The sequence below is a fragment of the Anopheles cruzii genome, chromosome 3 (genome assembly GCF_943734635.1).
Source record: "Anopheles cruzii chromosome 3, idAnoCruzAS_RS32_06, whole genome shotgun sequence".
Classification (NCBI taxonomy): Eukaryota; Metazoa; Arthropoda; class Insecta; order Diptera; family Culicidae; genus Anopheles; species Anopheles cruzii.
Window position 1 is genome coordinate 49,924,038 of NC_069145.1, and position 67,240 is coordinate 49,991,277.

Here is a 67,240-nt window from a genome sequence, read left to right on the forward strand (position 1 = left end):
AGTGCGTCGTATAAAAGTAAGGAAAAACAGAATGGTCATGGGAAAGGAATATAGAAGCCATAATTAAGGCACGAAAAAAATGGATCGATAAAGTGTGCAGAGCACTGAACACTGTTTCCACGAGCAAAGCCACCAGTGAAGAGAAAAGTAAGCATAAAATTTGATAAACGAGGCGTCCACTCACTTTACAACCTTAAGTTCATCCACTGGCAACCAATGAGGGCCTGAAGGGAGCACTTGGCAGTGACCATCTCAAAACAACCATCTACAAAAACGCGGTACACCCAAAAAGAAAAAAAAAAGATCGTAACAATAAAGCTACGGCTCATTTTAGAAGCGAATGGTGCTAGCGCGTTTTAATTAAACCTGCCACCGTGCAAATCGCAACGAGAAATGAACGTAGTGACCAAAACATGCTGCGTTATGTTGGGGATCCATGGTGTATTACAGCCCAAAATGGCGGCCCCGAGCATAGTACGCAGTATCAACGTAGAGAATTTGATGTATCCTACGCCGAAAACATAAAAATGCACCACATAATAGAGTAAATGTATTGTAATTAATTCATATGCACTAGTGAGCTTAAAAGTAGATTTTCATTAGCACTCTAAATATTTGGTTGAAATCTGCTTCTCCTCTATGTTCGTATAACATTCTTGATTCTCTAAATCAACAAATCCCAACAATAGATTTTCTGCTTTTCCGTCATTCTAGAACGTTATGAAACAGTGTATTTTATTTTAAATTTGAATATAATGAGAAACAATGCATCGAAACCAAACCAATTTGGCAGTGTCCTAAAATATGTGTTTCGTAATTCACAGTTCGTGGATTTTTTCTGAACGTATTTCAATGTTGATTATAAAGTTAGAAATCAAAATCTAATTCAATAATTATAAACATCAACGAAACTTAAATATAAACTTAGGATATGAGATTCTCAGATGTTACGACGATGAGTATTAACAATATTACAAAATACACGTGTTACACACAAGTTACACCAATTTCTTGAAACAGCATTGACAACAGCAAGTGATTATTCAACACTATTTACCTCAAAACCGATAGCAATTAAATAGATCTAAAAAGATACTAGACTTATGTTCATAAATTAATTATTCAAAACAGTTTCAATACAAAAGTAACAAAGATGAAATCATTGCTCAGTTTATATTTTTTATTCCAATCTTGAAAATTCAGTACTGAACATAAAATGAAGGTTTAATTGAAGTCATTGTAGCTACTCTACTGCCAATGGCGTGGTTGGTTATCTATATATTCAAATTAGTGTTGTATTGGGCAGGTTCAAGGAAACTGGCTTTACGGTAAATAAATGGCAAATCTGTCAATATGGCATTCCTGTTCAGAGGTGAATAGTCCTAGCATGTAGTGGTAATACCGGACAGTAACATTATTTTACACATAATCTCAAATTAGACTGCAACCCACAGCCAAGAATTCAAATTTAATTCACATGAAACTCAAAAACGGTACACCACTGCGGATCTAGCTAAAAGCGTAATCAACTGCACAGTTTCAAAAATCCTTACTACTACTTATAACATCACACACACACATGCTCGCCAATTCCAATTGGTTTCCAACTGGTCCTGCAATAGTTTCGTTTACCGCCAACAGATCGAGCTAGTTGACATCGTCTCGCTTGAAACAAGTGGTTCGTGTCATGGATATTTTGTCGACCAAATGTTTTTCTCGGCCAATTTTGCTTCATTATTTCGTTATTTTAATTTAATTAATTTAATTTAAATGAATAAATCAAATTAAATAATTGAGTATTTTGCAATTTGCAAAAGTGTTAGGGCAAAATACTTTCAATTTAGAACATCAAGTATATCTTTTTTTTTCCTTTTTACTCCTCGTCCCCGAAAAGCGTATTTACCGCTAAGTTGTAACTGTATAGTATTAGTGTTAGAATTAGTTATGTTGTTTGTTGCTAAGCATATTCATTTCTTAGGTCTATAAATACTGAAAGAGTGTTGAACGAAGGTAAGTCAAGCAGTTTAATATAGCGATACAAAATTCACTTGATGAACACATTATTTCCGGTGTTTGAAGGATATAAACTGGAAAGCTATATGGCTGATATTATCACTACTACTAAAACCAACATTTATGAAAAAACCCCAAGTAAAAATAACTTTGGTGTGCATCACTAGAAACTGAAGAAAAATAGACAAATCACTTCCTAAATTTAAAAATTCTCTGTTCTCTGCCAGTTCGCAAACCACTACCTCGTAACATACTGCGGCAACTTGTTTTGCTTTGGCAACAAAAAGGGCTTTTGTCTGCAAAAGTATGAGCTTTCAGTGTTCGACTTGTGTTAAGTCATGATGCGGCAGAAAAATGGCCAATTCATTTTGTCTTGAAGGGTTCATCTGATTTTTAAAAGAGTCAAACGTTGAACGAACAAGAATAATTCATTTAAGTGCGCCGTTTAAACTATTGGAAATCATCACATTCAATTTGGCATTCTGTATTTTTATTTCATTAAGCGAGAGCGTACCCAAGAATGCCAGAGTACTAAACCATTTGTTACTTACAATCTTAGGTGTTTACTATTTCGATCAAACGTAGCAACAACTAAAACAAACGATACAGGAATATTGGTACGATAACATAATTATGATTTGTGTCATAACATGTTATTGTTTTTGAACTAAAAAATAGTTCCTCAAAGTTTCTCAATGATTTCCGAATAAACTTTCTTATATGCAACCTTTTTTTAGTAAAATGATTGGAAAAATCTAGACTCAACCAAAAAAGAGTTAGTTAATCAGAAAACATTTGATACTATATTTTTGTCAACCACAGATCGGTTGTAAATTTGATAGCCTCGGTGGCCAGACCGGTTATTTATAAATTAATCATTCATATTCTTCTTCTTCTTCTTCTTTGGCGCTACAACCGCTGAGCAGTCTTGGCCTGCACCAGAGACTAATGTTAATCTCTCTGATGCTCTTCTGTAACATTTAATTTTTACGGGCGGGATTGTTAGCCCCGCGCCAACCCCCCTGTCACGCCGGTATCGGGAATCGAAACCATGGCCGGCTGCGGGACAACCGATCCCGGGATTCGAAACCCAGGCCAGCTGCGTGACAGCGAAGAGCACTACCGACTGCTCTATCAGCGGGGGTAATCATTCATATTAAAGTATTTAAATATTTTAAATTGTTTAAGATTTTGGCATGTTGTTAATGCAATAAGTGTACGAAGATGCTAATCAAACTCATCGATCTTATTGGAAGCATATGATTCTGATGCTGTAAAAGATTGCGGGGCTGTTTACTGGAGCAAAAAACCAAACAAGTTCCACTCCAATGGAGTTATCAGATAACCAATAAAATTAGGAGATATTGAAGATATCGACGGAATCGTTCGGGGATGCTAATGTCCCGTTTGGTGAAATTCGGATTACACTGTTGCTACCTGACACCATTTTAATAACAAGGTCAAGGAGAGACTTAACTTTGTAGGGATAACTTTTCCATTTAAACAGGACAGGGTGGTTCGTTTCGGTATTTTTTATAAATATATATATACAGGTAATTAACATGTCGAATCAAATTGTACTATTGATATCGTTGGATATTTTACACAGGGCCATTCATCCAACATAATCAACTGTTGTTACTGTTAGTTTTAGATACTCATGATATGTTTTATGCAATTGGTGTGCACGCCAATGCAATTGACGGTGTGTGCAATTGGTATGAGTAGCCTATAAAATATTTTTCTTTACAAAAACTGAACTAATAAACCAAAAAAACGGATAAATACCAGTAACCTTCTTCTTATTGGGGTCTTAGCCTGCGCCAGAAACAATGTTAATTTCTGATGCTTTCTGTAACGGTTTGTTTTTACGGGGGTTGTTGGTCCCGCGCCAACACCCCCTGTCACACCGGTATCGAAACCATGGCCGGCTGCGGGACAACCGGTCCCGGGATTCAAACCCAGGCCAGCTGCGTGAAAGCGACGAGCGTTACCGATTGCTCCATCACCGGCGACAAAAGGTCCGCGCTACATAAAATAATTTCACAACGATCTTCTCCGAAACCGAGTACTTGATCAATTGAACTGTATCCAACTTCTGTAATAGAGTCAGTACGTGTATCAATACGTATTGATATTGCATAGTTATATACATTATGGTTAAAATTTACGAAATTGTTGTGTACAATCGCTAAATCTAGATTTTTCATTTTTTCTCCACTTGGAGTGAAATGCAGCAAGGTTGTTTTGTATCTACCATTTGTCCTTTGCAAGTCGACCTCTTAAACGCACAAAACAATTTCTGTTTCCCTGATATATTCTAAGCTAATAAATTTCCCTAAAATGCATATGTCTTACCGATCATATTTCTAACATTGTGTTAATATTTCAATTCAATTAGTTTTGTGATTACTTCATAAATTGCACTCTTATCATAACAACCAAGTATGCAATCCGTCCGCAAATATGCAAACACTTTTGTCGTGACCTAATATTTCGTTATATGAATAACGGAAAAATGGGAAACTCGTTAGCGATTTCATCTTGTACAGATATTCTAGTACATCAAATCAAGTGCTTTTGGTGAACCCATCACTGTTTCTGTATTATTTCGCTTTTAAATATAGTTTTCGGAACGATCAGCACAACATTGGATCAAATCAAGAGCTCAATTAGGCAATGTTTCAGACGCTTTTGAAAACAACATTCTATAGGAAAGCGATTTCAAAAACGGAAACACAAATTTTACTTCAAATTACAAGAGAATTGAGTGAGTTTCAACTTTATTTTGCAGCATCGAACAGGAAAACACGTTTTGTGACGTATTGTGTGACGTATCATAGTTGGTATTGCAAGCCACGCCCATTTTTCAATATGGCTTCCAAAGCGGCTTCTCTTATGCGCAGGTCATCAAACACAAGATAGCATTTGTGTTGTTTAAACAAGAAAGAAATATGAACGGTCCGTTACATATAAGGATAAGTCAACCTAAAGTATCCTGAAATGCTAAACAGCCAAAACTGTCAAATGAGACATTTCCGATTCTGGTTTAACAAATCTACGTTTCCTTGGTTTTACTTGTGCAGTATATGAAAGAAACTCAACTTCAAATTAAAATGATATTATTTTTCACTGAACTTCGAAGATCGCTCAATTAAAATGTTCTTTATACAAAAGCCCATCCTTCATTTTATAACCCCCAAATCCTTCAAGAACACCCAAAAACATTTCTCTACACAGAAAATTTTCTGCTTTCCTTATTAATTTAGTTCAGCATAACAGTAATTGGTTACAGTTAACACGCACGCACATGTCAACTGTAACCAATTACTGTTAGGTCAACTGTTAACCGTGTGTGAACAAGAAATAGACAAAAAATGAAGATTTAAGAAATATAGATCGTTTCTGTGCCATCCGTCACCATAAAGTCCTACGTTGCAACAAAAAATACGTAAAAGCATGCTACGAAAAGGGTTACAGAGCTGGCTTAGATATGCACAGTTATAACGGGAAATATCGTAGAAGGAAAGCAGTGGCAATATTGCAGCATGAAAATAAAAACATAAACAAACAGGCCTGCTGCCCATTTGTTCCTCGCTTTTCTCTTTTGCAACGCTTCGATACAGTAAGCTTTCATCTCAGCAGGGTACACTCCGGACTGGAAATACCATTCGAAGCCAAAATATAGAGCGAAACTATTGTAGGCACGACTGTTTTCTTCCTAAACCCTTAAACCTATTCATATTTCTGGTATCTGTGGAGCAATAAAGAACCAGTTCGAAAAAGATGAAGGTTGAAGGTAGAGAGATTGTAAATCATAGGAGATGCGCTCAACGCATGATCTAACAAGGGAACCGGAATTGTTAACCAGGTCCACCTTTGTTGTTTTTGAGTTTTTATTGTGTATGTTGGCACCATAAATCGTGGTATTTGCTATTCACCCCTTTACCGATCCAGTTCACTCAATGGGAGACTTTTGGCTCAATACATGTCAATATGCAAACACTTGAAGGCGATATCGTTTCGGAATGTTCACTACATCGCCTTTAACGCCAAGGATATTTGAATTGGTTTGACAACGAAGCAGATCATTAACAGATTCAAATGAAACCGTACAATAATTGTACTTAGGGATTGCGAAGATGTACCCAATATGAAACCAAACAGACGAATAATATGCGTTTCAAGCATAAAAAAAATATTATTATCGTTTTTGTTCAATGAGTCTGTATCATTTTTGTGTCATTTATTTAACCCCCTTTAAATGTTTTATAGTTCGTTATACTAACTAATAGTTACCTTAAAAAATACATAAACAGCAGCTTAGGAGGCAGGAATGCATGCAGGAGACCGATATCGAACTACCTGATAGCTAGAAACTATTGCCATTTATGGCACACGTTGTATAATACTAGGTAACCTCTGGTTACCAGGAGTGTTGGAGGCAAATCAATGAAAGAGTAATTTTTCGTTACAAGGGTTTCTAGATGCGACCCTTTAAACTCTAACATCATGTATTGAAAACCATTGGAACGTTGCAAATGTGAAGGCGAAACAATATTTAAAGGATAACAATAACTTACCTCGTACATTACACGCACTATTTGCAAACTCTAAGTGGCTTACACGATCCACTCTTTCTTCAAGCCCACATACACAAACACTTGTACATACTACTGCCCCACACACTAACACACTAAACATTCCCAATTTGCTCTATCTTGAGCAAATCGTTGTTCCTTTTGGCACTGAATTTCGCCTCTGCGAGTCGATGTGACACCAGGCTTTACCTTCAAATATTAATTTCAACATTACGTCAAGCGCGGAAGTATGCAAATGTTTATCTATATCAGAAATGTACGTATTGTAAAATTAACAACGCTTTAACTAATTCATCAACTCACGAATCACATGAACTTATTCACAAACCGTATTAGATAGATAGGCTTTGAAAAGATTTGGTATGGTTTGATTCGTACACTCTCGATACAAAACCATGTTAAAGACATGACGTTAGAAAACAATAGTGGGCTTCAAAAAAAACTCTCAATAGCTGAAATTAGCTACCGACTTAATCTTCTTTGAACACTAACATTTTCGATGACTGGTCCTGTTGCGTTTCCACATCAAATTCATATACTCACTCAACATCAAATAATAACATATTTCTTCGGAAATTTCACTTGAAGCGTAAATTCTTGAATGCAATTTGCGACCGCTAACTGGTATCCGTGATTTTTGCATCTGACACTGCTTCGTAACGCGATGTAAGGTGTAGCACAATTTCTCAAAATCAAACAATCACACACTATCCACATTTGCTTTTGCCAATCGAAAACAGGAAGAAAACGTCCAGCACAAACCGACTTTGGGCGAGCAAATACGCGAGGCCGGTTTCGTAACCTGATGCCTTCACCGCGGCCGGACAGTTCTGAAAAGACCGGCATCGGCAACAAATGACGCCTGTCGCCGACGATGATGAAGAGTCAAAAGTAGATTTCAAAAAAGATGCTATCAGAACGAAAGACTTCTGATAGAAAACTGCCCAAAATTTGTACCTCACAATCTTTTCTACAAAACAAAAATGCTATAAAAGTTTTCTCCGCGTTTCAGATACTTCGTCTAAGGGTGGTATATAACGTAAAAATTCGTATGTATTTTTGAAACCACTCACTCTTGCGCGTTCGCTCGCTTCGTAAACCAACCACGGACGGCGCACGGTGTACGGACGGACGGTTTCGGTCGATACATTCACCTCACTTCTTTCTTCACTCACTTCCCCACTTGTACCACTACCAGCTACTACATGCTCGACTGCAACAGCGGAGAAGCTCCCGGCAGCCTATCAGAGGACGGTATCCCGCCCTGGATTGAGAATAGCCCTCCATCAGTTTCACTAGTCTTGGATTACCGTTTGTTGTTCTCTATCGGGTGACTTCTCTATTCGCGAGCGCCAATGCTGACTTCGTCAATTCTTCGACATCGATTCTGACCGTTCCTTTGGTGTACGTATGTTACCGTTTTAGCCACTAAGAATATTACATTTTTAAATAGTATTTTTAAATAGTTAACAAAATCGCATTAAACGCGTGTCGAACGTTGATTTAGTTGTTTCAACAATGTTCCAAAAATGTATTGTTGTGAACCTACAAATGAGTCGTCTGATAAAAGAACCATACTAATTCTGACCCTAGTCTAAAAACTGATCGTTTCGTTATTACATGTGCGGAATGGGGTATGTTTTCTTTTGGAAAACTTCGGTAATCTCTGCAAACGCGTCGAATAACTCACATTCCATTCGATCATGAAGAACGGTTCTTGTGCTCTTTGTCGATAGTAAGATGTACACTTCGCTCGCGTCTTACTCGCAGCACTCAGTATCAATTCGCTTTCACATGTTCGGCTTCGCTGTTTCACAAAAGCCTCGTCACTCCTGGATCGGGCGAAACATTACACACACAGCGTCAAGTCATCAAGTGAAAATACAAACAGGGGACACGTGCACCCGCGCTTCTACACCAAAAATGCCAAACCCTTCTCCAGGGAAACTCGAGAAATTGAGTCAAACGAGAGATGGAAACTGCTTCACAGCAACCGCTACACAGCTTGGCTGGCGACGCCCGAACAACGCACACAACGACACAACGATGTCTTGAACAACATGGCTGCGCAAGGTTTTTGTTCGTTGATGCCTTGTGCAACCGAAATGGCCGCACGATGAGCGAATAGAGTATACATAGAAGACTGCGTTGATGTTCATTCCGTTCAAAGGCCACAGCAAAAAGGAGCAGCTACACTGCGCAGGAAGAAACGAGCCGCCTGAGGGCATAAAAGAAAACGAAATGCTCCGATTGGGTATCTGAACGTAAATTATAACTTTTTATTAGATTTCTGACGAAAAATATAAACGGCTCACCGACCGGCAGCAGCAAATGCTTCAATTTCTGTCTCTCTTGCACACCCTCCTTCTCGCTCATTCACTAAACCCTCGAAATGAGAAATCATGCTGCGTATTGGAACCCTCGTTTCGTGTGGTTGTTAAGGATTTGCGTCAACTTCGTCATCGCTGCCACGAAGTGATCTTGTATATGTGTAGTAAAAAGAGCAGCCAGCCGGTGGTTTGGCCTCTGCACACAATAAATAAAAGTCCTCCCTTACTCTTCGGACATGTCTTCCTATGTTACACTTTTATTACAATTTTTATTTTATATATCAGCGGCGGTGGCCCTGCTCAGTTCCCATCCAGCGGTTGAACTTACGATTCTAGCATCTTTGACTACGATGGGTCGACTCTCTTTTATCCACAACGAAGTGGAAAACTTCAATACTGTTATACTGAGTAATCGAATGGTATGAAAGATAAGTTTCGAAAAGTTCTAGCCGAATTACTGAACACTCACCAACAAAAATTCTAGAGTTAAAAAATATAAAAAATAGGTTGAAGGCACGCTTGAACCGCCATATGGTGAAAAAAAGAACATGTAATATTAATTTCATTTGTTGTTAATAAACAGTTGCTTCGAGTTAACATGTTCATAATATAATTCAAAAATTCAGTATAGTGGATTGGAGGTATTGGTTACATTCAAAAGGGCTTTCAGTTATTAAGTTACAATTAAATGCATCACTTAATAAGCAGAAAAGGCAAAATCATCATATGCAAATATCGGGCGCCATTCGTGCAGCTTTTAATGAATTCGTTAAACAATTTTATCCTTTCTAACACAACGACATGGCCCATTATGGAAAACAATGACAAAAGCACCCAATTTTTCGATGCAGCATATCAATTGTATTGATTGCAACAGCATGTCGATCTAAACTTGTGCCCTTTCCGAAGTGTCAATAAGCGCTTTTAGAAAATAGAGTACATAAGGGTACGAGGTTGTCAGTGGTGTTTATAATATTAAAACAAGGGCGCCCACCTCCCGTTGCGAGAAAAGAGAAAGTAGGAATGGCTATGTCAAGCTGTCAGGACCAAATGGAAAAGTCCTATTTTAATGAAGATATCGTTCAGTCACAGCTGTGTCAAATAAGGGTGTGCATTTTATTTCCTGTCAAGAATGCCATTCTACCATCCTCCAAGAAATACGGAGAAATGTTCGTTCCCTCCTCAATTATGTTTGGAATTAGTTAAGATTCAGCGGTTATGTCAGTTTCTTTTACATGACCTGCGATCCCCTAAGGTGTATTAACATATCTGCGTTGCGATGGGGTGTATACCCGATATACATTTAAAATATTCTTGATCAGTCGGCTTCAATTTTCTGCTTTACTGTCATTTTTTTGGTTAGTTTTTTTGTTGTGAAACTTCAACGGTTGTTGCTAGTATGGCTACAATTCTTAACCATGAATTTATATGTTTTGTATATAAAAAATGCAATTCTAGTGCGCCAAGTTTATAAAATAGTTAAAATAGTGACCATCAACAGCTACAAATTGTGGCAAGAAGCTACTTTAACCGTTCTAGCGCAATATTATTTTAAAGAAAGAATTTGATTGGAGCTCGATAGGGTTAATATATGTTGTAGTTCAAAAATACCGTCGGAATTTGATCACATTTCTGTTACAACCAAATTAATCAGCACAAAAGCTCGAATCGTCAAGTAGTTCTCACACTCAGGCATAGATAAAACGCGATATCTGTTTCGTACACACGCAACTTAAAATGTTTTTGAACAAGAACACAGTATCTTAGAAAATCACTTTGAGGCAATAACTGAATATAACCAATAATTAAAACTAGGTTAGGTTTAGTCAACTGCAATGCAGATGTTTGGGTTTTTTTAATTGATTGTTTTTACATGCTATATTAAGTCAAATTAAACGAAGATTACCTTAAATGACACTCAATTAAGCATCAAACATGATACAAACTGATACTACATAACTGTGAATGTGAATATGGTCCCATACTTGTAGCGGTTTTTGATGTTTCCCTTTGTTCAACGATTATCTTTTTTAGCTATCTATCTACTGAAAGTATTCAAATCTACACTTTGGCTTAATTAGGATCTTCACAGGCTATAATTAGGATCGACCTTACTAAATATTTTATGGGTATCAAATAAATATAGACTGTCGAGGTTTCCTTGTTCCTTTGGCTGGGAAGCTAATAAGAGCTAAGGGTTTTTGAAAAGAGTGTAGCAAAAGAGTAGAAAGTAGAGAAAAGAGTAGAAGCAAAGCACACATATAAAACACATATTTTTAAATACTACAATTGCGTGGGTAACAACCTTATTTTTATTAACACTGTTTTGATTTTCATCGGCTATAGTAAGTTATTCTTCTTCTTGTGCTGAAATTACAACTGGCGAGAGTCCTGGCCTGCAATAGAGACAATGTTAATATCTGTTTCTTACTGTGTCATTGTGTTTTTAAAGGGGACCTTCAGAGACGTTGTTAAACACAACTCACTAAACGTTTAATGAATACCCTTTAAATATAGAGAAGAGATTATTGTTTTACACCAAATTACATAATTGTTTTACAATGCGTTGAAATCTATAAGCGCTGAGAAAGTTAAATGCGTTCATCTTATAGCTGGGACCTTGCATTAAGACATTGATTCCAAGATCAATTTCTCGAGTAGGGAATACAGTCGAGGAATAGTTGGGTAGAGTAAAATTTGAAATAAATTCATATAATCGGATCAATTTGTTATCCGTAACGGATTTTTTCTTCTTTAATTGCTACAGTTTTGAACAGAGTACTTCCTTCAAAGCTCTAATAACAAAAAAGCTTTCAATGGGTCTATCTTCTTGATCGGTAGTCGGTAAACAATGTATTACAAACAACCTAAAGTACGAAGGCCATCATCCTGTTTCGTCGCTTCTGAACTACGAAGGCCATTAGTATGTATTTACAACGGTTTTTCTCCGCTTCTCAACTGTGAGAGCCCTAAAATTGTCACTGATGCCAACAACACAACTCCAATTATTTGAGCTATATGTTTTTTCGTTATTTTTCATGTATTCTCAAATAAATTTGTTTATTGTTTCGGAGGTCATGTGCAATCTTTTCCCATATCACTGTTTTCTTTGCTCACTTTCGTTTTGACAAAACAACCAAAAGTTGATAATTGTTGCCAATCGAGGAACAAATATTCCCAACATGGTAAACATACTGCGAACATTTCAAGCCATTCATTACAGAACAGACCAGGACAGGAAATATTCTTTTTTATGCATAAAAGCTAACTTGTGGCCAGACGTTTCCGGTTTGTTAACACTTACATGGGGTTGTATAGTTGTATTACGGAATGTATTATATTATTATTAACATTATTACTTGTATTGGTTTGTATTGTATACAATGGTTTGCGTCCGCAGACATCATTGCTGGTGAACTCAAACCATAAGCTTTATTTTTATATACCATAAATAAGTAAACTTTTGGGTGTAATGAACGTTTTTATGAACGTGTTTTTAATCTTAGAAGAACGGACGGGACCGTATTTATTAAATGTACCTTATAGTGAACTTAAACTAACTTAACAAGAGTATCTTAATCAATATGTGGCATTTCGTCCACTTCAGAATAACCTTATCCCGGATTAAGAAAAATGGGTAACCCGGTTTGTGGGTTCATATAGTACAAAATATGAATGATCAAATAATACCGTAGATATCTGAGCGCTAAATAAAATTCAAAATAGTTTTAAGAATTTTGACACCGTTTCCAGACACAAACTTACTGGCGAAACCAAACGGGAAAGTACAAACCGGTTTTCTATGACAGCTAACAGCTATGGCTTCGTTTATATTTTTCGGAATATTTCTATAAAGTTAAACTATTCTTGCCTTTCTCGTCGTCGTTCGTGATCCCATATGGATTCAATCAGGTGAGCAATCTTGGACCATTGCTCTTCAATCTGTTCGTTAAAGCCGTGATTTTCTTACCATCGGAAAGCAAATTCTGCTATATGCGTACGATGACATGAACTTCTTTACTATTCCCAATCACGATTATTGTTACAAGCAGCGGTACATTTCTTCTATGCTGATTGGACCCAAATGAATCAAAATAAATGCGTGACTTACTTCAGTATCCTTCGTTAACCGATAGCGGTAAACTAACCTACCAGAGATGGATACCTTAAATTCAACAACCGAACTCCTCAACGATCTTGTAATTCTATCAAATTCAATGTTAATGTTAACCTGAATGCCTCTCGTTGCTAAAGAAAACCAAGTAGTTATACTTGTAAACGCGGTTGAGTTGCATGATCCACTGTGCATGAAGAATGTATACTGCACTTTAATTCGAACGAGTTTGGAATTCGGATCAGTTTAATGGCGTCCCCAAACCAGATTCCGGGACCAGGATCTGTGGATTGGTTCTCGAAATTTCCCTGCCTGAATTACGACCTGAAGACGACTTAACGAGCGCAGAGTCCTCTGACCGATGTAGACATGATGACCATTGCAAATGACCTTCATCAAGTTGCGAAAGAAAGAGGCAAAAAAAAATTTAAGAGCAACGAAAATGTGAATGCGCTCCGTCATCGGACCAATGATATCCAAGTTACTGTTCAGGGTAGATATAATATTAATATAAAACTGCTTATTTATTTAATTACAAAACTGCAACCAACGAGCAGTCCTGGCTTACAACAATACAGACTGACTTACAGACAATACATACGACGCTAAAGTACCCTATTGTAGCGGTCCTCCATTTTGTCCCTTTACGCATCGGCACCAAAAGTCGTCCTTATCATCTTTCTCAGGGACGCACTTAAGAGCGTTTCGCGAGTTTGAGAAAGCATCATGGTCTCAGAGGCGTATGTAAATACTGGGATGATAAAGGTCCAGTACCCAAACTCCGATCGTCTCACCACGAGTTGTGAGCGAAATAGTTTCTTCGGGCTATAGACTGACTTACTGGCTGACAGCATTCTACCGCGAATTTCCTCCATTGTGTCATTGTTAGTACATGTAAGCCACAGGTACATAGAAAAGCCTTCGAAAGCCAGCATTAGCCATGATCAGACTGGACGAAACTAGTTATTTTTCACTTGGTATCGATGCGAAACTCAATAATCCTTTCCAGGATCTACCACATTCCAGTCCAAGATTCCAGTCACAAGGCATTGATTCGCTATCCCATACTGCAGCTGTAATGTGTTGAATCTCGTGTTCGACTCCATTTCTACGAGCTCTGCTACAATCCCGTCGGTGCCTGGTGCTTTGTTATTCTTTAGTTGACGAATGACCCTTCGAATCTCTTCGATGCTCGATGACAACAGCATATTTGTATCCCTCAATTGAACCTCTGGTTGCTTGGTAAAAGGATCATTGAGTATTTCATCAAAATGCTGTGCCCATCTGGTTGGTTACTGACCAGATTTCCAACCTTGTCACGGCAGCAGGTCACCGTAGATATGAAGTTGTTGAAGTCGCTGACCTTCCTGAAGTTTATGCTTCATTTTCTTTTGAACTCGTTCTCTGCTGTTCTGCGCTTATTATATTCATGTACGTTGTCCTGCGGCCTATCATCTGATACGACGATCAATCAATATACAGTATGTTCGATAAAGAATGAGATTTTATATAAATGTATATCTATTAGTTAGTAACATAGATACGTTCTACATCTTCCAAATCTATCCAAATTTAGACAAATCGGATGACAGAGTAAAAACTTATGTGCCATACACATTTTTATTTGTCTTAATAAAATCTCGATGTTTATCGAACATTCTGAGTACGTGATCTATTGGATGGGAAGTTGCTCCTTCCGAGAGCACCTTTAATCACAAGGTTTCTTGCGGATGCGAAAAAAAATCATCTCGTGTAGAAACTTACCTTGCCTGAGAAACCCAAGGCCTAAGCGCAAGCGTTGAGACTGACAAATATATCTCCGCTATAAGAAGGGGAAGGTCAATGTTTGCGGAAAGAGCAAAATAAAAAAACTAAAATAGCAAAACAATTTAGAAACAAATGAGTCCCTAAATGTTGCGTTACGAACAATGAGTCCGAAGAAAGTGTTGGCTCTTCCAGTATCTATGTTCCTTAACCAATATAATCAAACACCAGGTATCTAATTTTGCTTTCCTATAGCGCCTTTGTCAATAGGAGCTGGATTAGGAGTATCGAGTAAAACAGCCACGGCTTTTCAACCTTAATGGAAATGGTCTGTTAATTTCTTGTTCTCGCTGGACACAACAATCTTAAGAATCACACTCTACGCCAGTTTCAAGTTTCACATAATTATGGTACATCGAGACCAAGTAATCGATTGGCTTGTTACCCAAGCATAAAAAAGGATTTAGCTTACATGAAAAGATGAAATATAATCTTAGATTAGTCATTATTAAAACAGATTTAGTATTTCTTCTTCTTCTTATCCGGCTACAACCACCGAGCGGTCTTGGCCTTTTGCTCTCTGTAACGGTGTGTTTTACGGGCGAGGATGTTGGCGCCGCGACAACTGCTCTGTCGCGTCGGTATCGGTAATCCCCAGCCAGCTGCGTGACAGTCGTGACAACAAGTCCCGGGATTTAAAGCCATGGCCTGCTGCATGACAACTACAGGCTGCTCTATCGACGGGGGCAAACGGATGCAGTAGTTACGGGTGATAAAACGTCTTGTTCAGGTAGTATCGCACAACCATAATTTTCAAGTTAAACCTTAAAAGAAGTTAGAAGAAAGCCCAGAAGCAGTGTGTATATTTCCATACTACTAGCCACTAGTGACCTTCTGCCAAGAGTAAATCTTTATATTTCTACACAATTTTCCACCGACCAGATAAAATATTCATCTGGACAAAAGTTTCATGAAAAGTCGCTTATAAATTAATTTAGTATATTAATACGTTTATTTTGAAATTGTAATGCTATTTCTAATTTTAAGTTACAATGATTAAAAGATTTGTAGATATATTTTAGTGCTTTCAATCAGTTCCCTAAATCGTCCTCCTAATATACCCTAACCGCTTACATAAAATTTCATCAGCAATTCAGGATTGCATGAATGTTTTCCAATGTCATAAACACAACTGTACATTCTCACAGTTCTCGAAAAGCATTGTTCATATAGCAGCTTTAGTTATCAGTGTACGGTACAGCTGACTTGATACGTCCTTTGTCTTCCGAAACCTCTTAGTTTTCGTCTCAAATACTAGTTCTTTTACATAACATTTTTCCGTTTTCAGTTTTCTTTCGTTCCAGTTTTCTGCCAAGTTTCTGGATGTTTTCCCATCAGTAAAAACAATATACTATTAACACAAGTCTAGCAATATATACAGTAACGCTTGTGATCCTGTTGTTGAGGTTGAACAATCAATATAAGAACATATTGCTAGAAAACTATCTACAACTAAGGCGACAAATTGAAACGATACTTGTCCGATCCGTAAAGGATCGTTTTATGATGGCTGATTAAGCTTTTACAAGAAAATTCGTTCGAGAGGTTCATATTACCTTTTTTGATTTATTTTAACTCTGTTGAAAATGTTTCAATCAAGTGTTTTGATTTGACAATGCGTTATCGAAGTGGTTACATCGCCAAATGCTCATCGATCAAGGAACGAGTCAGCTGCTAGTATCGAAACATACCATACGATGCATTTTCTTTTAATTGTTCCAATAAAATAATTGCATCGTAAAGTATTTATTTTGCACACTTTCATGCTTTTAATTACCTATGTTTGAGCAGCAACTGATTTATTATTTAGTATTGACTCTCAATCAATGTTTTCATTTAAAAAGATGAAAGCATGTTTCACTCTTTTTCAAACATATTTTTCTGGGTATTCGAACTAGTCTATCTGCATTCACCTAAAAACCCGATATAATAATCATGAGCTTTACGAACTTGAAGAAAATGTCCCTTTTAGCCATACTTCTTGTCACTAATCACTAATGATTTATATTTATTTCTTGTCTGAGTTCCAATAAGTAAACAAATCTGGCAAAAACAAAAAAATGTATGTCTATTATTTGATTATTTTATTAAATATTTACAAAATCATCCTAACGAATACATAAATAAATCTTTACTGTCTTAGTCACAAAAACAGAAATAGAAGCTAGCTGACTTGCAATCATCCCGGGCTTGTTTCACGTACGTCTTTTAATTGTATAAAACAAGGTTTATTCTGTCTATTATGATACTAATGCGTTTAGCATTTTCATTCATAAAACACACACTGGTGATCTTTCAAAAATACAATAATTGCAAAACTTGTTAAAGCCAAGGAAACGTTGCAACAATAAGAGGTATGAATTCAAAACTGCTAACAGATAACTGATTTGAAATAAATTTAAGGGATGCAAAGTAGTAAAACGTAAAGAAAGCCAATTTCATTCTCCCTCATTAAACTAAACATGAACTAGAAAAAACTCGAAATGTGTTTGTCCTAAGCATCGAGCTATCAGTTTTCGTTTCTTCTGAGAGTTAAGTTTACCTGCTTTTAGTTGAAAGTATTTTCAATGTTCAAACAACAGATCAGTTACATCAACGAAAATGAAATCTTTTTTTCTAAATGAAACAAACTACTGCGAAAACATAAGCTGAACAAGTTTCCTGAATGTGTTGAACAAAAAAAATTGTCTTATATTATAAAACTAATACAAGAGTAGACACAATATACATCATGAAGTGCTTGTAGGAACAGCTTTTAAGAGGCATCAAATGCGTGAAATATGACTATACATTTGAATTAGAAAACAGTCATCTAAATCATAATCACCTTGGACCAGTCGACATATTACGTGCATGATTAGAATAAATAAACCAAAACCAAAAAGCCATTAAAATAATAATACACTCGTTCTATTTCCTTTCACTGTGTCTGACATTAAGAAAAAGAGGAGTTTTTTTCCTTTTCCTTATATTTTTTGTAACCGACTCTGTTGCTTTTGTTTTCATTGATTTTTTTGATTCTCTTGATACAGGGCATTTGGTAGCAGTTTCTTGTGCTGAACATCTTTGTCCATAATAACTATTTTGTGTATGTTGTTTATTCATGTGTGTGATGGTTGAAAATTTCCACCTCCTGTCATGTTATAATTCTATTGTCATTTCTAGATTTTTTTTTCCAAATGTTTTGTTTGATTTTGGGTTTCCTTCAGTGGTTTGCACATGATGGAATTATGATTGTAACAGAAAGATAAAAGACTCGGAACAATAGAGGTTTTCCACACAAACTGGCATTATCTTCTGATACCTTTTCACAGTTAATTGTTTTTGCTATCAATGATTCCGGACAAACTATTCCTTAAGACAAATCACTGAATCCTATTTCTTTTGAAATACACGTTGTTACGCGATGCACTTATTTTACATTTTCCTTATTTTATTCACAAATTTGTATTATAGCAATTATTAATGAAAAACCATAAAGGTGTGTAGTTACTGTTATTCTTTAAATTAATATCTCAGGGGCTATCGCTCTCACCATAACTCTATCGCAGAAGGATGAGAATGGTGAGTAAACTCGTGGTTCCATTCGTCCCTCTACAGATTATATTATTAGAGCTCGTTCTTCCTTACATGTTATTGAATGTTTCGCTAGCTGATTTTATTAAATTTACTTCATATTTACATTTTTTAACATACATCGCTAGGATAATCCTTCAATAGTGTTACTTATTCCCATACACACACTGGCATAGCATTAGCGCATTTTATACACTCCAACCAAGTTCAATAACCTACCTCTCTTAGGTATCTAATTTGTTTTACTAGCCCTTCTTCTCACACACTATTGCGTTGATTCGTTGGTAATCATTCTCCACCAAATTTTATTACGTATTAGATTTTACCACAACTGAAAACCAAGCCCGGGTTTTCTCGCATAATTGCTTGATACCCCAAACCTTGCTTTGCTTGTAGTAATACTTCAGAAGACCATTATTATGGACCACTAATCGCATCGTACATCCTTCCATCATTGCTGCTGTTGATAGTTTACCAGGTGAGGATGTCCAATATGATTGCACATTGGTGTAGTAGGTACATCGCACAGTTCCATCTTCAGCTGGTCACCATCTTCTTGATGCGATGGATGAAGTAAATGATGAGAGTGGGCGGAATGATGATGCTGTGATTGTGGCTGCTCTCGTGTTTGCGACAGGATTGATTGCCGATGTTCTAAAATTGCTTGTGACTGTTGAAGAGATGGCTGTTGCGACTGCTGTTGATGAAGGGACTGTGGCTGAAGGGGTTGTGGTTGCTCCAAAGGTCACTGATGCATTTTGCTGCCGTGTAATGGCGGCATACCCAGACCCAGAGTCAAATGATGTGGATTATGGTGACTTTGTGCTTGGGAATGGTTGTGGTTGGAACTGTTGCTGCTGCTACCATTACCCTGCGCCGATTGCCGCTGGCTATTTTTTTTGTTCTTCATTCGACGGTTTTGAAACCAAATTTTCACCTGAATGGAGATCATACAGTATAGAAAATCAGGAAAAGTAAACGAAAAGAGAGAAAGAGGGAGAGAGCAAATTAATGACCTCAAACAACTCGCAAAGAACTTTTCTTCTTCTTTTATGTCCGAATATCAATTACCTGCCTCTCGGTGAGGTTTAAATTTCTAGCCAGTTCCCAACGTTTCTGCTTGGAGACGTACGCATTGAATAGAAACTCCTTTTCCAGCTCGAGCGTCTGAAACTTGGAGTAGGGTTTTCGCTTCTTCCGTACAGTCACGTTACCCGTCCACTCTAACGGATTTGATGGTGTGCAGGAACCAACACCACTAACCCCTACCGACAGACTGGAGCCTATAAATTATTCCATAAAGTTGAATAGGGAATTCTATTAGGTAAGATACGAACTAAAAGGGAAGGAAACTATGTTAAGTTAAAAAATTGCCGTCCTATTATTTTTATGAAAAAAAGTTACAATGAAGAGCTAAATTTCCGTTGCCACTATAACCCAACTAACAGGTTGGAAAAATGCGGCAAACATCTTTCGAGCAAGGCATGAACAATAATTATAATAGTGTATGTTCGATTAACGGTGTCTAGTGATGTTCTGTTTATCGATGTTGATCGGTTTTTCTGTTTAAAAAAAATCAGTAATAACTTATATATACTAGGCAAATTGCGGACGAATGACCAGTTTTCCGTCACATTGTTCATCAATCAAATCGACCCAGCACTCGGTAGACGCTGAAAACCAAGATAAAACACGTCACTAATCCTGTGATAAACAAATCGAATGCTTCATGAATCCCGCGAATATGAGGAACATTTTACGCAGGTACGTAAGTTGCCTTTAAACGTAAGCTGCCTGTTTGTAGCCGCAATGTAAGTTCATCCGCGCTATGTTCATTGTATATACAAAAAACATGTTGAGGTTGTTATTACTTCCAAAATTCAACTTTGAGGAAAACCTGAATTTAAACTGCGAACGAACCCGACATTTTGAAATATTGGGTCCTATCCGTTAGGTGTTAATGTTGAAATGAACATGGCAGAAAAGGTTCTCACAATTCAATACCATCTCCTCTTACAACTTTTGTAGCGAATTTTTCACCAAAGAAACCATTGTCTATTAATGGAAACAACAAATATTCTCTTGACACAAGATGCGAATTGTAAGCTGGATGCATAAGGATACCTCATCCCAGCTCTCAGAATACTTGATCAGCTATTATCGGTATGGGTATTATCACGATGTTTCGTCCGGTCTAATGTTGACAATACAGGTCCTAAGTGAAAGCCCATGATCGACGCCAGACTATCTGATCCGAGGCAGTAAAAAATTGTATCTAAATAAAACTGTTTAGAACAATCCGATCGTAAATATTGGAAAACTAACCAGACGCCAACTCGAAGTCTTAAGAAGTCTGATGAAATAATAATTTAAAAAAACATTTCGACATATTATAAGAAAATTAAAAGGATGTTTTGAAATTTACCATTAATTCCTGAAAGCTGAGCTGAGAAGAGGACAGCTGTTTTCTAGGATATTTTAGAATTTTTCCAGAAGGAATATGGCTTATTCTAGTTATAGTCTATTATAAGTTGCTTTTCTCTGTACACATATTTGCTGCATATGCGCATAGAGCAACAAGATGGTATGCACATGTGAGACTCGTGCGTTTCACATAATTCGGGCTTGGTGGTCCAACAACTAAATCTCGAGCAGGAGAAGGCTAGCCTCAATGTGGGTGCCATCATAAGCCGATATCATCTGAGATCCGGGAACGTACGAGTCAGTAGCGCCTGGTCAGCTATACCCTACGCTCCACTGAGGTTTGCAATTCAGCATTGGATTGGAGTCCACAAGAACATCGCAGCAGAAGCAGACCCAGAGGTTCCTGAAATCTGAGCGTTAACCACGCGATTAGTCGATGCGACACAAATTTGCTCTGAACACGGTTCAAGACGAAAGTAGCGGATCGTCCAGTATATCGTGCTTCTGACACGGCCCTGTGCCTCTCCTCTACCTAGAGAGCGAAGATTATGAACCAATTATTTGCTGCTCTTACTCATATGCTGTTTCTATTGCATTCCACACTATGCTTGATTTGCATGCCTGTGAGCAAAATAGTTAATTTTAAGCAAAGTAGGCCACCCAATCAAATATTTCTACTTCAAATGCATCGTAGCATCTTCAATAAAAATAAAACGCATACATTAAACATATCTTACAGTATCCAATACTTTAATCAATTCACATGGTCAGCTTTAAACTGACATTGACCACAATCGATACCGTTTTCCAATAAAAAAAATCCATTTTTCAATCAATGCCACATAAGATTTTTCGTTATTTCTATAACAACCTTGGCAAAAGAGCTGACATAAGCCAAATAAACATGCACAGTTGTGAAGATTATTAGAATAATACCATTTATGTAACTCGTGCGCGGTATGCAAAACGGCAGGATCGCAGCAAACATACGAAACCATGAAACTTCATCAACTGAGACCATAAACACAATCGATCGTTGCCAAGCCGTGGAATTACTTCAACAGGTGCTTTTCCCCATAATAGAATTATGAGCGTTAGAAATCCTCGTCGTTTATGGTATCTATAAAAGTAACACCTCCTTCGTCATTATCCCTATACTTTGAAACAACACGGTAGCAATCGCAATAATAATAAAAGTGAAGATATCAAAGGTAAGTGTTTAACACGGTTTTTATTAGATAAGCTATTTATTTGATTATTACAGGCCATATAAAAGCTGTAAATGTTTTAACAACCTCGCATGAGAAAACACTTCATTTAAATGCAATTCGTGCGTTGCTGCTCAATCCCGTGAACTAAAAACAATGGTCAACAAATCGCATGGTTGCATTCGCATTTCACAACTAAAGGCAGCTAATAATGAGTCTAAACAAACATCGAAGGCAACCCGTTTTTTTTTCTTAGATGAACGGATCGGATCGTATTTATTATTATCCCGTTATAGTAATTAATATGGATGTTGTGGAATTGTTATATAATGTAGTCCGTCCTGATAGAGTTCCTTGAAGCAGGCAAAGACCGCTCGGCGGTTGTAGCCGGATAATGGTAATGGTCCTAATAAATATAACATTAACGTCTTAAATATAAATCCATTACTTAAAACTGAGATAAGTTAAAGTAATACTTTGCGAATTTGATTTAAAAGGCCGATTATCGAAAGTATCTATAAAATACTTAAATCAATAATATTCATCAATCGATCATAAAATGACTATGTTTTAATTAATCAATGAATCTGAACAATCAAACCGTAGAAAATCATTTGAAATGTGTTAAATAAGGTTGGAATAAAAAAACGCTAGGCAAACGATAGACCACACGTGTCATTTGCCATGGGCTTGTACTAAAAAGCCAAACTTGTAAATATGCTGAAAATCTCTCAAATGATAGTCAAAACGGCTTCAACAAACTCGAAAATTTGACCTGTAATCGACTTTTGTTAAGGAAGCAATTGGCAAGAAACGATCAGCTTTGACCACTAATCGCAATCACGCATGATTGCGATACTCTTATGCAACATTAAATTAAATTTTAAAATAAGGATGCCAGATAATCGTATCCTTGTCAAATTAGCGTTATCACAATGAACGGACATGAACGGTTTGAAAATTATCCTAACCGTTTGAATTATCCAAACCGAGTGAGTGGGGGCACAATGAAATCATCATAAAAAAGACGAGTTAATGAAAATGTGGATACACATTCAATAGGCTTAGTCGTCAAGTTCATACAAAATAACAGGCTTCTTTTGCCATTGCTATGACCTTGAGTGGTTTGAGTATGCAATCTTCATGAGGACACATCAGGGACATAACTTTCTACTCGAAACACGAAATCACTAGCTAGCTTTGTTGTCCTTCCGCATCATTTAAAGTATATTAAAGAGAAGTATTTAAAGTATTGTTTCCATTGTTTCCAGCTTATGGCGCATTTAACCATAAATTAAACTTCCGTATTGCCACAAATCAATATAGTTTCCATGCTCAATCTATAAATAGATAAAACGTTGAACATGATTATTTGGTCAGGTATGTCTTTCGGTTCGCTGCATTCAAAGGATGCTGTTTTGACCAAACGCTGGAAAACCATCGTTCCGCCGATCCCTAAAACTCTGTAAACAAACCTTGCATGGGTTTTGTTGCCTGTAAATGCCTAAGTTGAGACATGTATACATGTAAACGGCCTAGAAGATGGTTTACAAATTCAGTTGTAAACAAAAACAATCGGAAGTAGCACAAGTATCTGTTTGGGTAGCATTTCTCACAAAAAGATTACTCCTCCTTTCGGAAGTCAATAAAAGACTTACACTATTAGTTATTTCCTCCCTGTTTTCCTTTTAGCTATACAGCTTCCCAACCATTTCGTTTTTCGCTCAGTTGCTCGTGGCCATCTATGACTAAAACGATACCGTACTGATGAATGAACAGAATGAACAATAACCATTGCATTCAAGTCAGTTCAAGTCAAGTATATTTCCGGCATATTTTCTTGACTTATTTCTACAACGTGCGCAACGGTATAAATAAATAACGCTCAGCGGAGGTTTCAACCAAACCTTAGATCAACGAGAGCAGGGTGGCATGAAGCGAAACCTAATTACACCCGGGCCACGCATGTATATATCAGCCCCAGTGCGCATGTTTGCTGAACAAAGGTATTCCTTCTCCTTCACGCTACTTGCTGCGGTACACCAAGAAAAAGAATGTCATCTTTGAATGGAAAAAAAACTAAAAACGAGAGAAACTTTGAGCAACTGATAATAGATATGCGCAAATAGCAAAATAAATTTTCTACCAATTGTGATTAAATACAGACACCATGATGATGAATACCGTTGGAACGGCTTTGAATTGTGATTCATAAATTCCAAGGTACGCTCCATCCACAACGTGGTCATCACCTCTGTAGTATAGCTTTATTTTTCTGTATTAATATATGTATTTTCTACGGTCTTCTATGGATGTATGTTACAAGAATGTTTGGTAGATCGTCTCTCCAATGTTTATAAACCCGAACTGAAGCTTGCAATTTTGTATATCACGTCCGAGCAAATGTTTCAAGCTTCAAAATAATTCGCCCCGGGTACATTCACTAACACTGTAGGATGTATGTTCCCATAATACAAGCAATGTAATATAGAAAAGAGAAAAACTCACCTGGATTTGGATATGTTTCACTGGAATAGGGCCTGAGTCCTGCCGAATTATAAGACTCATAGCTTGATTGCAACGAGGGTGGATCACCAGTAACGCCGCGGGATCGTTCGCTGGATGCCGCTATGTAGGCGTCCGGTTCGTACTTTGGATAATAAGGGTGCTAAATCGTAATAGAAAACAAAGCATACCGTCACCGTTTGTGGCACAAAACAAAACCTAAATGATTTGGGTTTTCGGCAAACCCTAGTAGTCCACCGAGGGAAGTAGAAGTGTGCTTGAAAAGAAAGTAAACTTACTGGTTGGAAGTTGGCATCGGTTGGATAGCCAGGGTAGTACATTGGCTTTATATCAGTGGCTAACCCGTACGGAGGATACTGAGCATGGTACGCGGTGTCAGCAGCTGTGTCATAGCCCCACGGGTACGAGTGCCTGAGTCGGGACTCCGCATCAAAAGTAGGACGTTTGGCTGGTATATGAATAGGACCTGTCATTAATGTTTACACACACACACACACACGCACACGGGAGACATTTGGATGAAATGAAAGGGTAGTGATGATGGAATGAAAAAAGAAATAGAGAAAACAAAAAATAAAAAAGGAATAATTACGCATGAAACAAATACTTTGCAGACTCAATCGAATAATCGCTAGACAACACTGAGTGACGTTATGGAATTTAGGGGATGAAACTAAATTGCAGTTTCCAACACCAAACTAGGATTCGATCGATGTGGGCAAAACTAAAACAAGGATTGAAATATGCTGGAGCGCAACCAAAAATTACCTGATGGTTGAGAGCTCACACTACCCGGGGACTCGCTGGCGGTGGAAGGTGGAGCAATCTGTGCCTGAGCCCCACTGCTTTGCTGCTGTGTCGAAGATGCAGAATTCTGGCTTTGCTGAGTGGTCGAAGGTTGTTGAGCTTGCACCTGCTGCTGCTGCTGCTGCTGCTGCACTGCTGCTGCCGCTGCCGCAGCAGCCGCCGCAGCAGCAACTTGCTGCTGTTGCTGCTGCTGTTGCTGCTGCACGAGGTGACTGGCGGCGCTGGCGTGGCTGGCCGCCGAGTTGTGGAGAGAAGTAGGTGGACTGCGGTTCCCCACCCCCGTCTGGCCACCGGTCGTATCTTCTCCATACATTGTCGCACCGACCGTGTGCACTGGATGGGAATGCTGCCCCCACCAGGCCCCGGCAGCAGCGTGCGACCCTGCCGTGACATCGTGGGGATCGTGGTATATTGCGCACGCCAGGTCAGAGGAGTGATGCGGATGGTGGTGGTTTAGCAGAGTGATCGTAATTTTTGCGGTTGTCAGAAAACGGTTCAAACAATAGAAAGGTTAAATATCGCCACACCAAAATCGCGTACTCGAATAGAATCGCCACTTTTTTATTTTGCACTCCGATGCACGACGCCTCACGAAGTAGATTAAAGGGCAATCGAGCGAGCGATCGACCGTTGGAATAAATGCTTCACACTTTCGGCAAGAATTACATCAGTGCAACCTATGCCAAAAGATTTGACTATTTGTCCCCGCGCGAGTAGTCACAATCGTGGATTCACCAATTAGTGGACGTATTTTCTGAGCCCGTGTTAATGGGTCAGGTTTCTAGAGACAACGAGAGCAGTGCACCAAATTGTACTGAACAACAAGAACCGATTGGGCGAGTATAACCAAGCAAATGTCTCGATTGCAGTACAGTTGACAACGATCTTCCGCAAAGCACGAAGGAAGCCAAGTATCGACGGGCCCGGATCGCAGCAAGCCGGGAGAAGCTTTCATGCCTTCATCACCACTTTATGCATGACCGATGCCGATAATTTCTCAAGACGAACAGAACACGCAACAACACGGAAAGCACGAAACTGAACGGATGGAGCCAAATTATCCAGACATCACCAGGGAGCACTCTTCTGGGCCGACTGTGGCGAGATTCGCACTTAGAAAGGTCCACGATGAAAGCACTCCAAAAACAAAACTGCTGCTGGATGAGAACACGCTTTTTCCACTTGCGGTAACTTGTTTTTCAAGCCGGTTGTACGGCCTTATTTCTTCTCAGTATTGCTTTGCAATTTTTTCGCTGCGTTCGTATTCCGCCCCCCGGTTTCCAATTCACGACCCCTTCGCTTAACAGTCGCTAGCAGATTTTGGCACTCCGCGATTTAAGTTTGCTCCGCGATGCAAGAAATCCCTCAAGACCTCCAGATTGGAGACCGCACAATGGTGGTCGTCGGCGTGGTTTGCACTTTCTGGGTGCCGATTCAATTAAACGGGACAACCGTTTCAATGCACTAGTTCACGAACTTTCGGCCACTTCAAAGCAACTCGATTAAAATATCCCGAAGATTGCGCGGCTGCTGATGAGGTAACATGTAGAAAGAAACGCCACCAAAAACAGGAAATATATTCGGCTGCGGTAGTTGCCATCCGACCGTTTTCAAAATTTTCTCCCGCGGCAATAGCGGCTATGACGACGACAGCCCGGCTTCTTGTTGTATGTGCACACGTCGTCGTCGTTTCGCCTTGGTCGTATTATTTCCACACGCTTCGACTCTCACTCCCACTTGGCGTGTAAAGGCCTCGTGTTGTGTGCGTGGCGCTACGCCTCTGTTTGGCTTTCGTCTTTACTTGAAGAAGTTCAACCTTACACTGAAAACAAAATCATAGAGCTGTGTGTTTGCACAACACACAGCTCGGCGCGCGCGCTCCGTTCTCTACGCCGATTTCCGAGGCGGCCGTGTCTGTCGGAATCGGTTTTCTGGTACAACGCACAGGCGGTGAAAGGAAGACCCGCGGGTGAGCTCTTTACGGTCTCCCCCCGAGACGAAACGAGAGTCACAGAGTGCTACGAGAGCGGCGTGTGACAAAGAGGGAACAAGTACAACTGCCATCCGAAGGATCGCCGCGGTGCGGCTGCCAGAACGGGACACCCGCTCGCGTCCGTGGCGCAAACTCTCCTCTTCGCACCTGTGCGCACATGTTCCAGGCCGCAACTACGCTACGAAAGTCTTTTTTCCATATAAACAGTACAAGAAACCACTTTCCGGCGCACAAGAGACAAGGGCTTTTCTTGCTTTCGCTGTTTGCGTTGCCCAGGTTCTCGGTGCTCTCCTCCGTATACGGACACGGCCGTGTATACACACGGCGCCGCGCTTATCGCATCGATGCACATCCAAAAGAGGGGGCAAATACAAGCTCACTCGCGTCTCGGTTCCCAAGTACGCAATGACTCACGCTCCCAAAAGCTGCGGAACAGAGACAAAACACACCGCTCGTGGCAGCTACTCCCTTGCGCGCTTGCGCGTCGTTTTCGAGGGCCACATATACCTGCAAAGGCTTAGCCGCGAAGCGATATCAGGTTTTCGAAGAGAACAGAATCCACACCGCCAGCACCATCTTTGGGTCGGCCGCGGTACTACTCGACCGCGGCCGCGACTTTCCTTCTCCAATATCGACTTACTTCGACGGGTCGGCAGATTCTACTTCTTCGGGGGCCAATTGTTATCGATTTAAAGACCATTGACGCCTTTTTATACTTTCATAACTGCCTCACACATGATCTATTAGAGTATAATGTCACCTGTGGCGGCGCGGACTCTAGCAGCGTGTTCGACACAAAGGCAATAAAACTACACAAACAACCCAACGTCAGCGTGTGCAATTATAATTTATGGTCGCCCATATTCAACAGCCTTAAACCAAACCAAGAAGGAAATTAAACTACCGATCATCATCAAAACGGTTGTCCAACGGCTCCATAATTTATGTAACAACAATAAAATACCACCATAAAAAACAAAATCAGTTTTTTGTCAACCTCTCACACGAACGATATGTTTCCAACAATAAGCAACATCTCGCAGAGTTGATTGTAAAGAACACAACTTGCCGAGAGGATACGTTGAAGGTAAATAAATAGGAAATTATCACTACGTTATTTTTATTCGTGTATACTTTTCCTTCTTTTCCTCTATCCCTGCTGTTGCTTCCCCTGTCAAATACGAATGCTTGTATCAATTGGCACTTACGTTGCCTAGAACAATTGAGGTCCTAACGTAGTCCTAGCACAGTCCGGAGACAATCGAAAATATGGAATGGAAGCCGCTGGGAAGTAGTTAGACCTGCCTTACCATGAACGAATCATCGAAAGTAATCACAAGAAACACATGAAGATGGTTGGTCCGCGGAAAACATAAATAATGTTACAAGCCACAGGGGTACCTCGGAAATTCTTTGAATGTAGGTAAACAACCACACTACATTAGAAGCAATAGCTCTTGATATAATTTGATCATACCGTCAAATTGGTATTGGCACTTTTTACTAAGGCAAAGTAAAATAATTAAGGCGCTCGATCGAGAACGGTGGAGGGATGCCCCATTGCATACCAAGACCGCTGAGCGGTTATGATGCCTGTTATATGCGATTGTAAACTTCCAATGCATGCGCTAAAATTTCCCAAAAGGAAATCAAGTATGATTCAATGCTCAATCTGTGTCTATGTTGAACTTTCACGACATTTCGTCCTTTCGATTGTTTTACTTCTTGATCAAACATTGTTATTTGATAGCAAAACTCCAAACACTAATTGAAATGTTTGAAGAAATGCTATGCCCAATCTGATGCTCAACCAAAATGCTATCGTGCCCGCTTATTGACTGTTCGCCAAGGCGTACCAGTGAGGCGTTATTCCGTCGAAAAAAGTGAACGACAAAACAAACAAAAATGGTACAAAGTTTCATATAAAACAGTTCAGTGTCAACGTTAACGTAACATTCAAAGCGATGACCAAATTGGACCAATCACAATTCGAATCGGTACTTATTCAGTTTATTCTGCAGTCGTGTCTTCCATAAACTATCATCTGTTGCCAAACCTCAAGCGGTGGCTCCAGCAAACAAGATTTACAAGTCACAACGTGTTTCGAGGGCTTGCATCTTTCGTGTCGCAAAAAGGACAACGGAATATTGAAAAATAGTTAAACCAAGTAAATCGACGATGAGAACAACTAAATGAAGCAATATAATATTCTTTGCAAACGCGTGTTTTCATTGAGAATCTTCTAGATTTAATTATTAATCAATCATTAGAATTAATGAGCACTAATCAACACAAAATGGTATGAATGAGCAGCATGCACTAAATGAAAAAATGCACCGGAGTTAAAATAATAGAAAATTTACGTTCTTATTTGTTATCGTTATCTTATTCAACATTTCTTTTGTCTTTTTCATTTGTATTTCATGTTTTGTGTTCCAGCTAGTTGAAACGTTTAATAATTCTTCAAACGTGTGCACTTAACTGCCTCGTTTTCTCGTAACTAATTTTAACAGATACCAACAGATGCTTAACGGTATTTTATGTAGTTTATTTCAAGGATTACCATAAATTATAGACTATGGAATAAATGTTGGCCATTAACCAAATTTGAATATATTATATGTCATTCATTTTTGTTTAATCTGACTGAACTGGGCCGTATTTATGGTATGTCAAATGTACATGGACATACTACCGATTGATGGGCAAGAAAATCAATTTAATTAAATCTCTGAATTAGTACAGTTTAGGTAACATAAAACATTTCGAAATAAGGCATCAGCATGTCACTATTAAATTTAAAACCATTACAATGCACCTACCGTAAGCCGCACTCGCTAATATGCTGCTTCGTCCGATGAGGTTTGGTATGTTCTGTAAGAAAAAAAGAATCGAAAATTGAAGAGGCAAAACAAAATGGCGTTTAACTAGAAGAAGCCACTGCAAATTGTTGAAGGGAGTATGTATCATAGGGCTGACTAACAGCGCATTTCAGTTCACTATCGTCATTGTGTCCGTCCAACGTCAGGCATGTGTCTTCCGCGGTGTAAAGTACAAGTCTGAAGACTTGTACTCTTGTTACGACGAATATTAAACACACGCTGTTCGCATCACAAATTTTCTACAGGGTCTTTCCATCGTTTTAGCTTTGTATGGCCGACACAGAAGAATTGGAAATCACAAAACTTACCGAGATACGTGACGATTTTTTTTCATTTATACTAACAAAGAATGCCAACGAGTGCTTTAGAAGCTTTTGTCAAACTCTGCTAGAGTCATGTTCTTCACTGTTGGTGTCTGTCTTCTTTTACATGTCTTGCATCTTGCCTCATTATGTTTCATAGCCGAAGATGGTAGAATTGTTTATTTTCTCTTATATCTCTATCCTTGCTCAACCATCGTACAGTATTCCATCCGATGGGCTCCATCAAGTTGAAAACGATGTTCTGAACGAAGGCTGCCGTCATTTATTTGAATATTTTAAGATTCCTTGCGTGTCTCTGGTTTCTTTCGACACACATCCAACGTCACACTGAATGTAGGCCTAAGTCTCTCGACAGCAGACATTTTAAAATACTTCTCCGAGAACCACATTTCCTTTTGCTCTGATTGTTATCTCTAGTATATGTATATATTCTATCATTCCTAAAATGTCTCAGCTCTGCTAGATGCCTACCGTATAATTTTTTCGGTCTCTTCTGTCGACTATTCCATTTGTCAAGCGTATGCATATGCTGACTCTATCTTCTCTAGTCCATTTACTTGAGTCTCTTTATGTCTTACATTTTCGTATGTCGAAGAATTCGATCTTTTCCCATGGTACCTATTTTGGTTTTCGGTTCTAGTTATAATACTTGTATTCGCGTTGCAAGATTGGAAAATCACTGCGAAGCTACTGTCGGGGAATACTTCTTAACATCCATTGAACATTGATGGACTCTTGGTGACAAAATATACTGTTGCCATTGTTATCGTGAATTCCAAGAATTGGAAGAAGCATTCAGTTCTTTCTATGAGCACTTGTGTAATGTAATGTATGTAATCATGTCTTCTATTTGCGAAATTGCAGCAGCTAGCATGTAGCAAACTGCCAACCGACATAGTGTTAGTCGTTATTGAAGCAGAGTATTATTCACTATAACTTTTTCGCTTTGTTTTTCGACGGTGTGTCCACAATCCGAAAGTAATGGTACGGAATCAGCAGTATCGGCTTATATTTATAAACCAACATCGGTATAAAATAATTACGAGATACTAACAAAAATCTCTTAAATAAAAATTTGATTCATTACCATATTTTCATTTTTCTTTTTATCGCCATTTATCGATTTAATATAAATGTTCCTCCGGTTCGTCAATCTTATGTGCTTCACAAAAACTGTACCGTTTGGTTATTAACTCAGACTACAATAATAATACTACAGAGAATACCAAAAAATCAAACAGCAATAGATATAAATATAGAAATGACAACAACAAAATATTACAATGGCAACGATATTAAAATAATAAGAGCGTTTTGCAAAAAAAAACAATAAGTTAAATAGATAAACGGTTAAGAAACTATTTTTGTCAGGAAGAAAATTTGATATTTTTGAGTTCAAAACGATCTATAACAAACTGAATTGAGGATGAAATTTATATTTTTTATTATGGGGATGAGTGTGTAAAATAATACTTAAATTTACAAAAAAATTACAATTGTCCATTTAAAAATTATACACTAGTGCTTGGTCGTAGGAAATTATATTTCTAGAATACGCTTCAATTTGTTGAAGACCGAAGGTAATAATTAGCTATTATTGTTCTTTGTCAATATCGCCCAATGTAGTCTACTCAATATTTCTGCCGCACTGCCATTAACCTTACTTCAATAATTTAATTTTTATTCGCAACTTGTAATTAAGCTTCTTTGCTTAGAGATAAAATCAAAATAATTACTAGGCTGGCAAAACACTGGTGTATTAAAAGTAATGTCAATAATCTAATCGCGTTAAGGGCTTACCTTTCGTATCAGAAGATCACTCACTCGAAGCGAGGGATAGTGGTTATCACTATTTTCTGCAATGATAGATCAAATTTAATAATTTTCCTTTATATTTTTATCTTAAAAACTATAAACAGTCATAAACCATAACATTCCGTTCAATATCGCTACTGTAACTGAATATCAATAGATTCAAGCGTCAAGATCTTGTTCGCTGTTCACATTTCATACCGTAGCATTTAATCTAAATTGGAGTGAAATAGCTTCATTCGTATAAATACGGCCCAGTCCGTTTCTGTAAGAAAAATAAAGCCTCATTCGTATATTTTGCCAAATGAAGGTTTTCTTGTAATTTCGTAACGCATACTTATTTAAGGGTTTCGTGGTTCACAAAACAGCTGTGTTTATGAACCGCTACTTATAACAAATCTATTCTTTGTTCAATGTTTAAAGAATCTTTCATTGAGTCTTAATAAGAGATAGAATTACCGCACTTTAATAACAGTGCAGCACAACTGAAGATAATTTATTACCAGACAGAAATGATTTGAAATTAACCGTCGGTATGAAAAATAACTTTGAATTGCTAGTAGTTTCAGTATGACATGTAAAGCACAATGTTCACTATGTATGAAAAAATGCTGTTTCATAATATATCATAATTTCTCTTTTACAATATATTAATTTTAGCAAAGCAAATTTCATCAAATTTGTCATGCAAATATCAACAATGTTGTATCCGTTCTACCTTCACTCTTCCGTTACTCCTAATATGAAAATCTTAATATTTATTTTAATAAATACTTTCCGTTTAACAAAAAATTTAACCTTCCAACAAGATAAAACCAAACGATAGCACCACGTCTTGGCCAGCAGTATGCGATACATTCTTCATTTAGCTAATAAAGTCGCACAACGGTGTCACCCCAGCTGTGGAACAGTTTGCGTTTAATGGTACCTGAGGACCAAGTGGTCAACAATGCATAAAAAACCTTTATCTGTAGGAATGGCGCAGAGCCCCGCGTATATAAGAAAACTAAATGAAACACAACTTCAAAATGTCATCATTAACATGCACCAAGGAGCTGCCTTCGCTTCCCATGTTCAGGTTGAATTTTACTTCAACCTTCTTTAATTTGGTTTCTCCTTCAAAGTCTTCTTTCGTTATCGTTTCCTATGAAGCTGATTCTTAAAAGAACGACATACGAATGACATCAACATAAACCATCCTTCTGTGACACGCCCTAGCCGTGACCTGTGCTTTAAGCAGCAGCTGTCTGAAGCAGAATGGTCACTCGAATATGTATTGCAGCATCTATGGTTAATTGAGAATCCAAAAACAAGATAATTGAACAATGAACAAGAAAACTTCAGCTTAGCATTGTAGTAAATGTTCATGATGTATGCAAGTTTTTGCGTATTTTCCATGGTATTCTTTTACGAAAACCATCCTTTAACCGTATAATCAGAGAGATTAGGCTGCTCGATCGGTCTTACTTCTGCTCAAGACCGAAGGCAGCTGCATCTCAAGTCAACCAATCTAGACAAGCATAAAAAACAGCAAAAATCAGGCATCTGGTGATAGCATGCCTTGCCCTACGGCAGTACGGTATATCTACGGTTGTTAGGGAAAACTGGGTATATTATGTAATACATGTAACAAACGCTATAGCAACGTTTACTTAGGACTAACTTTAGAAGCTATTCCACCTTTGAGCAAACGTAATGAAAAATACTTTAAAAATGGTTTACAATACATCTACTTTTAGAAGTAAAGACCAAAGTATCAATTTGAAAGAAATTGATTTATTTGAAATAAATCACATTGTACAAAAAAACACTTTGAGTATACTTTCCTTACATGGTTGATTGGAAGGAACCTTTACGTGAAATAATTACAAAATGGCATTTTATCTTAGTTAGAAATAAAGAGTTTGCAAGGAAAAGCATCTTAAGTAATGATAATCTCGTTAATTTTTCTCTTAACCTCTTTTATAATTTCCAAAGTTCTAATTTTAACAGTTTTGTCTGTGTTGTTTTCTCTGGAGCGATGATGAAACGAGAAGCAACTTTACGAAAGATACGCAATACTCTCGTCATGCCGTTCGTTATATTTTATCCGTAACGATAGAATCACGAGGGGCGTTTTAAGAGTTTCGTCCTCAAATTACAATGAGATTCCTACCATTCCAATCGCTATGTTCATTCTACAGCTTCCGTTGCTATGTCCTTATTCTTCGCCATACTACCATAAAACCCGTAAAACCAATACTCTGAAAGACAGGCGTTTTCTATTGAAGATTGCCATGTTCCAATAGTTATCGTATCCTACGCTGCGTATTATTAGTCTGAGCTTTTCAAACACACAGAAATCCAATACAACACTATGATGGATACGAACGACCATAGCCATGGAAAAACAACCTTCGGCAGGGCATGTGATCCCTCCGTATTCTGAAAGCATCGTAAAATATATGAAAAATTATTGGGTTTCTCTAGGCGTGCCTTCTTGTTGTTCGGGATCATTGTCACTTTCTAATCTTGTGCGCGTTTCGAACAGCGAAAAGCAGCAAAATGTAATGCATTGACATTTAGTTTCGTAGTGCTGCTTTTGAGCTCTTCTTTTAAAAAAATTCCCAATAGCCTAAAAATATCTGTACAGTTCCAAAATGCAAAACGATGAACCCGAATGGTGGAATACTTCAAACACTAAAAAACTCTAAAAAATATGGATTTTGATTTACTTTACTCGATTACCGTTGGTATGGCCATGGATTAGCTTTTTTAAGATCGGCCGTAACACTTTTCCAACCCCTTTAATTTGAACCAATAAGAAAATGCCTCATAATTTAGATCAAACTTAGACAACGCTATGCTTGTGTGAAAACACAGTTGTGGAGTTGTGGATATGTTCAAGCGGAAATAAAAAAAAATTAAACTAACTGATTTGCAGATATGTTTTGAATATTGACTAGGTTAATAAAATGTAGTATGATTCTTACACCACGTTGTTCCAGAATCTAATCAAAGCAAGAAAATCCAAGAATCCCAAGAATGAAAATTAACCATAAGAAACTTCAATAAATACTAGATTTGAGAACAAATTATTAAATCCAACCTACCAACAGCTACTTTTTCAAGGATTTTCACCTTTTCAAGATAGTATTTGTTTCACATTACTAAAACATTTCATCCAAACTTTAGTCTAAAACCATCTGCTGACAACACGGATTGCTAACTTGGAAACATCGCCGTATTTCATACTTTCCATCCCAAAAAACCCTGACGAAGTTTTTAACACATTTTTTATTTTCAAAAAATCTCCAAATGGAAAACCCATTGTACCTTTTAAAGCAGGAAGCATTTTTTTGTCACTGTGCTGCATAAGTTATACAAGACGTATAAAATCCTTATCACTTTACAGCGCAAGAGTTACCCATTGCATTTTACAGCGATAATTAGCAGTAAACCTTAAGATAAATAACTTCCTTGTTATCAACATTTTGAATAATAATACGAAACATGTTTGCGTTAGTATAGATCAGAAAACTTACGAAAGTTACTTTGTAACAAACTTCTGTAAAGTGTGCAATACGGCGAGCTTATGAAATAGCTAACGATTGTCACGTTTACGAACGAAAACAAGTCACACACTTACGTCATAACGTTTGCGGGCAAACTAAATACATTCGAAACAAGTGTCTATGGTCAACAGGAACTCAAGAAAATCACAAAGTGACTCTGCAATCGTTGTTGTATAATTGTTTTGTTCAAGTACAATTTTAGGTTGCTCTTATACGAGAAGAAGAAAGAGAAGAATTAAAAATAATATACATATAACAAAAGAAAATCTGATTGCAAAATTAGTCATATTGAAGCTCATCGGTCCAATTTCTACACCCCGCTGTTCCTCTTCGGGTTTAATAACATCTAGGTTTCTAGCTAAACTTTGTACATCATCTTTAATCAACCCCGCAATAAATTTTGAATAAACAAAGAATAAATTTAGAATTTTTGAATTAGGAAAATTTAAAAGTGCAAAGCGGTTGCAAAAGTATAACAAGCATTCCAGGTATCCGTCGAGCACTAGATCTTTGATATAAAAAAATTCATATTTCAATTAAACAATTAACTTTTACATTCCTAGTCTATTTTTTTATTGTAATTAAAGTTTAAATTCTTGTACATTTTTTTGTCGTATTGTCTATTATTTATAGACACAGTTTTTCAGCTACGTAAAGTGTTATTATGCTGTCTCATCTCATTTCGCTCGCAAACAGTTATATGCAAAATAATATCATCTAGCCTTCTGACCCTACGATTGTGCCAAGTAGCGAAATATTTTATCAATGGGCCAATTCTGTGAAATAAATAAGGCTTTATGTTGAAATGCTTTAAGCAGTAATAAGCGAGTAATCATCGAGTCGAAATCATTTACATTAGAGTTCAAGAGTGTAAAAAGCTGGGACTAGAAAAGCTATTTATTGAAGCATTGTAAAGGTGTCTTTCATCCTTCGTTCTTCAGTTTTATCGCCTGATCTTCAGTCTCAGATGCTATGTTTCACATAAAAAACAGACCATAGAACTCCCTGAATAAAAAAGTAGTAAAAACGATCTTGAAAATTTTACTTCATAACAGCAAAAAAATCGGACAGATAACGATCAAAAGCTGCGTGAATCAAAACCAGAATGTGAAAATCAATAACTTACTTATCTCATACAATTGGGTAAACATAAATTTCGGTCAAAGTAAACATTTTCATTCAAAATATAAAAACAAAACAGCGTTCAATTTGCGTTCCATGGCATTGTAAAATACGCGATTACGCGTGTGTATTTGTTTTAACAGTCTTAAAACACGACTTGGTTAACCGGATTTTTGTTAAATTGTTAACCGGATTTTAGATAAATTGTTACCTCGGATTGAAATTGAATTCCATTCCATTCCATTCCAATTCCATTTTACAATTTGCAAATAATATTCTTTTGATTTTTCAAACAGTATTATTATCGTTTAAAATTTTTAATTTGCCGCACAAGTACGAGTATAAAACATGTAGTAATTAGGCAAATATATTTTCAAAATATAACCAAATGATAAAGAGTGATTTTTGTTGCAATTGCAGCACCTCTCTCCACTCGAAAACATTTAATTAGTCACTTACTTTCATTGGATCGACTGCAAAGTACATGTTTTCTAACTTTATTTATTATAACTAACTAACTTACTAACTTTATGTGGCAAATTTATTTTAATTAATTTTTTCAATTCCGATGCATTTTAAATTTGTAGAAACGTTAACGCCATCTATTTCATATTTTTTAGCGTAACACCACCTAGCGGAAGCTTACGGAACTAAAAACAAAAGCAAAACAATCGAAAGCTTATCCGATGCTATAAGAAAATAAGAAAGTAACTGCAAGTATTGCCATCTGTTGAGAAAAGTTACATCAATTTAAAATAATAATAATAATAATAACAATAATAATGAATAAAACCCCAATAGCAGAAAGCCACGCCCCCAAAATGGAAACCAAGTTAGCAGCCATTACTGGGCTGGCTTACAACACGCACACTACCGCTTGCAACATACGGTATATAGAACAAGTTTATACGGATTATATATCTAGTATTGCTATTGTCATTCTACGAACGTTTTCAACGGAGCGTAATGCGCATGATTTAATGAACACAATAAGTCGCAAACAAATGGCGTCCATCAATTGCTTTGATACAACAGTTCAACTAAATTTCTTTTTACTTTCACAGTCGTTAACGAAACCTTTATCCTTGGACTGGTACAAACGTTTCCTTTACTGATTCATTAGCTAGTTTAGCTTCAATTAGTTTCGTGTATTATCCGGATTAAATACAGTCATGCATAAAAATATTGCTATTTTTATATTTAAACTTAAGCCCTTGCTGTATCAGTGTGCCTTTGTTAATACGCGCATGCCATTCAATTACAGTTTTTATAATGGTCTGAATGACACACTTATAGCCCAGATATTGAAAAACAATAGCAAAAATAGCAGAATATTGTGTCTTCAGCCATCCCATAACAATCGATTTAGCGCCCTTTCACATAAACTTAAATCAAACAAATATTTATGCAAGCTAATAAAAATCCGATCTCCCAAACGTGTTATAGTAAACAAAGAAACGAAGAGGAAACCCAGATCAAACACGGCCAATGGGTTCGTGCCGACTTAGATAAACAAACCGTTAAAGAGACGAAATGTTCAGAGATAACTTAGTCAATTTGAAAGTGTAGATGTATAATAAATATTTACGCAATCAATTATCCGGCAGTACTTTTCAAAAATTACACTAAAGAGATGATTCATGGGATCTTTCAGCTCGGTGTTAATATTCGGTGAAGTCACACGCGCCTGAACGCGCCGTTTTTTAATTTTAAAATCAAACAAATCGATCTAGAGCACAACACGAAAGAAACGATAACAATCACGTGAATATTACATTTGAGGATTTTTGGGACCATTGAAATGAGAAAGCTCTACAAAATGAAAACAAAGGTGAACCGAATGTTAGTAAAAATCATCTTTTCTGTGATGAATGCACGATCAGAATACGTTTGAGAGAATATAGAATAAAATAGAATGAATATTGGGTGCAGATCAATCAATCTTTCAAAAATACACTTGCTTCATATCAGCAATTCTAGAAATGTATAAATGAAATTTGGTATACTTCTACATCACATTTCCACCTGAATATCAAAGTTGTGTATATGCAGAAACAAACAAAACAATAAATGCTTTTTGGAAAGTGCTCACTTTGAATCTTTGTGGACAATAAATATTCACGAAATATTTATTATTGTTCACTTATAATTAATATACACTTCTATAATAACGAATGCTAATAAGGTATTAATTTGTTGCTCTACATCAGATGAGTAGACCATGGTTTAAAGGTCGCGTGGAACGTATCAAACGGCAATTAACAAAGTCATACTGCGTTGGACAGGTAAAATTCTCTAAAAAATTAAATCTGCTTCTTGTGTTAAATATTATACTAAGAACAGTTATTTTTAAAATCTTAATGCCCTTATATAACCAAAATAATTTATCAAATTGTTGGTACTTTTAATGTAATCCCAGCAAACTACAGTCTTGGCTCGTTTGCGAAAACAAACAGTCATTATCCTCAACATAGACCTTCAAATGGGTCATTGGATTCCACGAATGAAACAAGGAAACATAACGTAAAAGGGTTATTCTTCGCTTGTTGTCGGACGAACTTGTTACGAAAGTCCAAAAAGAATTCCCATGAAGCGGACGGAGCAAAGATAATTCAATATTTGTTTTGGTAACGCTTTCCGTCTATCCCATCAGGTCAGTTAAACACTGAAGCTGTACGAATTGCTCGAGTTGTTTTGTTTGAAAATATATTATAGAGCAAGGTCGAATGGAAAATGCAGTCCTTGGTTTTTTTTCAAGGGTTTATTGCACTGAAGTTCAAAAGAGCTTAGCTATGATTGAACCCGTTTCTTGAAAGAAAAAAAACGTTCAAAATTACGTCCATTCTTTGAAATGACCTTAAAGTACCGCTGACTGTTCTCGTTGATCCAGTGTCAGTATCGTTACGTATGCGAACTCACATTGCCCCAAGGTCATTAGGTATTTCATGTCCCAAAACCCTTTTCTAATACGATAAAAATATAGTTGGACGTTACATTTCCAAAACGCCTTTAATATGACATATCTATGTCTATATCTATACTAAATTAACAACTATTCGTTCAGTTACTTATACGTACGAAGCAAAACTAGTTTCCGTTTAGAGCAGAATATGGGAATGCAGGATGGAAATGGACATGCTTTTTAAACCTTATTTGAAGATTCAGCTGTACGACTACTTGACTAGCTATACGACGATTAACACAGATTATAAAAGTATAAAAATAAAATTATATAAGCGGAATAGAAAATAAAAAATATTTACCTTTTTTTATGATCATATTTGAACACTTTTTACTTTATCAAAAAAACATAAACAAAAAAGTGTTCTGAAGTTTTGTTGTTTCAGCTTACAATGGTCTAATATTCGACCAATCACAATGCATAGAACATACGTTTTATCTGCAAACTCTGCAAACAATAGCAAGTGTAATAATGTAGAAAATCGCATATCCTAACATGGCTTACAATTCTATCTCTCAAAACTTTCAATATTTCTGAATTCTGTTTCATTGACAAACTACTGAGCATAAGATTAAATAGTTTACGTCACACTGCGTCTTCACCGAAATTGTTTCTGTGCGGGTGTGAACGAAAGGAAATTTATGATTTTATATTGACGTGTAGGAATTACGATGTTACGATGTTAATTCACTACTTTTGGCCTCGTTCATTTATTGGGGCAATATAATCGAAATTGCGTTTTTCCGGATCATTTTTTCACACATTAATGAATAAACATTAATAGAACTCGCGCGTATTGATCACACAATCGATTTTTTCGATCACTATAACTATTTACGCTCACATAACACATAATTTTTCCGTCGGTTGTTTTACCAAAACATACAATAAATCCACTTCCTTAGTCTCACATGTCTCACTAAAGAAAAGGGAATCAGCAACGGGAATCGGCTATAAAACTGTATTTGAATAAATTCAAACATGCTTTCGTTATACTCGAGGGCTCCAGCTCATTAAACCCCTTCAGTTGCTTTCCGATTGCGGAACATTTTTGAAAAACTTGAATAGTACATTTCCTACAAGCAAACCTATTTGGAAGACCAAATCCAGTGCTAGGGTGACAATTTTCAATTGTTTAACTTCCTTTCGTTTTTTGTTATTGCTTTCTTTCAATCCAAAAACTGGTTTCCGTTATTAAACAACGATCAAATTAGTGTTGTATATATTTTTTATGGAACCATCACCATTCACGACAGTAGTCGTACGTAAAAGTTTATCGCGCGAGTACCCCGTACCACCAGACGGACTGAATGACTTCACTCGTTGAACTGAAACTAAAACGGGTAGTGTTGAGTGTACGACCGTATTGTGCAGCAAGCCAGCGCGCCTGTAACCCGTACAAAAAGAGCAAAGAACACCGAGCATCCGAGCTCAACGCCACATACGACTTCGTCCGGCACCATCTACAGGCGATGAAAGCCATCCATCCTCGCTCCCCCTTCGAACACATAATCATCATCAACGTCTCGTGAACACCACGGTTCTTTATCTCTGCATCTTCGCGCGAGCCTTGTCGTTCCCCAGGACATTTTCTGAAATTCTGATGGTACTGGGTGGCCCCGTGCAGTATAGTGTTCTCTTTCTAGAGCGCTTAGCTACGAATATGGCCGTTTGTCCTAAAGGCTTCCATTTATTCGAAAAGAGTCTTATTTCCTCAGAAAGTTCGTCTCTTCCCACTCGTTGTTTAAATTCACTGTCTAGTTCAAACACATGCGCATAAATATAAAGTAAACACATTGAGCTGTTGGATAACACTGGAGGGCGCTTAACCGAGCTGAAACCTTCACTAATCAACAAACCACTGAAGATCGGTTTGTTAGAATTGGGCACGCTTCCTGATTCACTTAACCCAGCGTCGATGAAACTTAGCGATCGTTTCATAAAAAAGCGATCGATTGCAATTGTATTACCTGACGATTTTTCTCTATGAAATCCGGCTCGGTTTTTGCTACATAGGATGAATATTTCAACGACATGCATACTTTCATTCCCGTGTATGTACGCAGAAAGCAAACCGAAATCTGTGTGACCGCTCAACGTATGCGTGCGTGCAATGGTCCACTGTCACGCATTCCGTAGTCTCATGACGATAATGATACATTATCGCCTAGGCACATATTTTCGCACAACAGGCAATTTTCGGAGGCACATAAACACTTTAGTTGAATATTTTATTAATCAAAATTCGACATTTTGTAACATCGCTGTAATGGCGTTCTCGATTCGTTCAAACGCATGCGCAGGACTTGCCAACGCCCTCACTTCCGCTTTCGTTGTGTGTGAAAGTTACCAAGCCGACGGGTGCGACTCCTCATTTTCATTTTAATTGAAACTGCTTATCAACATTGACCGATCACTGGTACCCCTGATTGTTTGATTGGTGGTAGATTTCACCATACCCCTGGCCGCGGGTGCGAACCGTCTTTCCGTCATGCCAAAGATTCGATGCCAAGGCACTATTTCACAAGGGTATTTTTTTCTACTTCTTCTAGGGCGCTACTTTGAGCTTTTACATTACATACATTTTCAGTTTGTTTGGCCTGAGTGAGAAGAAGTGTTTTTATTTAAACCTAACAAATGGTGTGCTCTGAAACGTGGATTGAAGCTTCAACTGTTCAACTTCATCATTGAACATGTATACTAGTGAAAGGTATTTTGCTTTACTGTTAGCGTACCTTAAGAATATTTTGGCTTTGGCTTGCATATGAGCAAGGTTGGCTACTCTCCAATGACTTTGCATTTCACAAGTTTTGTTTTTTAAATAAAGTTAACACATGCGTTTCTGTATATCAAGTTGTAGAAAGAACATAACATTACATTCCGCAAGTCTTCGCTAGAACTTCGATCATTGGACGATGAATCCAACTTACATGTCCATACATAACGGAACATCATCAAGCATTGACCATAAAATGAATGAAAACAATGCAATATAATATAAAATATTTATGCAAAACGACATTGTTCCGTTTATGCTGTACATGTAGTTGTAGTCTACGGTGTGTTGTAAATGTAGCTTCTATTCTGTAATCATTTACGGGCATTATAAGAGGTTAATATGTTTATCAGATTGTTAAATGCGTACTGCAATCACAGCAAGTTTATTTCATCTGGAGATGGAGCAGGCAGCGGAGGTATGAAGATAGTTGACTTTGATGTTTATTAGGCAATAATTGGGCGCCAGACAAAATTTATTGACTCCAAGTCAATAAATATTATTATTATATTATTATTATTGTTATTATCATTATTATATGAGAACTTTAATATAGCATTAAACCATGAACTCTGTTAAAAAATTAGACAAAAAAAAACGCAAAACGAAATAACGATGTAATTGTGGACAACATATTCGCTGATGGATTAACAATAAACGAGCTGCAGAGCGAATAGAGGCGAATCAGCATCGAAAACGTCGGTTAGTTAGTTAGTTAAATTATAAAGTTCGAACAAAGCATTTATGTTTTTCATTAGATGCAACTTATGCTACGTATTAAATGTATAAGCATTATAAGCATTAACTAAGAGGCGTTTAGAGCTCAAATACACAAAATATTTCCGCGCTGTATTATTCTTCTTTACGATTCACTTTCTGTATCTTCCTCTTTATCTTGTATCACAGAATTCGTCAGAGTGAAACTCAAAACCCTCACTGATCCCCTTATGCTAGACTCCTGGTTGTCCTGTTGTATGTGTGATAGAATAAAAATAAATAAAAATACCCGGTCCATACCCGAACATATACAGAGAATAATTTGATATTAGAATAACTCCACTCTTTATAGAAGGGTTTTAGTCACCGCTGCCCTGACGGCCTACGCCTCTTGATTTTTTTATTCCTATTCCTCTTTGTACATAACGAGTGTATTTAAAACGAGAAACATAAGCACAAACATTTTTCGATGAAAAAAAACAAATGATTTCAAAGCTTCAAGTACGGTACAAAAAAAGGAAAACCTACTCATTTTGAACAGCAAGTTCTTTAAGGTATTCTATCCATTATGGCCAAGTTGTAGATTGGTATAATATGGCATTTTGTATCAGGTACAAGCACGATTCACGAGACTGCGATACGACTTTCGTTTCTTTTTTCTAGAAAGGCCTAAATTGCTCCTCCTGGTTCTCTATTTTTCACCCGTGTCACATGTTTTCTACTAGAAAAAGTTACCAACATACCAACCAACATAGTATTAAAAACGCTTTTTAAAGCCGCTGCCGAAACATTAATTTCTGATAAAGCATTTAAACAATACATTGTGATAAACATCTATTTCTAGAAGCAACTGAAGAAGATCTTTGTATCGTTTCGAAACGTCGAAGTTTCCTTTGAAACAAAACCTATTATTAATAGCTATTATGGAACGCCCAGTTCGTTCCTTTAAATTTCCTCAAAGCTATTATTGATTGTGAAAAGCCCGAGGAATGTTTTGGAAAATATTGATTGTAAAATGTTCCTATTAAAATGTAACTTACTTATGAAAACAACTTAAAAACGGTGAGAACACGCATAATTTAAATATTATGAACATAAACATTGGTAATGGTCAGTTTTTTTCAATAGAATGGAGTAAATAATTTATTTCGTTTTAATATTAAAGCCAGTTTAAAAATATACAATTTAGTTCGATTTTTTCAGTTTATAAAATATGAAAAAGCCTTCATATTTTCAATTCAGGGAAAACGTACAGATTACCAAAGTCTGAATATCTTTATATATTTTAATTATTGATTTGAGAAATCTTATATAGCAACATATACTTTTCGCAGTTGTTTCAAAATAATCCATAGAACGCTAATCTCATTGCACAAGAAAAAACGATCATCAAATAACTAAACTAAATTGTGATCAATCGTTGTTTCTTTCTCAAAAGTCGTTCAGTTCTACAGTTCTGGTTATTCAAGTAATGACGTCTACATAATAAAATACATTTTAAACGTATAAATAGCTATTGTTAAGTGTAGTTGGAATGTATTCATTCTATTATCACAAATCAAACAATCACAAATTAAAAAAAAAACTGAAAAACGAGAAAATTAGAAAATGTAAAAGAAAGTTCTTGAAAAAATAGTGAGAGTGTTTTTTGATGGTATTTTCTTGTCTTTACATGTTATTTTGTTTGACGTGAACTAATTTTTCCCAAGTGGTTCAAAAACATTTAGACGTATCACCAGTTCGTTCCAAATCGCTTTGCTCGATTGGCTTAAAATTATTTACATTTGCGACTGTATTGAGTTAGAGAAAATTATTTGTCCGAATAAAAATTCCTTACAAAAAGCCGCTTACATTAATTTAGTGAACTTAGTGGGCGAACTTTGCCGGACGAGCAAAGTGGACTTCGTCATCTTTTTTTCTTACCGACTGTCCGTAAGAGATCTTCCATTAGACATTGAAATTCCTAAATTAAATGCCATGGCTTGGTAGGCAAATGTTCTTCCAATCGTTCAAGCTATACTGAAATTAAGTTAGGGCTCAAATCAATTATAACACACCACCAAAGCTTATTCAGTTAAAATCTGTTATTTAGTCAGGCAAACCAAACGTTTGGCATTAGTTTTCTTTTATTGTTCACTGAGATGAATCACTGAGATCGTTGCACGTAACGATAAACATCATTTTATTCTATTCTATTATTCATCATTTTATTATTCTTGAGTTTGTTCAGGTTCCATTGTTCTTGAATTCTTTGGAACATGTTAATGCATTTTTTCCTCTGCTTAAAGCCCACATTTGTACAGTTTTGTTCCAACTCTTTCTTGCTACGATCAATTAATCAATTTCTTTTTCATATCACAGGTTTTAATGTGACCCATTTCAAATCGTTAATTTTGCCGTAAAACAGTAAAAATGTTGGTCATCTAACATTATTAGGTACTAGTATTCAAATACTATCACATAGAATAGGGTTTAGTTATCGTTTCCAACTAGAGATATAAGAAGCTCCATGTTCAAAGTCCCTCACATGAAAACAACTACAACATCATTCCTATAACCTATAAAACAAGTTATTTCGTTATGATGATTTGGTAGTTTGCTTCACAATAGAATCGACATCGGTCACTAATTCAAAAGTAAAAATTACCTTCAATTAATTCAACATGGGTTGTCCGTGGAACATCCGTCTCGCTGCACCGATTAATCGGTTTCTATCCTTAAGACGTCAGTGCCAAAGCATTGCATTCGAATGAATGACAATCAACTTGAGTGCCAAACTTAAAGTTGATGGTTAATATGGCTCTACCCATTCTAATAATAATAAGAAATAAAAGAATCCTTCAACAAGCGAAGGTACTTTAATTTAAATTTAACGGAAGAATATTACTAATGGACATACATATTTCTCATCCGTCAATCCATTTTCCTGTCCATCAACGAACAAAATCTAAAGGACAATTCTTCAATAAATACTAAAACAGAAAATGGTTGCTTAGAGAAATGTTCCTCACCGAATGTAACCGTTCAAACCGGTTGAGAATTTAGTATTCTAACTGTAATCTATCTGATTTCTCAAATTAAGAAACTTATTCGAATTTTGATGATGTTTATTTAGAATGAACTAACTCTAGTATATTAATTTTCTATATGTATTAATTATTGAGTATAAAGATTCATGAAATGATTTCATGATTTTGATTTAAGTTGAGGAAATCTCGACGACTACCACCTCCGGATTCGTGTATGTGATGGAACACAAAAAAATACCAAAGTGGCTATGCTCATTTAACCTTCGTGGATTCCAATTGCCGTGTCTACCACCAATAGCCAACAGATAAATACTGCATTAAGGGTGGCTATGTCTGGTAGCATCGCTCCTTGAGAACAAAATCATTAAAGAAGCCAAAGCATCTTCTTACCTTCTTTCACACTCAGAACCGAAAACTAGTATTGGACAAAAAACCCTGCTTCAAACCGTACCTGCTGTCCCATTGATCGATCTGCTTTTAACGTTGCAATATTATCATAATTTGGGCGATTCTGAAGTTTTTTATATTTCACTTTATCTAGCTGGAGCGCAAATGTTAGCACAAGTTCTCTGCTTCAACCTCTGCAACCTTGTGCACGTACGCGTAAATATTGCACTTTGTTACATCTTAGTTGCAACATCTAATAGAATTTTTCTAGCTCCAATCGTTGTATTCTTTCACGCTTCCTCGAAGCGTAAACATTAAAAAAGAACATGTTCTATCATTTCTTAAGGATGTTCGAATTTAGGACAACGTGAAGACAGTACAAAACCTCATTCATACTAATATATTCGAAAAAATCAATGTTTTAAGACAGGGTTAAATGGAAATTTAGCTTTCCATGAAAGCTATTAATAAACTAAATTTTGCTATTATAGTTACTATTTTCTCAAGGACATCAATTGCTTTATATTTTGCGACTTTCTACGATAACAGTACACAACATTCTCTTCAATCAAAAGATTGATTGAAATTAAATTTTAAATCTTACAAATTGCATCCCTCGAAACGGCTCTAAACGCACTTCTGGTTAACAACATACCCTATTCGTTTTGCTTCTATTGTTTACCGACATATGTGCAATAACATAAGTTGTGTTCAAAGCTTGAAAGCACAGTATACATAACGTAAGATAAAATTCATAAGGCCAAAAACATTGTTCGCTACCCTTCGGTTAAATTTACTAGCATTGAGATAATTCAAAGATCTAGCCATTTTAACTGTCTTATCACACAATTATTCATAATCAGTATCTCTTCTAAGATTTACTTTAAAATATGCAACCCCAAATTTCACATTCTTTTTTTTGTCATAAAAATCCATTCAAATCATTTTCATTCAAAAAACGTTTAGATGTATACAATATTATGCCGAGATATTGAAATGCCGTGGAGATAATATTTCGAGTCCTATAAAGATAAAACTAGCATTTTGTTTAGCCTTACAACTGCTAGAAGTTGGAAGACCATTATAATACTTACAATTGCCCTGTTTTGTGGTGGGAGATCCTCAATTTTGTCTGTTTCATGTACTGATTAATTTTTCTCATTGCTCTAGGAGCAATCATTTTGATCTTAGCAACAACCGTTAATACTAGATCGTGCGCCTCATCAATCGCCTGCCGCCTGGCAATACAAATAATTGCATACGACACTTCAAAGAACTTGGCAAAATATTGTTTCCACTGGAACTCCTGGTAAGATTGTCATTTTCGTAGAACCCGCCATAACTATTATTTCCGTAATAAAGATATATAGTTTTACAATAACGTATTATTTCTTAGTACAGTAGCGGGATAAGTTACAACATAAAAAAGCAGCATTTTCCAACTATTTCGTATGCGCAATATGAACCTATATTTTATTGAGTTATCTCTAAACAACGCACAAATATCGTTTTGTTTTTTCAAATATACTGAAATATACCGAAATGAGGACGATAAAATCAACAGAGACTATGTCAATATTAAACTGTCATGGTTGTGACTATCTAAAATTGATTACCTAGAATTTCGTGCAATAGAAACACTTTTTCACATGAAACCAAAAATTGGCTGTATATTTTAAACGATTTAAGCTTTGGCCGCTAGAAACCCACAATCAACCAAACACCGAACCGATGAAAAGAAGCACATGAAAAAAGTTGGAATTTTATGTGATACATAAATTTCGACCGGACATTTCACTTCGTTTCTCATCAGATTTCATTTCTTTTCTGTTTTCTGTATAATATTTATTCCGCTTAAGGCATAAGCTCTTTACGCAGAATGTAATTTCGAATAATCCTATATACTGGCATACACACATACGTGCGCCAGCATGCTGCACAAACACAGCTAAGAACAAAATTATTCAGCTGTTAAGCGAAAGAGACAAGAATTGTTTGCGTTCCTCCGTTAAATCGGACTGTTTCGGCTAAGGATACCTTTTTAGAGCCAATTTCTCGAAGAAAAAAAGGTTGATGAAGTCCGCGCAAGAACAAAATTGTAAACTTTACTGAAAATTTGATTTCACATAGTTTTGCTAGTTTTACATCCCTCAAGAACCATTCTCAACCCACAATAACCTCAAGCATGAAAGCAAGCAAACATAGCTTCATATTTTAACAGATGCAGCCGTTCTTACAGATACAAACTTTGAAGACATTAAAAATGAGATAAAAATTAATAAAAATAAGATCTATTAAAGTAAGATAAACATTAATCAAATGAACGATTTAACGGCTTCTCACTGTAAATCTAATCATAATGAGAAAAATCATCATCCCAAACATTTTTCAGAATGTTTTGAATTTATATATTTATTAAAACATTTTTTAATTAATTTTGGTTTAGTTATTTATTTGTTCGTTTATTTCTTTACTTTTTTATTTATTCAAGAGTGTCTGGCTCAGAATAAACGGTGTAAATGACTAGAACATTGTTTTCGATTGGCCGGAAGAAAATATATTGGGCATTTGACGAAGGAAACTCAAAAAGGTTTATAATTAATCACATTCAGAAAGCGCTGTTCGCTCAGTGTGAAATCTATTACCCTGTTAATATGTGTAGTGTGGACGTATTCTGCACGTACACTTTGCCGAGATTGGTACATTATGGTACTGCTGAAGATAACCATTACTACTTGGTAGTATCATCGACGACCACGATTGATGCAACTCCGCGTAGTAATTTATACTTCCGACAACTACGACAGGAGTCATGGAAAACTTTTCTCATGTCCTTTACTCCTTACTCTCTCTGCATTTCTATCTTTATTGCTCTCTCCATAATTATCAGGATTTCTGTTTTTTTTTTATTTATTATAATAGAATGGACAACATTGCGAAAACAATAGACAGCACCAACTTATAGTTTTAAAGTAAATCAAATTGGTGCGAAACCGTTCACCGGAGACGGATAATCTACGGACGAGCGACATCAAGCATTTTGTTCATCTGCCAACAAGATGTAAGCCTCTCTATGCTTCATGTGTCACTAATGATAACAAGACAACTACGATAACAACAACCGCAATCGTATTTTTTTATTTTTCCGGCTTTATACTTACCTGGCATTCAAAGAGACGAACGAAACTTTATGCTCAGTCTGTCTAATGATAAAACCATGATCTAATGAAAAAAAGAATTTGATTTGCTAACTAAAACTCACTGAAAGATTCGACGGAGGACTCGGACGAGGCAACCGCATATGTCTCAAACTCTAGCTCAAAATATCAGAGAGCAGTCAAGATAGGTCGCCTCATCGCGGATGTAGGTCAAATGTGGTGACAAACGCCATCTGACAATAATTACAGCACTTTTTCTAATTTTGTGTTGGATGTCGTTATTTGTTTAAATAACTGCAGACATGTTGGAACAAAAGCGTAGCTCCTGTCCGGCCGAATGTTTTTTGATGGGAAAATATTTCTCAAATTAGTTTAGAAATGTAGATGCTCCTAGTTTTTATTGACTTATTTCACTTCCCAAATTGCAGTATGAAACTTGCAGATTTAGTTATTTAACCATTGACTGTGACTGCTTCGCCGTGGACTTTTTCCTTGCTGGAAAGTAACAGATTTCTTGGAGCTGTTTTCTTCGTAACGCCAGAGACACAACATTGATTAGACAGCGGTTACACTAAGGTCTACCCTACAAGGTAATCGAAAAAGCTGTAGCCCAAAAGTACGTGCTCATTGGTTGAATGTAGAATACCTAGGCAAATTTTTGTTATCTGGTTCAAAGCCTATTATCACGGTAATGTCACATGTTGTCAGGCCAGGCTCCATCGTATTTGCTTTCTCGTATTTGCGGTAGTAGCACTAGGCACAAGGTGGCACTATTTTTTCGATTCTGGACAGAGCATTCTCTAAATTGTCACATAAATGCGCATTCTCTCGTCCCTTCCCTATAAAAAGCTTCTAGATAAAGTATAAGGGAAAACCAGTTGTCGCCTTGCCAATCACATAGCCTAGTTGGCTCTGGTACTCCAAGAGACACTTTGATTAGATCCGAAAAGTGGCTTGCGTCACATCCACGTGCTTAGGAAAATCTACCTGCAGTTGCACAACTTAAAATTAAATCTTCGTGACAACTATCCCTCTAGCAATGCCTATCTGGCGCTGTGCGCTGGTTTAGTTATCTGTAGCAAGGGCGAAATTGAATACTTGCCAAATTGAATGAATGAATTGCCAAAAATATAGAGCATATGATTGAAAGTAGGCAAAAATAAATTTAAAATTTAACGTAAATATATAATTCAAAGAGAAAAGGCAAAATTTCGTAAGCATTTTGTGTTATGAATCAAATTATAGAAATTATAAACACTTTTTGTACGGTTTATTATGTTTTAGAAACAAGTCCTTCGAATGCCGAAGAACTTATAAAACTAAAAAACAGCAGTTTATGTTAATAACGAAAGGATTAAACCTTTCATATTAAAATTACGATAAAATTAAAAATAGGCGATTACTAAAACTTATAACAAATATGTTGGCGCGACCAGCACGGAGTCCGATGTTAGCGACATTGGTGCAATTCCACTAGATAATGAAACCGGAAGTTGTTCTATGCTCGAAGCTGGCAGTGGTACTTGACACTGATTTTGTTCACCGTCAATGGGCGTTGAAACCGATGGTAGTATCCTTCCCGGCATCGCACTCTGTGCGAACGACGGCGCCTTATCGTGCGCTTTGCATAGATGTTGTGTTTTATGACGCTTGAAACTACTGCCGTCTAGAAAGCGGTCACCGCAGTTTTCACATGCAAAAGGTCGCTCTCCAGTATGAATTCGACGATGCACTGTAAGTTGTCCCCCCTGACTGAAGCGTTTGTCACAAAACTCGCACATATATTTCTTTTCTCCTGGAAGCAGATTATTAAAAAAAAAACAATGTTGAAATGTCGTCAAGATTTTGTTACCAGTTATTTCAGTATTCATATATAACTGAAAAAAAACGTCCAGCGATTCTGTACACATTCTATTCCGTATCGCTTATACAAAATAGTCAATCCTTTGAAAGTAATCCAGTATAAATATTAAAGGAATGTATGTTTGTTATAATACAAGCCAGAATCATTCTGTTTTTAATAGGAGAAACATTTGACAAACATAATTTAGATAAACTCGTTTATAACTTCTCCAAATTCAATGTGTAAATTTCACTCTCTGAAGCGATTGCATACCAAACCCCACAGAATCGAAAATTTCGCGATGTTGTTTCAAATGACAACATTATTGCATATAATTATGCTATGCACAATTCAGTAATAGTTACAAAGCTACAAACAGAATAGTTTATAATGGTTTAATGGGTACGCATAACTTTTTATGGCACTAACTACAGTATACAAACAAAATTATCACTATCATTTGTCTTATTTAAAGACGTCATCTATAATAATTTAGACAATAGACAATAGACAATTGTAGCACCCGAAGACGCGACCAAGTATAGGATTAAAACACTCACCGGTATGAGTAGTAACATGTTTCGCAAGATTCGAGCTTGAAGTAAATTGGCGCCCACAAATTTTACAGTTGTACGTCTTATACTTCTTTCCGTTCGGGCCTGCCTCCGGTGGAGCGGCTATAGTGTGAGCATCTGGTATGTACAGTTTGCTTTGAGGATTGAAGTGAGATGTGTAGTGGCGTCGTCTTTCCTTCTTGTCCACGAAGCCTTTGTGACACAATTCGCAAGAGAAGGGTCTCTCCCCAGTATGTATGCGCCGGTGAATAGTCAACGATCCTTTTTGTGTGAAAGTTTTACCGCATAGATCACACATATACGGTACGGGTTGGTCAGCATGCATTTTAATATGGCGCATGAGGTTCTTATGGTGCTTGAAGATACGATTGCATACCTTGCATGTAATTATGCCTGGAAGAGTGTGGCGGAATTCATGTTCCACCAGAGATTCCGCATCACGGAACAACAAATCGCAGGAGCAACACTTTGTTTCTGGGATTTCCTGATTGTGCGATGCCTTCACGTGCTCCAACGCCTTGGGAAGATTTTCGAACATTTGTGAGCAAAGCCTACAAAAGCAACGCTGGGTGGTCTCAGGCCCAAAACAGCTCAGTTTGTGCTCACGAAGAATTTGGCGGATGCGGAAACATTTACCACATATTTCGCAGATGAAAGGTTTTTCTCCCGAGTGTGTTCGTCGATGTTCGATTAGTCGCCTCGTATCTTTAAAACATTTGCTGCAAACATCACAGGAAAATGGGCTGCTGGCGTCATGGTTACGCTTCTCATGCAATCCTAACGACGCTGAATTGCTAAAAACTTTACCACAAAACTGGCATGCGAGGCTATTTGCCAGCGAGTGAATATGCACATGCCTTCGTAGCGTACTGAGTAAAGTGTACGATCGCTCACAGTAGTCGCACTGAAAACGCTTCTGGCCTTCGATCACAACTATTTTGGTGTCGTAGATTTCGGCCTGTATTTTGGCTTCCTGCAACTCATCCATTTGCTTCTCCTGTACGTGATTTTTTTCTTCGTGGTGCTGACAATCAGCCAACGATACGAATCGCTTTTCGCAGTATACGCATTTTATTGCCAAGCCTTCCACGTGTTGGCGCAAATGTTCACACAGTACTCGTGCCGAATTGATCAACTTTTTGTCGCACTTATCGCACTGATAGGGTAACCAGTCCGAATGTAGACGGACATGTTTGTTCAGTTTGTCACGAGATTCTCCAGTAAAATCGTTGCATATATAGCATCGTAGCTCACGCTCGGAATAATTTGTGCCATCGTTAGTGTCATTTGGTAGTTGGAAATGCTTTTTCTCGTGCTTTAGAAGATCATACTTTTTTGTAAACTTTTGCTGGCAGTAACGACACACGAATCGACGATTCTTCTCCGCATCCATATCGTACTGAGCGCGATGTAACTTGCGCATGTGTCTGCTAACGGCTTGCCCGCACGAAAACCGTGCCGGGCAGTATAAACAGCACCGTTTCAACTGTGGATCGTGCTGTTGGTGATGCAGGTTAAGTCGATTGAGGTTTCTAATGGTCTCTGACACACACTTTTTGCAGTCGAATGGAAGTTCTCCCTCGTGTTCTATCCGTAGGTGATCCAACAACTTTTTGCGCTGCAGAAAATCTGTTCTACATATGAAGCACTGCGTTACCTCTTCCCTTTGCATCCTTTTGATTGAGGAAGGTGTTTTAGCATCCATTTCTTGCTTTATTCTGAGCCTTCCTTCATCTTCCGATGGAGCGTGTATTTTTTCATGGCAAATCCTTGCTTCTTGGGACCGAAGTGATCGTACGTTGACATCTTTCATCATGTCTGATTCAAGAATATCACCAATACCAGACGTTGTTTCCAGCGGCGATACTTTGGCGAACTTTACCATAGGTTCGGCCTTAACATTCTGTTTGCAAGGCAGCGTTTCAGCAGTCATATTTAGCATCATACTCTCGACCAAAACGGGGACTGTATCATTGTTAACGTATTCGTCATCTCCATTGATGTCCTCATCGCTGTTATCATTCAACTTGCGATCCTCTTGATCTGAACTAAAGTTCGTTCCGACGAGCAATGAATTGCAATGAAATTCCGCAGGGTATTCCTCTTGTTTGACGATGTAAATCTCTTCTACATCGTTGTTTGAAGGTATGACGTGGCTGTAAAAGTGATGAAGTGACAAAAGAAATATACTTAGTTATTCAGAAATTACAGAAACATTACCCACCGGAGCAACATTTTTCCTGCTTTGCCTAAAACAAATTATTTTCAATGACGTTTCACTGGGTGGGCTATTTTCACGCATGCTGCCAATGAATTTTGACAGCCCTTCTACCCTTTTTTTTTGTTTGTTTTCGGCATGAGCAGAAAGAGCCAAAAAAAGTAGTATATTCCAGATTGAAAACATTAAAGTAACTACAGACATTACTAGAGGCCGAAGCTATGTTTTTTAAAAGCAATCGAAGACAAATATAATACAACAACCTTACTCACAGACAAAACAGACAGACATTTTCGTTCGAAAAAAGTTTTGACGTTTCAACGGCGTTTGGTGCTTTTATAACTACACGTTCTAAGAAGTGGCTTACCGTTTTGCGCACCGAACCACAACAAATAGCTCATTGTAATTTTCGAATTCGAAATATAAATCGAGTTATTACTTTTAAAACAAGATTCAACAGTGATTCTTCCGATGCGGATGGGCGAAAACCATCCATCAACTTAATGTTATTAAGAACTTGATGAGTTAATTAATATTCCACTAACATAGACTATCGCACGGTCTTAATATAGGCTAGGTATTAAACCGACCGAACCGACGATCAAGGAGCTCAAGAGTAACAAGGTAGCAGGACTTGACAAGATACTGGGGGTGCTGAGCTGGTGAAAGTAATGCCAAGTTGTCAGCAAATCCTGGAGAGAAGAACAGCTACCAGGAAGTCTCTTGGAGGGAGGGAGGTAGGAAAACCGCTCCGTAGTTGACCAAATACTTAGGCTACGTCTAATCCTACAGCGGAGAAGCGAGTACACGCCCGACTGCATCATCTTTTCACCGACTTCAAGCAGGTTTACGGCCGAATTAAGCGATGCTGACTGGTACCCAGTGCCGAATGAGGTGCAGAACTCCATGCCATGAAGGAGGTGTTCGAAACAGGATGCACTGTCTTGTCTACTCTTCAACCTGGCCTAAGCTATCTCCTCACCAATTTTCAGCCAAATCTGTTTAACCGTTCTTGAATTATAAATAGTGTAACTAAAACGACATTCTTTTATATATACAGAAGACGATAGATTATTTATTTTTATTTATTTCGACTTAATTTACTTGATTAGAATTCCTAGCTATCGCTTGAATCTAAAAAAAAGGAAACTTACAACTAGGCGGAATACATGTCGATAAAGACTCAAAAACTTCTAGTTAGTGGAAAATGAGCGAAAAGTATCCTAACAAAACAAATGTTGCAAAGCTGACAAAAACTAAACAGTACAGTATCAAAACAGGTGGCTAAAGAAATCAACACCGAAAAGAATTGATAAACGTACAGTAAATATCTTCCTTCCTTAAATTATTCTGCAAGCGCTTCCTGGCACGTGGTCAAAAAATTGCCGCATGTAAACAAGGGCAACTTAACAAAAACTTAAACAAACGCTAAAATTGATTTCCCATACACGAATTTTATAAAATCTTTGTTTTCTTGAAATAAACTTGGTTTCGCTAGCCAGTGTATGCTCAGAGATATGTTCAACCTTATCGATATACTATTCTGAACGGATAATCGCAGAAGAAGAAAATAACTATGTTTTCTTCGAGTCGGGCTGAACTTTGGAGCTTAAAGCAGTAGACGAATCGGACAAATAATATTTGCTGTTAATATTGTAGTGCAATTGTTTATGGCGAGCCACTGAAGAGCTGTGATGAAAGCGTTCAGAACACAGGTCACACGGATAGGGTCGTTCTCCGGTATGCGTCCTTGAATGGACTTTTAAAGAACCAGCTTGCGTGAAAGATTTTCCACACACGTCGCAAGTGAATCGCAAGGCGTCTTTTGTATGTAGTTTTTGATGACGAATCAGATTTGCTTGCTGCTTAAACATCCTTCCACATTGCGCACACTCAATCACACCTGGTTGACTATGCTGAAATTCATGCTCCAATTTTGCAGACATCGTTTTGAAGCACAGATCGCAATGGTTGCAACGCGTCTCTTTCGCTGATAGAAGCTCTTTATGAGTTTCTTTTGTATGGCGAATTAATTCATGGTACCCAGAAAACGTTTGATTGCATAGCTGACAACAGCATTCTTCGATGCGTGTTTGAAGACGACCGCATTTTGAAACATGTTTTTTCAACATTGTCCTAATACGGAACCGTGATGAACAATTTTTACACTGGAATGGCTTTTCGCCTGAGTGAATCCGACGGTGTTCTATCAAACGGACGGATTCCTTGAATCCCTTGCCGCATTGCGAACATTTGTATGGAGTAGTACTGGTGTGAGTTAGTTGATGATACAGCAGGCAAGAAGACTTATGGAACGTTTTGTCACAAATGTTACAGTTATACTGTTTCGCTCCAGTGTGGATATTTTCATGGCGACGTAACGTACTCAGTAAAGAATATGAATTTTCACAGTACGCACACGCATAGCGTTTAATTCCATCAACGATGATCGTTTTGGACGAATTCTCACTAACGAATGGTTTTCTGCCTCTCTTAGATCTTTTGGTCGTAAATCCTGGTGTTGCTTCAAGCTGGTTTTTGTTCGCCCCATGCACCAGCTGTTCATGTCTTTCGCACTCTTTCAATGTGAAGAATCTTTCTTCACAATAAACACATTCTATCGTAATGTTTTTTTCATGTATCGCCATGTGTTTGTTCATAGAACGTACCGAAGTGATTCCTTCTCCAGATGTTTTGCATATATGACACCGATAAGGCAGTTTATCTACATGCATATTCAGATGCTGGTTTAAAGCTACCACAGACGAAAAGTGCTTCCCGCACACGTAACAATTATGTTGAGGAGGTTTTTGTGTTTCAGCGACCGTATGTTTCCCTTCATGTCGCTCCAAACTGCACATCGTAGCAAACCTTTTATCGCAATGCCTACAAACATAACGACCATTCTTTTTGTGAAGGATATTGTCATTACCTGAATTTTCAACATGGTTTTGCCGTTCGTAATCTACCACGTCTATGGCGCTAGAACTGTCGTCTTCAATATCTGTTCTGCAGGGTTCGTTCATACCGGTGAGCTTGATACTGCTGCTAGGTTCGTGTTCCGGCGAGTCACATACCAACTCGCTTTTTGGTACAACTTCCTGTTCCAAACATTCATTATGTAAGACAACCTTCTCTTCAATTGCGGCTTCTTCTGTGTACAAGCCACATTCAAGAGATTTTACGATGTACACCTGTTCGATCGCATGGCGACCCATAACGATTTGACTGTATGGGAGAAGCAAGTAATTCATTTTTAATGAAACTATATAATAAATACCACTCTTTACTGGTGGTACTAACCGGATTAGCATCACGACGACAATTTAACTCTAGAATTGTTTGCAGTTGTTAAATGAAACCAGATCGCAGAAGAACGTCAACAATACGGCCACAACACAGAAGTGAAGTTTGGTTAAATTGGTGCTGATTGGTGAAAATTTCAACAGGCAAACGATGTGCCAAAGAAAGTATTCAGCCAATCAGGAAGCAGCATTCACATTCACCTGATTGCGCTCAAAGTTCGTTTAGAAACCTATGTTGAAACTTTATTTCATTGTGTGGTCGAGAAATGATATAAAGAATATTTGTTTAAGCCGAAAAAAATTCGCAGCAGCGTTTAAGAATTATAAAAATCCTTTGAAATACCACAACATGAAATGGTCAGAGCAAATGGTGTTTCAAAAATCTCTATGAAAATGTTCACTGTATTTTAGCAAAGCACTCTCTTAAACAGACTGTTAGTAAATCGTTTGTACGCCTCGCCGTTGCTTTTATTCTCGCTCTTTCAAGTTTTATTCGGTTGCTCCACCGTTGATTGTCCCTATATTAACAGCTAGGAGTATGTTTTGATCTTGTGCAGACCTTAGCCTCTCCCTTATTAACGAAGCTATCGCTTTCTGTGTTCTACGGTCAAGCTTTTCCAACTTCTTAGAAACATCTCTTTTCAGATCCCAGTCAGGTTTACGTGGTGCTAAATTAGCAATATCAATCTCTTCAATAACGATTGGAGTTTTCATCATCTCAAGTTGTAAGCCAACTCCCACATCCACAACATTTACAGCACTGATTTCCTTCAGGTCATTGATTTGATCGCTTACGGGCTCATAATTCCGAAATATTGGTCTAAAAATGGATTGGAATGTATAATTATGAATTTGGTGTAATTCGATCAGTTATAGTTTTTCAGTAAGCATTCGCTTCAAATATAATTACTTAGGAACGCAAGCACCTTCTTCAGCAGCGATATTGCAAAATGTTGGTTCGTCGTGGTGGGTTGATTGCTTCTGTTTCAGTTGTCGAAGACGCTGTTTTCGCTTCAACGCCTCTTCTTCCAAGTTACCTAAGTTTACATCCATTACTATTACAGTTTACTATTAACTTGGTGTGATTAACTATAAAACTGTTCCTTGAGTAAGATTGTATATTGCAGTGTTTAGGTAAAGATGCAAACTTCTTCGAACTTCTTCCTCGAATGAACGTTCAATCTTCTTCTTCGAATGAACGCAAAATTCTGATGACAGATGATGGTTCAGGTTTACAGTTGATGGTTTGATACTAACCTTTCAATCTCAATTAATATTATTTTTTCATCTTGCAATGCACGTGTTTTGCGAATTGTGTCATGAGCAACGAAAATCTACAGAGACAAATTTTTACGTTTCATCGTGTTGTCACGTCTGCTGTAGGAAATGTTTGACCAATCCTAGCATCTGCAGTGTTTGTGGAAAATCTTGCCGAATAACGTTAATTGGTCAAACGCTCCCAGCGACAGTGAAAAAATATTTTACGAACCATTCCGAACAAATTACATCGATCGGGAGAATCTATTCGTTTCAAATGAGTAAAATGGATCGTTTTATTTCTGCCAACGTACATATGATCGAAGATTATGATGTCATTAAACACCGAATACAAAAAATGAGAAATATGTACGATGCATACGAAAAAGGTATCAAGGATGAACAAAAGTTAGTCGCAAAACTTCAACTGAAACAAAATCTGTTTCGGGGCACGTTCGATGATCCTGCACACAAGCCATCAAATAATATAAATAATGTCGGTGATAACGAAGATTTTTTCATAGGAAACAACACGGAATAAAAGTTAACACAGGTGTAAAAACAAGTTGTTTTTAACATAAAATGATGTGTTTTTGTTCTTTTATTCTTCGCCTTCACGAACCACTTACTGATGTATTTCTCCTGCATTACAACTACATCCGTTGAGCGGTCTTCGCCTTCACAAGAGACTACCTTCAACGGTCGCGAACTGTGTTTTTCTTCTCTGCGCGTAACTACATATTCGATGGGTTGTTTGTTGATTGATAAAGAGGTAAGCAAAAAGAAGTTTAGTTCAAGAACACAAAAGGTTTTACGAAAAACGAGGATGAAAATTTAGCTTTAAGCCCGGTCCAGACGCTACGATAATCGTTTACGATTCGTCGTTTCAGACACATCGTAGTGAGTGGACCGGGCTTATATTGGGTTGGGGGAACAGTAATTGAGCGGGAGATCGTCGAGAAATAAAAAAGTGTGCCTGTGCTGCTGTTTTTCGCGACATTTTCGACAGAACATGACCCGTACCGAAGAAGCCACATCGTTGCTGCCCCGGATCGGAACGTTACCGGCTCGGCCGTGTTAGTAATACTAGGAATAAAGTGAATAGGAGCGTTTTCATATGCAGAAGGTGGAATCATTGACAGGTGTTGGAAAGTGCAGTGCGCGAAAAGTGGGAACTTTATAAGTTTTAGAGAGTGCAGAGGATAGAAATGGCTTCTAGTGTCTGGAAACTGATAAAGCGCTTAGATGATAGGATCATTAAGGTTTCTTAATATGTGAAAAAGTGCCCAAAAGGTGCTTCTTTTTCACATACCCAACCAGTAAAAAGTGGCGTCAGTAGAAACATGATTTTTCTTGGTGCTGAATAGACAAAAGCCCGCGCAGGATAGGAACGTTTTTCATATGCCGGTGTTCGGTAAATAGGGACAGTTTCTAGTGTCTGGAAATTGATAGAGCGCATAGATGATAGGAACGTTTAGGGTTTCTTGAAATGTGAGAATTTGCCCAAAAAGTGCTTCATTTTCGCATTCCTAACCAGTAAAAATTGGCGTCAGTAGAAACATGATTTTTCTTGTTAGCGAGTAGAAAAAGCCCGCGCAGGAATAGTCCGTTGGAGTGCAGAGAGGATCAAGTGTTTTTTTGCAGAGTGCCACTCTTTTCTCCCATTCTTCCCAATGGGCCCCTCTCGTCTAACCTAGTGAGCGAAGCGGTTTTTGAGAACCAAAGAGCGGGAGAGCGTATGAGCGTAAGAGTGCGAGTAGAAAGAACAAAGAGGGAATAGGCTGTGAAACCACGCGAGTGTGTGAAAGAGACCTGTGACCAATTTCGAGTAAAGTGAAACAAACTGATCGGTCAAAAGAGAGGAACAAGGTTTTTCGGGGGAACAAAATCTGACAGTTTTAGCATACGTTTTTGGGGCTGTGTGTGTGCGAAGTAAGGGTGAATAATTGTTCAAAATGATGGTAGAAGGCCTCAGAGGAGAGAGTGGAAGTGTGTGAGTGGAATGTTTGGAAACAGAGGTTCACCGATCTTCAATGAAGATGGAAACTCGAAAATATTAAGAGAGCGTGGTTTGCGCGGTAATCTGGATATACGTGTGTCCTTCGTGATGGTCAAATGAAAAGTGACAAATACTTTATTGACAGATGACATATCGATGTTGCTATAAAGTAACGCTATAATGAACGCTAACGGTTGCTATATTCCAACAGAAAAGAATTTAAATATGAAATCGAAACTTAGAAAGGAAAATTAAATTAAATTCTAATTAGCTAATTAATAACCAAATTAATACTAAAACTAACACCAATTTTCAAAGGAAAGGAATAGAAATTAGAAATTAGAGATGGGTACCAGAACCCCACATTTGTTGAACATACCATCTCCCAATTTTTCCATTTGAACATTGATCAGATTTTGAACAGCAAGAGATACTTTAGTGAAATGGAAATTAAATGCCCCACAAGTGTGGAGAGTGCCATTTCGTTAACCCTTTACACAGCAAGAGATATTTTAGTGAAATGGAATGCCCCACAAATATGGAGAGCGCCATTTCGTTAAACCGTTACAACAAATGAAAAACAACGGACCACCATACAGACTGACAAACAAAGGAAAATAACTAACAGACTAACAGTAGGATGGACGAAAAGATTCGACTGATAGACATACAATTTTCAGAAACAGATACTAACAAACTAATAATCTAACAGACAACAGACGGACACAGAGACAAATGGTGCCTCATCCCAAGGCCCAACAGTAGTTATTATTTCTTCCCGTATGTTTTATTTTATTATAATATAATTTCTTCATCCCCTCATCATCATCATCATCTTACATTTACTCGTATTATTTTATTATTTTTACCCCATTATTTTATTACACACTTCATATTTTTGTTTTTCATTCATTATTATGTTATTTATTACGTTACCGTTTTAGATTTCGGCCTGACAGTGTGTTGGTTGGGTTCTGTTTTAATCACTTAATTTCTTAAAATCACTTAATTTCTCCGATTCCCTTGTTCTCCGATTCCCGATTCCCCAACGCGATTCTTCCAGTTTCAACACAAGTCTCCATCTTCGGACCAGCTATCTCTCACGCGACGGTGGTGACCTGAACGGACGCAGAAACAGCGGATAGCACACACGAGCTAGCAAAAGCAGCTATCTCCAGCGGGGGATAAGGCTCTCTCAGGGGTTTTACTCCAAAAGAGATCTTTCCCGCTACAACAGAGTCACTTCCCTGAAGCCCTTGCCAACTCGTTGAGCATTGCGCCCTTCTTCGCAAAGAGTCACTTCATCGAAACTTCACCCACAACCAGAGATACCGACTCCCTCAGAGTCGGTCTCTACTTCTAAATTGAGTCACTTGTTGTGAGCCCTTGCCGACGAATCATAGTCGCCAACTCGCTTAGAGTTGGGGCTCTCTCGTTACTTCATTTTAAGAGTCACCTTGTCATGAGCCCTTGCCAACGACCCATAGTTGCCGACTCCTTCTGAGTCGGGGCTCTTAGGTACCTCTAACCTCCCTGCCAGAGGAAGTCTTTCGGAAAGGCCAGGGTTTGAATCGCCCAGGTACCCTGCAAGTCAAATCTGGTAATAGGTTCTATGACTTGAATTAGTATTAAAATTAAATAATATTCCCACCTTCTACCAGAGGAAGTCTTTCGGAAAGGCCAGGGTGAATTTCACCCAGGTACCCTGGTTCACCCAGGTACCCAGACCAAAGTCGTTATCGGACCGTAGCAATCTGTGGAGTGTCCACACGGTACGATTTGCGACGCAAATCCGATACGTTGTGCTCACTTATCACAGTGGTCGAGGAAATGGTTTTTAAAGCAAAGCAATGATTAAATTTCGATACATTCCGTAAAAAACTCGCGCATAAACATGTCAACATGTCAAACCATTATCAAAACACGCACACATGTATGGAAGTCGTACGACTTTAATGCTCGTCGGCTTTAATTTTCTAGGTCACCGGCAACTAAAGTTGTTACAACTTCCCCGTCCACACGTTACGATTGGTCTATGGCGATGCGGTTGCACAGACTAAAGTATCAGTGAAGTCGTAGCGTGTGGCCCGGGCTTAACAGCTACTTATGGGCAACTTTGGTTTCGTCGACACGTTTCAGTTATTTTTGATGTTTAAGATGACCCTACACAGGCAGACTCGTTGTAGAAAATGTAAGTCACAGAAAGATAATGTCATAAAGGTAGATAAAATCACAGAAGAATGGTGAAGCAGCTTAACCGGTGGTCAAACCAGGAATAACGGCTAGGAACCCAAGGAGCCACGAATTTTCGGATCGTCAGCGCGCTGACGACAATCGTCCGTCGACGGACGGTGTTCGTCACTACGCTGACGAACCACCGTCCGTGACGGACGGTGAAAGTCTCAGCTAAAGTCTCAGCTAAATGGACACCCAAAGCTCATTCTGACAAAGGTTATTTTATTGCAAACTAAATGACAGATTCGATTTGTTTGTTTACATTAGAACGGCGTATCGCATCGTGTGTGTTATGTGTGTTTTGCCAAACATTCTGCGCAGTAGACGCAACACGACGGGTCATTTAGTTTTGCTTAGTTTGTTGTTTGCTTGCTGTTCAGTCTGAAGAATGTTCAGTTTCATTGGTAAAAGTGCAGTACAGACTACAGGTTGTGTCGGTTTATAACGTGTCACGTATGATTCCCTGCAATATCGACGAATAACCGTCGGACAACAGTTCGCATAGTTGGAATAAATCTGCCAGCGATCACACCACGGCTTCGGTGTGTTGTGTCGGTATTCGAAACAACGGACCTAGTAAACATTGACAAAGTGCTGGATGATTTAGAATTGAATGAGGATGACGGGAGCCGCATCTGCTACGCTTTTTGCCGATGTAATGGTTTCGCAGCCCATGCTGCGAAGAGTTCCGGCACCGACTCAAGCGAGCCGGAGCACAATGACAGAGGAAAGGCGCGATGCTGTGTAAGAATTGGATGCGCCGAAAACGATTTTACATTTGCCACCCAACAGCGTTGTTCGCTTGCTGGTGTTTGCTTCGGTGGCCGCAGGAGTTGTCGGCCGAGAAGAAGTAATGCTCGCCCAGCGAGGAAAGGCAACGCAGACGCCAAGGCAGTCTAAAGAACCGGAGTCAGCTGAGACGATGAAGCTGCTCCTGACCCACGACGTTGTTGCTTCTCTGATGGGTTATCCGAACCCTCCACTTAACCGATAGATTGTATAGATTGGATAGATTGTAATGCGTTGAGTGCGTAGCAATAAGATTGTAAACCCGGCGATTGTACGTTCGTCGCTGGGTAACGAATTAATTTTGTATTTAAAAATAAATAAATAAATTTTTAAAAAAAATCTGGTTTGCTATAATTTTTTTGAATATTTTGCATGCGCTATAATTTTCAACAAAGCTTTATAGCAAGATAAAATACCCATTCCATAAACTGAGCTTTTTTGACAATCGTCCGTTTTACCGTCCGTTTCTGCTGTTTTAGGGCGTCCGACGGACGGTGAAACGGACATAGTTGCTCCTTGGGAAGGTTCTACTGGGTATATGGTGGGACTTGAAAGGAATCGTTTATTATGAGTCGCTTCCGTGTGGCCACTAAATGCAGATCTCTACTGTCAACAATTGTTCAAAGCTAGCGATTGACCAGAAATGGGCAGAATTGGCCAACAGAAGAGTTGGTGTGTTCCATCAGTACAACGAAAGGTCTCACTCGCAAGGAAGTTAGTTTACGAAAGTCGAAAGGAGTTTACGAGGTCAAATCAAAATGTCATTTATAATCGTCCTAAGTTTGCTCTTAGAATCTAAAATTAACATTCAACGTCCTAAAAGAGCGATTCAAAAAGAAGATATACTCATTTTTTCACATAGCTAAACTTCTCTGGGCTTTTCACTGTATGTTCAACGGTTTTCTTAAATACTGGTTTGAGACTTTAAACTATCGGGTTTGGCATCTTATTCTTCTTATTCAGACTTTTGAAATTGAACCCAACTTTGGATTTGGAGTTCTTAGGACACTGAACATTCTAGGACATGAGCTTGTGCAGTGTGAGTGATAGTTTGCTTTGAGCTTTGACGTTGTATGTGTATTGACGTGTCTGAAGTGTACCAAATTTTCATGGCGTTTCAGTCCAATAGAGAAAAGCGAACGGTTCACATGAGTTCCGTGCGAAGTTAAGTGTTAAATGTGTGGAAAGATACAGGTTTATCATGAGTTTATTCTGTCACACTTGTGCTTGTGTGTGGTTCTACAATGAAGAGATTAATATATTTTGATTGCTTTGAAATACACTATCATCCTGGTACCGTGGTTTATTGTGAAGTTGCAACCGCGAGTGAAGCAGCTATCGCAATGAACAGGTTTCGATGTGTGCTGGTGAAGGACGACCGTTATGAAGTAATATCTAAAATCAGTGAAAATTCAAAGAAAAATTCCACTTCCGTGAATTGGTTGAAAAACGAAGTGAGAAGTTACTGAATAGCACAAATTGTGGAGTTATAGGAAGCGACACACATCACCGTCAGCCTTTCTGTGTGTTGGTGTGTTTTGGTTACTAAAGATGCCTGTGACACAGTGTTTTTGCTAAGTTGCACGCAAATGCGGCATGTGTGCATGTGTTTGGGAGAAGCATCGGAGTACGTGAATAAAATGATGTCCTGAAGAGAATACTCCCCAACGAAAGATGAATACATCGATTGTTAGTAGGAAGGAGAATCCTACGATAAGAACCGTTCAGTTGTTTTGCATATTAAGCTTGAATTCTTCTAAATCCTAACCGTGGTTGATCATATTTACATGCTTAAACGATTCTGTGGTTTGATGAAATAGGTGCGTTATTTGTTTATCTAACATGTTATTTGTGGTACGGTTTTTTTGCAATTATTTTGGGGAGAAAAGTGTTTTTTATTTGTGATAACGTAACCGACTACGATGTCTCCCGCACTTGTTTATTATATGTTACATTTCATTAAAGTTTATGTCGGTAGTGATTAAAGAATTATTAATCTTTTATGTTCAGCCAGGCTATTTGAAATGGTTTAACAATGAAACAATTTGTTTTTTATACTCCTAACAATTGGGTGAACTGAATGTTTTGTAAACTGCGGTTATAATTTTCCGAACGTGAAACAAAATAATATGGAAAAACAAAACGTTTAGTTGAGTGTATGGGGGATTTAGTATCGAACAGTTGACTAAGGTTTTGAAACCTAAAAATGTATACGTTTTATGTTTTTGTTGCCTGATCATGGAAGAATGAAATGACGAAGGTGTGAAACGAATAGATGAACTGTGATAAGTGGCACGAATGATCTTCACAAGTTTTTCAGAATGGATCGGTACGAAAGAACAGCTAATCGATAAAAACATTCCGCTCGTTTTAATTCGAAGATCCATATCCATTGGCGACAAGTGAAAGAAGAAAGTATTCGTGAGAGGCCGTACAGAAAGAAACCACGCAAAAATGCTGCAACAGACACACACAAACACACACGTATGCTTACATCCAAACCATACGAATACACACACATGTGTAATTTGTATTCTATCTGAAGTTCCAGAGTAGGTGTGGTACAGTAAATGTTGTGTGGAGTGAATACTACTGAAAATACGATGGACTGAATCAAGTTTAGATAGCAAACGATTAGATAAACGTAAGAAAACCCCATTTGAATGTAGTATCGTGTGACATAGTGGTTTATATATTTGGAATGTGCAAAAGATTAATCTTTCGCTAACCCATTTATTTCAAAGCATCCGCTACTCAGGAATGTATTGTGAAGTTTGTGGCAATCAATCTAAGAACAAGTATGAAAAAGTAACATGAACTGTTGTTAAACGTGTGAAGCAGATACGGAACCTGAAGAGGTATTATAAGTGCAAGAAAGCTC

At 37.7% G+C, this 67,240-nt stretch overlaps 4 protein-coding genes across 6 annotated transcripts; all 4 read right to left on the reverse strand.

Moving 5' to 3' along the window:
* Positions 1–18,862: 18,862 nt before the first annotated feature.
* On the reverse strand, positions 18,863–40,388 carry LOC128272312 (homeobox protein abdominal-B-like). 2 transcript variants are annotated; one of them, XM_053010096.1, is made up of 8 exons: positions 40,373–40,388; positions 32,422–32,477; positions 30,239–30,290; positions 25,385–25,804; positions 24,895–25,082; positions 24,599–24,758; positions 19,530–19,741; positions 18,863–19,395 (listed from the first exon to the last, which is right to left on the reverse strand). In XM_053010096.1, exons 1-8 carry the CDS (start codon positions 40,386–40,388, stop codon positions 19,204–19,206), a joined length of 1,296 nt encoding a protein of 431 aa, XP_052866056.1. In that variant the 3' UTR covers positions 18,863–19,203. The 2 variants fall into 2 exon arrangements, with proteins under 2 accessions (XP_052866056.1, XP_052866057.1); XM_053010097.1 differs by lacking the exons at positions 30,239–30,290; positions 32,422–32,477; positions 40,373–40,388 and adding an exon at positions 28,057–28,086.
* An 11,154-nt stretch (positions 40,389–51,542) lies between these two features.
* On the reverse strand, positions 51,543–54,281 carry LOC128271351 (zinc finger protein 271-like). The gene is made up of 2 exons (XM_053008836.1): positions 52,542–54,281; positions 51,543–51,933 (listed from the first exon to the last, which is right to left on the reverse strand). Exons 1-2 carry the CDS (start codon positions 54,259–54,261, stop codon positions 51,548–51,550), a joined length of 2,106 nt encoding a protein of 701 aa, XP_052864796.1. The 5' UTR covers positions 54,262–54,281; the 3' UTR covers positions 51,543–51,547.
* Positions 54,282–54,515: 234 nt separating this feature from the next.
* LOC128271352 (zinc finger protein 436-like) lies at positions 54,516–58,305 on the reverse strand. 2 transcript variants are annotated; one of them, XM_053008838.1, is made up of 3 exons: positions 58,078–58,305; positions 57,707–58,002; positions 54,516–54,712 (listed from the first exon to the last, which is right to left on the reverse strand). In XM_053008838.1, the coding sequence occupies exons 1-3, from the start codon at positions 58,086–58,088 to the stop codon at positions 54,684–54,686; spliced, it is 336 nt and encodes a 111-aa protein (XP_052864798.1). In that variant the 5' UTR covers positions 58,089–58,305; the 3' UTR covers positions 54,516–54,683. The 2 variants fall into 2 exon arrangements, with proteins under 2 accessions (XP_052864798.1, XP_052864797.1); XM_053008837.1 differs by lacking the exon at positions 54,516–54,712 and having other exon boundaries at positions 55,844–58,002.
* Positions 58,306–58,534: 229 nt separating this feature from the next.
* On the reverse strand, positions 58,535–59,214 carry LOC128273526 (coiled-coil domain-containing protein 12). The gene is made up of 2 exons (XM_053011506.1): positions 58,990–59,214; positions 58,535–58,899 (listed from the first exon to the last, which is right to left on the reverse strand). The coding sequence occupies exons 1-2, from the start codon at positions 59,130–59,132 to the stop codon at positions 58,569–58,571; spliced, it is 474 nt and encodes a 157-aa protein (XP_052867466.1). The 5' UTR covers positions 59,133–59,214; the 3' UTR covers positions 58,535–58,568.
* Positions 59,215–67,240: the final 8,026 nt, after the last annotated feature.

Bases quoted from the DNA above. Each gene is read 5' to 3' on its own strand.
- LOC128272312 (XM_053010096.1), bottom strand. The intron at 30,291-32,421 runs GTAAGCCCTTAA...TTTTTCTTACAG, and splicing joins GTGATCTTCTGATACGAAAG to AACATACCAAACCTCATCGG. The intron at 24,759-24,894 runs GTAAGTTTACTT...ATTACGATTTAG, and splicing joins CCGATGCCAACTTCCAACCA to CACCCTTATTATCCAAAGTA.
- LOC128271351 (XM_053008836.1), bottom strand. From the start codon at position 54,261: ATGGATGCTAAAACACCTTCCTCAATCAAAAGGATGCAAAGGGAAGAG. The intron at 51,934-52,541 runs GTGAGTGTTTTA...ATCTGCTTCCAG, and splicing joins ACATGTTACTACTCATACCG to GAGAAAAGAAATATATGTGC.
- LOC128273526 (XM_053011506.1), bottom strand. From the start codon at position 59,132: ATGGATGTAAACTTAGGTAACTTGGAAGAAGAGGCGTTGAAGCGAAAA. The intron at 58,900-58,989 runs GTAATTATATTT...ATCCATTTTTAG, and splicing joins GAAGGTGCTTGCGTTCCTAA to ACCAATATTTCGGAATTATG.